Here is a 72,089-nt window from a genome sequence, read left to right on the forward strand (position 1 = left end):
TTTTTTTTCTTCCAGTGACGTCCAGCGTCCCTGGACGTTGCACATGCACGGAGGCTTTGCTCAAGTGGGCCACCTCATGATGAATGGTGTGTGTACAACACCTAAAAGGTGGGCCCCACTTCTAGATATTTTGGATAAAAATACATACCTCGTGGAGGGGTCCATCCAAGTGGGCCACACAACCATATCATAATCTCATAAAGAAAAAGAAATAGAGAGGAAGAGAGAGATAGAGAGTGGGACACGCGTGATGGAGGGACCCTGGCACTATGGGCCCTCCCTTGCACTAAATCATACATCAAGTGGGTCCCATTACATGTGGGTCCATGAAATCGAAATCCAACGGTGGAGATCCCTTCTCCACTAAAATAGACGGTCTAGATGACCCTAAGTATGCAAGGAAAATAAACATCATGATGGGGTCCATGGAGAATGGCCCCATCATGGAATGATCATGATGATCCAAGTGGGCCATCGGCCACATCCAAAGTGAGATCCAAACCATTGATCGGTTGGCCTCACTTGACCCATCTTAAAAATATTAAAACTACCCTATCAAAGCACCCACCGCTTGATCTTCTTGCTCCCTTGGCTTCCTTAGCTCCTTATGCTTCTCTTTGATGGAGGAAGATGAGAAATGGATGGCTAGGATGGGAGATGTAGGGATGGAAAGGTGGGCCACACTTGAAGCTTGGAAGAGTTGGAAAGCTCATACGTATGAAATTTTTTCTTGCTTTTTGGAGAGTTTGAAAATGAGAGAGAGACTTGTAAAGGGAGAGAGAGAGGGAGTGATGGGTGATGGAGTGATGGATGTGGTGGTGATGGGTGTAAGAGCCCCTTTTTGACTTTTATGGCAAAAGTTGTAAGAAAAGCATGGGTTGTAAGAAACTTTTTGACTTTTGGGGCTTGCTTGGGAAAGGGTGAAAGGTGATGTGTACTTGACATGATGGGATTGATGGGTTGATTGATTGATGTGACATCTTGTAGAGATTCTCTCACAATTAGCATGCGCGGCATTTTCCTCGCACCGAACGCTGGCTCACATCTCATAACCACGGTATCGCCTTGGCCCGCGAGTCGCGGCATCGGAACCGCGGCGACGACGCGGTCGCTAAGGTAAAGGTCTTGGGTTGAGTCGACTCGGGTTGACGGCATGAGAATCAAGGTCACGCGCAAATATCGATTAAGGGTCGAAGGTTGCCGGAATTCGACCGGAAAGACCGCGGAAGCCTATGGAACGGTACGGTCTAGGATACGGAGCTTACATTAGCCGCACGTGATGGATGGTGGACATGAGAAGAACCAAACAAACTTCAAGGACAAATACTTGTGATATTGGAAACCAAACATCTTTTTCTACTTTTTGGTGATAACATACTTATTTGCAAAATAAGTATAAACTAAGATAAGCTACTGTAAATACTCCACCCAAAATGAGGATAAACTACTCTTTGAGTTTCACCTTGGCCTCAATAAAACTGTCTATCGGTAACCTTATAATTATTGAAAAACTATACGGGTCAAATGAGAACAACCTCAACACATCTTGGGAACACTTGATGGACTATATTGGTAGATTCAGAACTTAATCGATCAAATTTCGATTCATCTATTCGAACTCCTCGGAGACACTATTCGCATAACATTCTAATAAAATCATCTATAAGTGATCCAAGAATCGTTAACAATCCAAACGGATTAAAAAATAAAAATCCTCAACACTTTTAGGAAACAGTCCACGGTCCTGATCGACTGATCAAAAATCTAATTGATTAAATCCCGGCCAATTACCAAGCACCCCGGGAACTCCAACAACTCAATTATCTTAATAAAACATATCCAATCAATCTAGGGGAAGCATCAAAATCTGAGTAGTTAGGCAAAAAGGAACCTCGGATTGATCCAATGATATTTACCAAGATGGATTGTTATAAATAAAGACCGACAAATCAGAAATTGGTCAAACATCTAAGTCATTTGAGAATCCTAATCACACATCACCTTGATAAATTTTATTTTATATGGCCTGACAATCATATAAAATTGGACGAGTCAAAAGGACCGATCCCCGACACCTCTCGAAAGAAACCATCAGATCCGATCAAGTACCACCGAAAGCAAAAGAAAAATGAGCCATGGTCGATCAATTGCACCCTCCTGAAACCCAACCAACGTTTGCATGGAAGGACAATTATTTGGAGGAGGAGAAACTCAACCACCACCCATACAAAGGCCGACGATTTTGCAAATTTTCTTTTCGGCTGATACCATCAACCATCCTTAAAGTTGTTTTAAAAAATAATAAAAAATCCAACATCGGCCCTTATATAGGAGGCCTTATGTTTTATAAAATGGACTTTCCATAGAGCCTTGGGAGGACGATTCGGACAATTCTAGAAGGTGTAAAGTGAGAAAAGAAATTGTTGAAAGACCCTGATGGGGTCAGGTGGCCTGTTTGAGGCTCTAATATGTCTTGAATATTCTTGATAATGTTGAGGCGCTGCCCACCCTAGGAGATAAAAAAGCTTATTGAGGAAGTCGCATAAGTCAAGAATGGAGTTGGAATTGGGGACATCCGACCATTTCTTTTGTAGAAAAATGATGTTTAATCTCTCTTTCTAACTTACATCTCAATCAAACCCATATCGCATTCCACTTTACACATCCCCAATACACCACGTCACTTCTTCTGTCATTTCTTTACACATATCTTTTCTTTTCACGCACCTACCTAAGGCCTTAAGTTTGGTGATATAAGGCTAAGATCATACCTATCTCATTTACTGCATTGTTTCGCATATTCTTTTTTTTGCCTACCCGAAGTCATCTAGCTCTATGAAGTCAAGGCTAAATGGTTTATTAGTTTTGCATGTTCGACTCTTTATGGGTTATGCAAAACACGGTCAAATAATGTTAAAATTTTACTAAAACTTTGGTAAAATATTATAAATTTTATAAAATAAAGACCACATATTGTGTGAGCTAAATATGGTGCCTAACCCCTTCCTCTTTTGTTACTGAGACCCTTACTCATAATCTATGGTCGTAGGCCAACCACAGGAGTAACTTGAATTGAGAAATCCCACAATCCTTTGATCCATTAGCAATTTTATGATTCTAGCTAGATGTAGATTTTAAACCCTTTTTTCGCTAGTGACAATTGTTGTCAGAGAATCTTCACCGCCTACGATCGGTCGTAGGGATTGCTCAACCGGTCGTATGGGTCGTCTCGACTGATCGTAGTCCGCTCGACTCAAAGTCCAAGGAGCTCTCTTCTTTGGTGTCCGGGATTCACGACCTGTCGTAGGGATTGCTCGATCGGTCGTAGGGGTTCTACGACCAGTCGTAGCCTCGGCTCGACTAGTCCTAGTTACGTAGATTCATTTCTAAATCTGATGCGGACTGCGGAAATTTGAGTCGATCTTTCGCAAGGTGCGAAAGAAAGTTGCCTAAACTATAAATAGGGGTCCCTAGGGCTTTTCTAAAAGGAGAAAATTATTCTAAAGCTTTCTAAAGAGGTTCTAGGGTTATCAAAGGGTGTAGCAAGGGTAAGATTCAAGGTTGTTTGAATTGGGTAAGTCCTCTCTCTTGTAACTTTCTTTTCATAGTGGATTTCTGTCGCTTTGTGCCGTGGTTTTTTCCCACAAGGGTTTTCCAAGTTAAAACTTTATGTTCTTCTGTGATTGCTTGTTACTATTGAATTGCTATCCTAGATCTAGATCTATATGATTCCGCAAAGCACAAATCCCCAACAAGTGGTATCAGAGCAATCGTTGGGGCACTGATCTGAATCTGCAGGATTAGTAATAATGGAAAATAACAAGTTTGATATTAAGAAGTACTCAGGTGAAAATAATTTTGAGTTATAGAAGGTTAAGATGATTAGCCTGTTAACCAAGCAAGGCGAGATTAAGGCTCTTGAGGAGCGGAAATCTACCATGAAAAATGATGAATGGAAAAACCTTGATAGCAATGTTTTAGCTTCTATCCGTTTATGTCTCACGGATGAGGTTCTCTATAATATTTTGAGGGAGAAAACTGCAGCTGATTTATGGCGAAGTTAGAAAACATCTATGCAAAGAACTCCTCTGAAAATCGCCTACACTTGAAACTACAGTGTTATTCCTTCAAGATGGCAGAGGGTGGAGATCTAAAAGCTCATATCAGCAACTTTAATAAATTAATGTGCAAATTGCTGGATATGGAGAAAGTGGTCAAAGACGAGGAACAGGGATGTATATTGTTGAATTCTCTTCCTGCATCATATGAGTCTTTTAGGGACACGATATGCACAACAAATAAAATCCTAAGTGTTGACACCGTTATCTCAGCCCTTTAAGGGAAGGCTATGAGAAAGTTAAACGGTGACATGGGGGCATCTTCCAATGCACTGATTACGAGGGGTAGAGATTCTAATCAAGGTACAGGGTCCTCAAGACCTAGATCTAAATCCAAGGCCAAGGGCAAAGGAAAATTAAAGTGTTGGAATTGTGGGTTGTCTGGACACATGAAGAAGGATTGTAGAAATCTTTAAACGAAGAAAAAATTCAGCGGCTTCTTCCAAGTAGGCCAATGTGGTCACATCTGATGAAGAATCAAGTGGTAGTGATGTTCTGTCTGTTTCTATGATTGGTCACTTACACGACAATCATAAAGATGAGTTGATACTTGACACAGGAGCATCTTATCACATGACTCCTCATCGAAGTTGGTTCGCCAATTACAAAGAATGCGATGGTGGACAGGTTTTTATGGGTAATGACAATGCCTGTAATGTTGTGGCTATTGGCACAGTGAGTATCAAGATGTTTGATGAGATGGAGCGTACCTTGACTGACGTCAAGCACGTTCCTGATATGAAGAAAAGTCTGATTTCTCTCGGTGAACTCGAGGCTATAGGGTACAAGTTCACTGGTATGGATGGTGTCCTTAAAGTTTTAAAAGGAGCACTCATGGTTATGAGAGCGCAGAGGCATGGAAACCTTTATAGGTTGATTGGGCGGCAGTAGCTATTGCAGACTCCATGTCTCTACGTATGGGCATGCTCGTCTGGGCCACATGAGCGAGCGGGGTATGAACGTACTTTCTGATCGGTGTTTGATTCTAGTTTTAAAAATTCTGATTTAGATATATGCGAGCATTGTATATATGGTAAACAATCTAAACTGTCTTTTAAATCTGGAAAACATGTTTGTAAGAGAGTGCTTGATTATGTACACTCTGACGTATGGGGGTCATCGCCAGAAGTTTCCATTGGAGGGTCTTCATGGTTTATTTCATTCATTGATGACTACTCAAGGAAAGTTTGGGTTTACTTCATGAAACGTAAATCCGAAGTTTTTACCATATTCAAACAATGGAAGGCAATGGTAGAAAAATAGTCAGGGCGAAAAATAAAGGTTTTAAGGACTGACAATGGTGGAGAATTCACTTCCACTGAGTTTAATGAATATTGCAAGGATGAAGGGATAATCAGGCACAACACAGTGCACCACACGCCCGAGCAAAATGGTGTGGCTGAGCGAATGAATCGAACTCTCCTGAAGAGGGCTAGATGCATGTTAAGTAAGGCTACGTTGGGCAAAGACCTATAGAGTGAGGCCGTTAACACGGCTTGCTATTTGGTGAACCAGTCTTCTTCAAAGGCAATTCAATGTAAAATCCTAGAAGAAGTATGGAGTGGTCAGAAAATCAACTACTCAGGCCTACGCATATTTGGTTGTGAGGCTTACTCTCATGTACCGTCAGTTGAGAGAGATAAGCTAGACCATAGAGCCAAAAAGTATATCTTTGTTGGCTATGGCATTGGTGTGAAAGGTTACAGGTTATTCGACAAGGTCACACGCAAGGTCATCACTAGCCGTGACGTCAGATTCGATGAAAGCTCCCTATTTTGCAAGAATGATCAAAGGAAGCAAGGGGAACCGGAAAGGGTAATCGTAGATGTCCAGATTGATACAGATGATACACAGGCAGAGACAGATGCGAAGACAAAGGTACAGGGTCAGGTGGAGCAGCCACCTGTGAGAAGGAACCCATCGCGTGATCGCAGGTTACCGGCAAGATACAGGGACGACTCTAATATTGCATATGCCCTCATTACAGATGAGGGGGACCCGTCTACTATTCAGGAGGCTCTTGATGAGCCTGATGCAGAAAAGTGGAAGGCGGCGATGGATGATGAGATGGACTCGTTGCACAAAAATCACACATGGGAGCTAGTGGAGCTTCCTGTGGGTCGAAAAGCGATTGGACGTAAGTGGTTATTCAAAAGGAAACAAGATAGATACAAAGCAAGGTTGGTAGCGAAGGGTTATACTTAGAGAGAAGGAATCGACTTCACAGAGATATTCGCGCCGGTGGTTAAGCAGGTATCTATCAGATTCGTGTTGGCGCTGGTTGCCCAATACGATCTCGAGCTAGAACAGATGGATGTGAAGACTGCATTCCTGCATGGGGAATTGGAAGAGCAGATTTACATGAAGCAACCAGAGGGCTACGAAGTTAAAGGGGCAGAGAAAAAGGTTTGCAGGTTAATGAGGTCGTTGTACGGCCTGAAACAGTCGCCTAGGCAGTGGTATAAAAAATTTGATTCTTTCATGGTGAGTCAGAAATTTACTCGGAGTGAATACGATCACTGTGTCTATTACAAGACACTGAGTGATGAAAAATTCATCATCCTAGTACTGTATGTTGATGATATATTGATCGCCTGTCATGATATGTCTGAAATCAACATACCGAAGACTCAGTTATCTGGGACATTTGAGATGAAAGATCTGGGGGCTGTAAAGAGGGTTCTCGGCATAGATATTCATAGAGACAGGAAGAGGAGCAGGCTTTGGTTATGACAGTCAAAATACCTTGAAAAGGTATTGATCAAGTATGGGATGGATCAGGCAAAGTCGGTAAGCGTTCCCCACGCGGCTCACTTCAAGCTTTCCTCAGAACAATGTCTTAAATTCAATTAGGAAAAGCATGTTATATCTCATGTGCCTTATTCGAATGCGGTTGGCAATTTAATGTATGACATAGTCTGTACGAGACCGGATATTTCACAAGCAGTCGGTGTTGTGAGCAGATACATGTCAAACCCCGGCAAGCAACGTTGGGAAGCGGTGAAATGCTACTTCGATATATTCAAGGTATGAAAGACTACGTCTTAACTTTTGAGAAAACAGGGACAAAGTTGGTAGGGTATGTGGATTCTGACTACGCAAGCAGTATAGATTCCAGGAAGTCTACTTCAGGATACTCGTTTGTATTATCGAGTGGAGCAATTAGTTGGATGTCGAAACTTCAATCCGTGGTGGCTCTTTCCACGACCGAAGCAGAATATATGGCAGTGACGGAAGCTTTTAAAGAAGGTATTTGGCTTAGAGGCATGATAAACTAATTGGGACTTCAGCAGGAGACCGTGCTGATTAATTGTGATAGCGAGAGCGCTATCAATTTGGCTAAAAATTCTGTTTATCACTCACGTACTAAACACATTAATGTTCGTTACCACTTTATCCAACAAGTGTTTGAGGTAAGAGGCGTCACATTGGAAAAGATACACACCAGCGTGAATCCAGCAGACATGCTCACCAAGGTCGTTCCTACAAAGAAGTTCAAGTTCTGTACAACTTCTCTGGGCTTGGCAATGGCGTAAAAGAAGGACGGAGTGTGCACTAGAAGCGTTGATTGAAGCTATGATGCGATGAAGAGATAAAATGAGAGGTCAATGTGCTACACGGTTGAAGGTTGAAGACTTGGTGGAGATTGTTGTTAGAAAGTCTTCACCGCCTACGACCGGTCGTAGGGATTGCTCGACCGGTCGTAGGGGTCATCTCAACCGGTCATAGCCCATTCGACTCAAAGTCCAGGGAGCTCTCTTCTTTAGTGTCTGGGATTCACGATCGGTCATAGGGATTGCTCGACCGGTCGTAAGGGTCCTACGACCAGTTGTAGCCTCGGCTCAACTAGTCGTAGTTACACAGATTCGTTTCCGAATCTGATGCGGACTGTAAAAATTTGAGTCGGTATTTCGCAAAGTGCGAAACGAAGTTGCCTAAACTATAAATAAGGGTCCCTAGGGCTTTTCTAAAAGAGGAAATTATTCTAAAGCTTTCTAAAGAGGTTCTAAGGTTATCAAAGGGTGTAGCAAGGGTAAGATTCAAGGTTGTTTGAATCGGGTAAGTCCTCTCTCTTGTAACTTTCTTTTCATAGTGGATTTCTGTCGCTTTGTGACGTGGTTTTTTCTCGCAAGGGTTTTCCACGTTAAAACTTTGTGTTCTTCTGTGATTACTTGTTACTATTGAATTGCTATCTTAGATCTAGATCTGTGTGATTCTGCAGAGCATAAATCCCCAACAACAATTGCAAATCAAATACGTCTTCATATCTGAGTCAATACCACATCTCATCTGTGCAACTAAAGAAAGTAGTGAAAGCAACCGTGCTCATGTTGAAGTGTTCGTAACTACTTATGGCATAAAAAGCTTATCTAAAGTAACTTACGATTTAAACACTCCCTAAACATGTTTATTTGCTAAACAAGTAAAAAACCAAGATAAGTTTACTCTATCCATAAGTAGTTAATCTAAAGTAACTTACAATCCAAATGCCTAGCTTATCTAAGAAAACTTACAGACCATATGACCCCTTACCACAAGATACTTCACTATCAGTGTAACTGAAATATACAGAAGAAATGAAACATCTGTACTCTAATATGATCATAATCCATATACAAATGCCACCACCTGATTAAAGCTTCCGATTATCCAACCATCATTTCATGTGGGCCTCTGGGCTCTCCATCCGTATACTAGGGCGCGTGATTGTCGGTTTAAGTGGTGGGACCCACGCTACTGTACTATTCAAGGATGAAAAGGCAGTAGCGTGGATTCTACTCTTCATTGATTGGGAACAGAAAATTGAAATAAATAAATATCACACGTGAACAACATCATTCTCCCACCACCACATCTTCATAATTCCTATCATTTCTTGAAGAGGTTGGCTTGCAAGTCTTGCCACTTCTGGCCCACCATCTGATGATCCAGGCCTCTCATGTAGAAGATCTGACTGTAGATGGTCCATGGAAAAAATACACATGGCATAGCTAGAAACATACGTCCACATAAGAAGTTTTTTTGCTCAACTCCCTATAAATGGTGAGTATCTCTTAACGGTAAGATATTTTCTATTTAGAATATATAGCATGGGACGTTAGAGATGAACGGTCTGGATCATCACTTGGTGGGGTTGAAGGGCCAAGCAGATTGGGCTAGAAAAAGAAAGGAATTATATATGATTTGCCACCTGCAAATCGTTGCACTATACGCGGGAGTTTTCACTTATGATAGGTGGGGCCCATTGTTAGGTAATACAGATTATAGGTCTCTGTATTCCCACCATAGGTGGGCCATACGCCAAAAATGTCTTCGACTGGACAGTCCTAGTGACTAATCATGGCACTTCTTTTCAGTGGAATTCTGACCATTGACTTATTTCGCTTCTCAACCAGCTTTCTGTATTACCAAACAGTGATCAACGGTCTGGATTACCAAAACATGTGACCCACAAATCAAAGGTTTGCTTCATGAAGAGACCCATTTACATGCCACCACACGTGCATTACTGCTGATTATGATCGTGAGATCTCAGCCGTCCATCATAGAAGGTCTTAATGACCTGGCCTGAAAACTGTCACAATGATTTGATGGACCGCAGTTTTAAAACAAATGGGGACCCAACACCACCCACGCTGCGGGCCGACCACGACGTGTGTTTTATCCGCATTCATTTTTTATAACGAACTCAAAAGTAAAGTAGATCCAAAGCTCAAGCGGACCACACCACACGAAACAGTAAATATTCAACGCCACTACTAAAAACTTCTTTTATAAAAGTTTTAGATAAACCTGATATTTGTGTTTTCCTTTTATTTAGATTCATTCGGGTCCGTTTGGCTTTATCCAGAGATTAGATGAAAAATAAGGGCACGTTTGGGCCGTGGGATTAGAAGGAATTAGGTGGGATGGAATTTAAAAAACATAATTATTACCCATGGCAGGGATTGTCCCTTGTTGCTATGGGATAAAATTAATTCCATGTTTTGTTAATAATATGGTGGTACATTGAATGGATATACCCACCATCATTTGAAATTACTGAGAATAACACACATGTGTTATATGTAAACCGTTCATTTGTTTTGTAACCTCATTTTATGGCATAGGCCTAAAAATGACGCAGGTCCGGAACTTATGTGGTCCCAAAGAAGTTTTCAACAGTAAGTATTCAATCCCCGTTGCTTTCTATGGTGGGGTCCACTTGAGCTCTAGATTTACCTGTTTTTTGGTCCATGCTCTAAAATAATCTCTAAAAATGGGTGGACAGTGTGGATATAGCCCACACATCATGGTGGGACCTACTCAACTTGCTAACATTGAATGAAATTGGCACGCTACCTAATGCAATTTCATAAGCTGCTTTTCCATTTCTCCCAAACATAGAGTGGAATTGGCACCGGACCGAATGCAATTCCATCCCACCTAATCCCTTCTAATCCCACTGCCCAAACACGCCCAGGGTGTCATTTTCTCCATTGTTTTCCATGGTGCGGTCCACTTTAGCTTTTGATCTACTTACTTTTAGACTCATGCCATTAAATAAATTACTAGAAAAAATGAAAATGTGAATATAAAATGCATATATCAATGTAGGCTCACAGCGCCCAACGCCACCTAGCTGGTCTGTGCTGGGTCACCACCCATTCCGCTTTTAAAATGGGTGGCCAAAAATGTTTTTGATGTAAATTGACTGCCAAAACCTTTCCCTGAGAAGCTAGGGGGGGCTCACATAAGCGGATTGTGTGGGGGTCCATTGTGATTTATATATTTTATCCCATTTGTATATGAGATTTGAGGGCCTTGTCCCAAAAATGAAGAATATACAAGGCTAAAATGGACCACACCACAGGAAACCGTGTGAATTGAATGCCTACTGAAGAAGTTTTGGATCAAGCTTATGCTTGTTTTTTTCCATTCATCCATGTTTCCGTGATATTATGAATAGTTTAGATGACAAATAAACCCCACTAAACCCCACTTTGGAATTTCAACCCTCTAGCCGTATAACGTTTTCCTTGGACTAGGGACCTTCTCCTTAACCGTCATTGTCTGGGCCATTCATTGATAGTGTAGAATCTTCCAACTTTGGAATTTGTGAGCCAGATAGTATCAGCTGTGTGTTTTGTAAGATCAACGGTTTGGATCACGGAACCATGGCCCACATGTACAGAACTATGTGCTCCATTTCGTGATGATATGGACACTGCATTAGTCTATTTTATCTTAACCGTTCATTTTTTCTTGTACGCATGTGGCCAATCCTTTGATTGCATTGGTCTGATTTTTCGGTCACGGTGTTCTACAAAGTGGGGTTCCTTGATGAGCGGATGCGATCTCGCGTACCTGTTCATGGTCCACGTGTAAGGTGAGTACACTCAGAAAATGTACTCGAGTGAGTACATTTCAGAAAAGGACACCGTTGGACAGGATCAAGACATTTTTGAACTGGGTACGAACCGTTAGCCACTAAACGGACACGTGTCAGGGGATGGAAGCAAAGAGCGTTGTGGGCCCCAGAAAAATAGAGGCGTAGGCGGCTTATCCACCTTGGTTTCTTTTTTGTTCCGTTGAAACCATTGGCACGCTCAGATGTGCACACGTGTACCTCGTAGCTATAATCGTGCCGTCCATCTCTTACCTGCTTGGACAAAGTCAGCAAACTACTCCTTTTTATAAAAGGGGGGAAAACAAACGGTACTCTGACAGACTATGATATATCATACACGTGCACATCCTCACTCCATATATGGTCTGACGCACCTCAATCCACACCTTCCAAATACGGGTCCACTAATAATGTGATACCTGCAGACCAAAAATAGTTCAATGCGAACTTTTTCTAACCACCCATAGACATTTTCTTGACGAATTTCAACCGTCTGATTCATTTCTTCTAAACCATCCATCTTATGGCCACCGAACAGAGAGTTAAAATCATCCATTAACGTGGGTTTTGGCTGCATGCGTGCATATGATGAGTCATACACAGCAGAATACCAGGCACCATGACTTCCAATGTTTGAAAATCCCTCGCACGTGCACTCTCCTCTACCGCTATCTAGCTCGAGAAGAAAGAAAGGGTCAGGGTCTTCAAAGAGTTATCTGATCAGGCTTCGTATGACGCTTGATACACAGGCACTCAGAATTGTACACGTGGCATACATTAACTCAAAAAAACCGATCATATTGTCAATCTCACTGTATTGAATTCAAATTATCAAGATCAGATTAGTTGATCAATCCTAACATCTGAATCGTGGAAACTTGTTTGTGGAAATTGGACCGTTGGGAATTTTTATTTTTAACTTTCCAACATATTTCCTTCAATCGGATGGGAAGATAATCATAGAAGCTTAACCTTTGGTTCATGATGACCCCACAATGATTTTCATAATTTGGACGGTTTAATATTATTCCACGTGTGTAATTTTTACGTAATTTCCAAATGACTGCGTATCATCAATCGCACTCAGCCAGAGTATCAAAGTTTTTCTCGGGAGTCTCCCTACCGTTGCTATTCTTCCCTTCCTAGTACCTGAATCAAATATAAAACCACCCTTCTGTTTCATATAATTACTCAAACACCCCTACTCCCTCCATAAGACAAAAAAACGTGTTGAATTGCTGTCATTTGACAGAAATACCCTTCGAACGCTACAGACTTAATACTTTGATGAAGTTAGAGGTGGCTCAATCTTCAACACATGAAAAAACTTGTAGAAGATCCGAACCGATCATTAGATGGGGTCCACATTGGATTGACTATATGAAAAAAATCACGACCATCCGAGGATCAAAAACGCTCGATTGGACTATTGTTGTTGAAATGAATGGTTAAAAGTACATCAACAGAAAATCTTTAGCTGTCCATTCCTTCCTACAAAATAATCCAATCCAGGGGTACTATTGTACAAATAGATGTCCATCTTGTTATGTCATCCATCCTGTTGCTGAGTGGTGAGACCCACCTAATGGCCGGTTAGATCCTGCAATGGCATTTTCAGCACCCAACAAAGCATATAGGGGCATTTTCGTCATTCCGACAAAATATTGAATCCCTGGCATGCGATCTTCCAACGTAATCCAAAGCACACCCATCGGTGCCTCCGTCCACAGGAAGTTGCTGTGGTGGGAAACTATGTGGGGCCCACAGAGATTCCAGTGAAAAATCTACTCCGTTCATCAGTTTCTGAAGCTAAAAGCATGACATAAAAGAAAATATCAGGAAAATCCAAAACTCAGTTGTCCCACACAACAGGAAAAAGTGATAATGGAAAATTCTACCGTTGAAACCTTTCCTAGAGCCGATCACGATGTTAATATTCCATCCAAACCGTTCATAATGTTAATAACACTGGGATAAAGTCTTTTCACAAATATCATTCTGATCCAGAACTTATGTGGTCCGCACAAAGTTTCCAATGGCGTTCATTCAATTTACTCTGTTTCATGTGGTGTGGTCCACCTGAATTTTTGATCTGTCTTATTTTTGTATCAGTGTAGTATTATGATCCTGAGAAACTGATGGACGGAGTGGATTTCTCATGGACATCTCTTTGTGCCCCAAATAGTTTCCAACCACGGACACCCATCACCTGTGCCTACACTAATTTCAAAATTCCCAAAATACCTATCTCTCTTCTCTCTCTCCACCTCCTATTTTTCTATCTAAAAACAAACAGTCTTTTTTCCATCTCATTCCCTCAAATTCCAATCTCTAATTGCAAAAAAAAGATTGGAATTTTCTTTTCTTTTTCTTTTTCTCTTTTTTCTTTTCCTTTTTTTTTTTGAAATCTCCTAGACCCTTCTTTCAATCTATCATCCCGTTAAAAAAAAAACTTAGATTTTTTTTTCCTAATCTTTTATGTTCTTAAGAGGGCAAAAACCCAATTCATTTCAAATCTTTCAAATCCTTGAAAGAAAAAGGAAAAGTCCCATTAAATTTCCTTATTTTAATTGTAAAAATTGCTATCTTTAAAAAATAAAAATAAAAAATTTCCACACCTAATCTAATAAAAAATAAGAAAAAAAAAAACCCATTTTTTAAAACATCAAGTCTGTAAATTTCACAGATAGGCTCTTGAATGGCATAAAAGATATTTTCTTTTTTAATTGGGCTGTAATGCGTCAAAAGACCCATTTTAAAAGAACCACCTTTTTCAACCAAAATCTCTCTGATCAGATATCATGCTTTAGTTTAAAAACAGGGGCTTTTTGATGGATATAGGTATGTGGGGTCTTGATAAGATGCCATGCTGGTGATTTTCACTCAATTTTAAAAAAGAAAAGAAAAGAAAAGGAAAAAAAAAAAAAACCCACTTTTTCAATCCCCTCTCTTTAGATTTCAAGCTCTAATGCATCAAAATGGGACGTCAGTGGCTTGAAATCCATGTCCTCCTATTAGATTTCAACCTCTAATGCCTTCAAAGCAGCCTTTTGAATGCTTCCAAAACATAGGTTTTATTCAGCTATATTATCTTAGAAAAGCCATTTAAAAAGAGAGGAAAAAAAACCACATTTTACCATCTCCTCTCATTAGATTTCAGGCTCTAATGCCTCACAAAAGGCGCTTTCAATGATTCAAGAGATGGGTTTTTGCTACCCAATCTTCTTTTTGAAGACCCAATACTGAAAACCCCATTTCTCATCTACTCATCAGATTTCATTCTGTAGTGCCTTGAAAAGGCCTCTTCCATTGCTTCAAAAACATGGTCTTTTCCTAAGCTTGCAATGCTCTCGAGAAACAGACCATAAATCTCCTCAATTCCCTTCATTTTCAACTTCTTCCCCCAAAAGAGATGTTCGGAACCGAGGCGCGGAGAGAAATCTCCCGCGATTTCCAATCCCAAAGCCCTTATTGGATGACCAATTACATATCCAAAAAAGCCAACATTTCTGTCAAATTCCAAGACATCTACGGTTTCACCGTCGAAGGGAATGTCGACGACGTCAATGTGTTGAATGAGGTGAGAGAGCGGGTGCGGAGGCAGGCCCGGGTGTGGTGGTCCTTGGAAGCCAGCAAAGGCGTGGATTGGTATTTGGAGCCTAAATTCTCTTCGCTTTCGGAGAGGATTGTCGTCTCCAAGCTTAAGTTATCTGTCGTTGCAAATACAATTACTCTGAAGAGGCTTATCAGGAAGGGAATTCCACCTGTTCTGAGGCCCAAGGTGTGGCTTTCCTTGTCCGGGGCTGCCAAGAAGCGGTCGACAGCACCAGAGAGCTACTATGATGATTTGATCAAGGCCGTTGAGGGGAAGGTCACGCCTGCAACCCGGCAGATTGATCATGTAAGTTCATCATTATTCTTATTTGGTTATGTTGTTTGCTTTCAATTTTCTAGAAATCTGATTGCAAATTGTAGGATTGACTGTGAGGATTTTGTTTATTACCTCTGATTTGTTGATAGGATTTTCTGATTGATCTACCGGACCTTCCAAATGTAGGCGGCCCCACTGGGGATGGATTGTATGACTGAAATCAAATTGATCGGAAGATTGTAGCCATCAAATGGATGTTGAGATGAATATGATCAGTGGTGTGTATTCATTGTCTGATATCAGATGGTGGATATTTTCCAATCAATGTAACCATGGGTTTTGCTCCATCTAATCTGTGGCATGGATATCACATTGATTGGATGATTGTACCATCCAATTGGTGTCCATCAAGTGGACGGTTAAGATGAAAATGATCAGCTATGTATTCAATGTCCAATATCAGATGGTGGAGATTTTCTGATCAGTGTGATCTTGGGTTGTGCTCCATCTAAACTGTGGCACACATTTCTACTCTAGATTCAGTTATATTCATGTTGCATATATGGTGGGGATTCATCGCCATTAAACAAATGGTGGAAGAGCACATGGTACTCTAGCCCAGTTGATGAATGCTGCCTCTATTTCAAGGTTCTGTGAGACGGTAAACTAAACAGCATGAACATGGATTATTCAAAATGATTCTTATGGATGGTCCTGATTTTTCCATTGAAAATTTTCCCAAAAAAGCTTTGAGAAATGCTTCATTTGAACTCAACACTGTTACAACCTTTTCCTTTAAAAAAAAAAAAAAAAATCTTTTGATAGGTAATCTGGGCTCAAACCCAAGACCTCAATGTCGAAACACATCCTATCTACTGTTGAGCTATGGGCTTGAACCCAACACTGTTACAACCCTGGCTTCCGAAAATTGAAAATGTGTGTTTCATGGAGGCACATGGATTTCGACGGTAAAAAACAATACATAGGTTTCACCATTTGAGGCTTCGTTTGGCTAGGCCATGAGAAAAATATTTCACAATGTCTAGGATTTCTATCTTCAAAAATCATGAAACAACACTTGCAGAGACACAGAAAGGTTGTGGAAGACCTCTTCCAATGTATTTCAGTGATGCTGTGATCAACAAAAGCCTTTTTCTTAGCATGGCATGGGAGTGGAGAAGGCCCTAAGGGGAGAATATTCTAGAGATTATCCTTGTAACTTTATGGTTGATTTGCATTGTGCAATGGGATGCTTTTGAAAATGCCAGCACTGTCTTGATGAGGTTTTCATTAGGGCTAAGTTGAATGTCATCTCATGGGATACAATCCTCAAACCCTCGTCATCTTGCTTTGTGCCATTTTTGTTCTTGTTGGTCTTCTTTGTAAATTCTCTGTGAGAAAATCTCTTCCTCCCTTTCCAATAAAATTGATGCAATTGCTAAAAATAAAGTTTTCTTTCCAATACAACACGAGCGCCATTTTGCAATTTTTGAATGGAAATTCTACCAACAGTAGAAATTCCAAAATCACAAAAATAATAATAATAAATAAATAAATAAAATTCTGCTCTTGAAATAGCCATGAACAAAGCGTTGTGTTAGTGTTTCTTTTAAATATTGTTCATTCCATCTCTGGTGAAATGATAACATTGTGAACCATTGGGGCCCATTTGGTGTTGTTTGTAGGAAGTGCATAATTGATTAACAATAAACAATTTCTTTATTGTTTACCAGGGATTTTCTTATGCAAAAATAAACATATTTGGTAAACATATATGAAAAAAACAATTGGACCACTATGTTGATGGTTGATCAAAGAAGAGGAATGCTCACCTGCGCACCTTCTTGCGTGAGCACCCGTGCATACCTTTGCACATGTCATGGGCACAGAATCTGAACGGTCCACGTGATGCGGCACCCCTTGAAACCTCACGAGCCCAACTTTCAGCCTGATACAAAACTTTGGTGGGCCATGGCAAAAGGAAATAGTTTCCTCCCTTGATTTGCATTTCTCTTTGCTATGGCCCACTAGAGTTTTGTATTGGGCTGAAAGTTGGGTTAGCAAGGTTTCAGGGGGTGTTGCATCACGTGGACCATTCAGATTTTGTGCCCGTGACACGTGTGCAAAGGTGCGCACGGGTGCTCACATGAGAAGGTGCGCAAGTGAGCATGCCTCGATCAAAGAATTAGGCTGGTAAACTAATAAGAGCTATTTATGTAACAAATCTATGGCTTAGAAGAACTTTCTCAAAAAAAATTGAGTCATCCAATTGTTTCTAACATCATGACCCACCTGACAAGTGCACCAGCCTGTTTTTTGGGTGAGAACATCTTAATAATTGGACCCACCTGATGGATGACTTTGATGTTGCATCTGTCTGCCACAATGGCACATGTGGTGCATGTAGTCGGGATGCCTTCTGCACACATTGGCTGAGCAAACCTCTAGGAGAGCTTTGCGGCATTGTATGTAAGATTGGATTTGAAAAGATCCAACAAAAGAGAAAAACTTTGATACTTTTGACAAAATGTGATGGATGATGTGCAAGCATTTGGAAATTACTTTGAAATTGCACACGTGGCATGCAAGTATTTAAAATTAAACTGTCCAAATTTAAGTGTATCATGAATCAAGTATTCGGAAATTACTTTGAAATCGGATACATGGCATACACGTATTTAAAATTAAACTGTCCAAATTTAAGCGTATCATGAACCAAAAATTATGCTTATCTGATTATCTGACTATCAGATAGGTGCACATTTATTGGCGGGTTAAATGGAACTCTCCAATGGTCATCTTTCAACAAACAAGAGTCCACAAATCAGAGGATAGGACTGTTCAACCAATCTGGTTTTGGGGTTGTCACTTAGTGACAGCATGTTTCACAATTTAGAAGAGTCCAGATCCTCTGCTTGCCACAAACAGGAAATTTTTGTTTTCATGCATCGTGATTGGTCCACGTCTTCACTGATGCTGTCAGCACTGCTGCATTAAATGCAGTTTGATGATGAAGCCCAATCACAGGGCAACAAACAGGAATTTCCTGTTTGTGGCAAGCAGAGGATCTGGATTCAATTTAGAGTTAGTGTATGCCACGTGTGCAATTTCTGATTGCCTTTGTGATACCCTGCTAGAGTATCAAATAACTCCCCCCTACAAAATAGTTCTATTATGTACTGTAAGGGGTCGTCTTTTAACGAGGGGCCTCATGTAAGGGGATGGAACACATGCTGAAGATTGGGTGGACAGCATGTGTTAGAGATCCAGGCCACTCATCAAGTAGGGTACACCTTGATCATGCCATAGGCCAGAAATGGTGTGTGGTCTGCTAAACAAGTGGATAAAACATGGATGACAAAAATGGGCAGTTGGAAAACATGTGTGGCTCACTTGATGACCGTGTTACCTTTTTTGTTGTGTGTGCATGTGTGTGTGGCATGTTAACAATTTCATCCTATCTGATGAATGTCCTGGATATCTAACGTGTTGTATGGAAAACATGTGTGGCTCACTTGATACTGTGCTACCTTCTTCTTCTTCTTCTTCTTCTGTGTATGTGTGTGGATGTGTGTGTGTGGCATGTTAACAATTTCGCCCTATTTGATGAATGGCATGGATATCTAGCACATGTTGTATGCATAGAGATCTAACACATGTTCCCCCTCTCAACTGAGGGTCCACCCATTTAGCACAAAATGCCACTTGGAAACGTCTTAATGCAGGGGCATTTTCACACCGAGCTCGAGTGGGGTGGCCTGTTGGATGCAGAGGCACACCCGGGGTGGGTGGCCCGTGTGAGGTAGAACCCATGTGATGTGGGGTCCACGAGGGGGGTTCGGTCGAAGACCTAACCCCTCTTAGAAATGTCTTAATGCAAGGGCATTTTCACACTGGGCTTGAGTGGGGTGGCTTGTGGGATGCGGAGGCACACTCAGGGTGGGCGGCCCGTGTGAGGTGGGTGGCTTGTGTGAGGCAAAACCCTGTGATGTGGGGTCCATGAGGGGGGTTCGCTCGAAGACCTAACCTATGGGATATTGGGCCTGGCCTATGAGATAAAGGGATTGATTCGCCACATTCTATCAATTCGAGCTTTTAGAGCAGGTGGTTAATTGTCCTCCATCAAAATGGTATCAGAGCAAGAGGTGTCTGATTAATGCAGGGGCATTTTCACACCAAGCTCGAGTAGGGTCCCCTGAAGGAATTGATTAGTTGTCCTGCATCATGTCTCCATATCGCAGAGGAAAACAGGCACTCTTTTTTGTAATTGCTTCCAGATGTTTTTATCACTTAATTGAATGTGTTTGGTAATTACAATCTTCTAAAAGTGCATAATTAAGCAACTCCAAACAGGCCCTTAACTTCACTAACAGTGTGGGCTGGGCACATTTGATCCATCCCAATAGTGGAAGACTGCCCATAGAAGCCCTTAAGAGATGCAACATATGAAAGAAATTGTGCAACACAAAGGTCATCCACATGTGGATAAAAGAAATAGAATAAAGGGGTCAATATCTTATCTAATTTTCCTTTCACATTCATCTCTCTATTGCAGTGTTTTGAAACCAGGACCGGACCAGGCAGTCAGACGTTTTTGGACTGAAACCAACCACCAACATGGTCTGGGTCAATTAAGGTGTACATGTGGGGGGGAAAAGACCTCTATCATATAGATTTCAATACTAGGATTTCTAAGTATAGTTTCTTAATTTTTTTTATTTAATATAACTCAAGTTAATTTTTGAGCTGAAACGGGTTGGGGGTTGGACCGAACTGCTCACAAAAACAGGTAAGGTTCTGGTCCAGGTTTGAAAACATTTCTCCACCTTGTTAATTTGAAATGGTCACTTATTTTGTTGAAGCAACACTTTCTATTTCTAATGCCTTCACTTGCCTTTGACTCATTTCTCTCCTTTCTTGGAATATATGCAGGATTTACCACGCACATTCCCCGGTCATCCTTATCTGGATACAGAGGAAGGCCATGCTGCTTTACGGCGTGTCCTTGTTGGGTATTCTTTTAGAGATTCCCATGTTGGGTATTGTCAGGCAAGTCCCATTTGTTTTGTTTCATTACTGACATTGCTCTCTTATGGTAATTGATTCTGTTCGTTATCACATTGGGGCCACATTATAGCATTTGTCACTCTTTTTGGCTCAACTTATCAGTGACTCGCTTTTCATTCACATGTCATACATGGATGCGATCTGAGCCGTTCATCATGTAGTATGTACCTTGGATGGGCCATATACCAAAAAATTGCACTTATAGGACATTGGGAGCTATTTGATACTCTGCCTACGTATGACGCTTGGTGTGCAGGCACTTAGAAATGGTACTTGTGGCATATATTAACTCAAAGTAAACCATGTGGAACTCACTGTTGCTAAATCACATTCAACAATCCTAATCTCTGATTCGTGGACACTTGTGTTTTAAAATAAGGTCAATGCATATTTTTCATTTTCAATTGTCCAATAGATGTTCATCAATCTAATATTTAAATTACTGAAGATTAATTTTTAAACTAGTACCCGTAATTTGGACGGTTTAGTGTGAATTACCTATTTGCCACTTACGCAATTGCTCAGTAATTTCTAACTTCCTGCCTGCATATCATTCATTATACTTTGCCAGAGTATCAAAGTATTTCTCATTGGACGTAGCCATTTTGTTGGAGGACTTTGGGGGAAAGAAAATTAATGGTTATAAAGAAAATTATTCACGTTCACTTGGATTGGAAATTTTCAATTGGTGCACATTTCAAATTTTCAAGACATGGCCGTCCAAGGTAGGGCTTGTGGTTGAGATTAGGTCGGATCGTATAGCTGTTTTCCACTTCTATGAAAAGTGAATCACTTAGAGAAAGTGACAGACATCCTAGGCTTTCTTGTGATTTTGTGCCTTGAATTCTCATGAAACGGTGCAGGGTTTAAATTTTGTGGCCGCACTATTGTTGCTAGTGATGAAAACAGAGGAAGATGCGTTTTGGATGCTTGCCGTCCTCCTTGAAAATGTCTTAGTAAATGATTGCTACACCTATAACCTATCTGGATGCCATGTCGAGCAAAGAGTGTTCAAAGATTTGCTTTCTCAAAAGTACCCCAGGTATTTAATTCACAATCCGTTCGACTTCATCAGCTGACTCAGTGCATTTCTCATGAGCGCCAGGCCCTGCACTTGAATTGGACACGTGGCACAAGAGTTCATGATCCGAACTGCATTTGGAGGTGGGTTCCACAATCGATGGACCGCTCTCTGAAGGCCATTTCCTGTTCAATGATGACCTTGGCAGTTTTTTTTTTCCTGCTGTCGATTTCTAGGTGGGTCCATGGTTTTAAATAGCGGTTTTGTTGTGTGACTCGTTTGGAGACCTGAGCGTGCCACTCGTGCTGATTCATTCTGTTTGATCCGTTTCTGTCCTTTTTTCAGTTTGGTGACTAGTTTTGTTGCCCGAGTCGACTCTGTTTTGGATGACATTTAGATCCATGGTACTCGTATTGTTGTAGGATGGTCAAGACAATCAGTAAGATTTTTTCTACCATGGCCAATCCATATTAGGATGAATCCAATGAAGATCGGATCATGGACCATTGTACCATGTGTCCTATGTTTTTAGTACATAACGAGGAGCACCAGTGCATGGCACCCAAACAAGAGAATCTCTTTCTCATATTGGTAAAATGCAGGATTGCTGCCCATTTGGAAGCAATGGAGTTTGACGTTTCCCTTGTGACCACAGAGTGGTTCTTATGCCTCTTTTCTAAGAGCTTGCCATCAGAGGTAAGAGGAAGTGGACCACTGTTCTTTTTCTTTATTTAGATGTTTCGAGAAAGAACTGATATGACATTTAGACATGAAGAAAAGATCAAATAATTACTTCTTTATACATGAAATTTCATTAGAATTTTCTCTTGAAAGAATAACAATTTTGGCCTGTTGCATTTGACCATCATGAACGTGGCCTAGTTTTTGAAATAGGCATTATTTGATAAATCAGACATATAATGATGGTTCATGTGAGTGCACCAAGGTATTCTATAATGGTAATGGTGGCCGTAACAGCCACCACCGTTACCTTTACGATACGGGCTATGATAGTTGTTACGGCCTTCGTAATGGCTATTACAGTTCTTTTCTTCTTTTCTTTTTTCACTGAAAAAAAAAATGTATCAGCCTGTAATGGACTGTTATGGAGTCATTACGGCCTTTATGGGAAGCGTAACGGACCCACGGGGGCTGTAATGGTTGTTGCGAGTCATTTTTCCGTAACGGCCATTCTGACTGTTACGACACCGTAACATGTAACAGTTGCCACCATTACTAACGGCCATTACAACACACCATGTCAATGCACTCAGAAGTTGTACACAGGGCATGTGTAGCTTAAGTTGAACTGTCCAAATCATGAGCCCCACTGTAGTCATTACATAAATTAGTTATGTTAGACAATCCTAAACTTTGATGAAGTTGGACCTCAGCTATTTTCTCTCAAGCCCCCCCAATAGATATCGGCTAATTTTCCAGTTAGGTTATAATTTTAGTGTAGTTGTTTATTAGGAGCCATCGGAACTGGGATCCACAATTTGGGCAATTTGAGTCACATGTATACCTCATGTACTTCTGAGTATGGGTATCAATGCTTGGTTGTTTTTGGTATCCTTATATCCCAAGTCTGTACAAGTGGGGCCTGTGGTATGGTGGTGAAGACCGTTGATTTGATGGGTCTCATCATGGATTGTGGGTGCCCCAATTTTTTCCCAGATCAAAAAATCAAACCCTTTGATATTCGGTCTATATATTATTATGCAAGGTTTTACATATCATTATCATTACATGAATTTCACCCCTGGAATACGGAAACATCTATTGATTTCGTCGATTTTATTGTGTAGATACTGGAAATTATATCATTATTTGAGGAATACGTTAGGAAAATGATGGAATTTGTGTGTGTGTGTGGGAAAAGGTTCCATGAGATCGATCTCACGAGAGCTTCCCTTGAGGTCAAGCTCTGTGGGCCCCACTGTGATGTGCTGGACATCCGGACCATGCTTTTGGTGGATCCTCTTTAGGTTATGGGATGTCCCAAAAATCAGCCACATTCGGAATTCAAGTGAGCTAGACAATCCGAAACCATGTGAAATCACTCTGAAACATATAAAAGCACTTGGTGGGGCCCACCTGAGTTTTGGAATGACATTAAATTTGGTATGACCCCTCATCCAAATGAGACACACACAATGGATGGGTTGGATGTCTGAACCACATCTCAGTGGGCCCTATAAACAATCAGGAAGGTTTTAGTGGTTGAGCATCCACTCTCAACTATTGTCTATGGTGTGGCCCACCAAATCATGGATTCACCTGAATTTTAAGCCCATGGCCCACCATGGAAGGGTGCGTCAAATTGATGGTGTGGATGTCCAACACACCTCACAATGGAGTCCATAGAGCTCAACCTCATGGGAAGATCCCATGAGGTCGACCTATAAGTGTGCGTGCATGCGTGCGCACTATCAGACAAAAGCAGTGCAATTATATCCAACATGAGTTCATATCGTTCAAATATCATACAACACAACTAACAACACACGCACGCATGCACGCACGCATGCAAACGCGCGCTCACACACTCAAAACTGAAGGGGGAGGGAGGGAGGGACCTACAAGCCTACGCCAAGCCGTCATCGCTACCTCCACTATGTGGTCATAATACTGTTGCTCTACGTATTGCCAGTACTATTTATAGCTCAGATAATGAGTGTACCTAATGGTGTAGTTTTATTTTTTGTTATTATTATTTTATCTATTTGAAAATTAACTCTTCAAAAAGAGAGGAGTGTGACCAATCTGTATGCCAACTAACACTCATCAACATATAACCTTCCACACTTGTATTACATTTTAAAGGGTAAAAAGGGAGAAAATTAAGGATTTCTCCAATTTCCTTTATTTTTAACATTCGAGATTTTGATTTCCCCCCCTCGAATCCATTCCATGTCAATGCATGAAAATAGACATGGATTTCTACTAGAAATCCATGCTATTATGTACAAAGAAAACAAATTTCACCACCTCTTCTCACGTTTGAGTTCTGGCCTGATTTCACCTTCAAGTTGTTATTTCTCTCCCAAATTTGTGTATTGATGTAAAATAAAAAAATAATAATAAATAAATAAATAATAAAAACATGAGTTGTTAAAGCACTCTTAGGAAGAAACCCCCAAAAAGATTTCCAAAAGATTGAAGTTTTTTTGGGTTTTCCGATTTATTTATTTTTTGATACATGCAATAATACATCCCATGTTTGTTTCGCTGAGGTGCAATACAGATATATCCGGCTGATATTATTGATTGTATTGGCAATACAAAGAACATTGTTGCTATGAATATGTTTGCTGTATTCTTTTTCTTGTTTATTTGTAGGCACCACCTATTCATGAGTCTTCCAGTATGGGAGATATCTGGGACGTCCATGGCACGTCTCATCAAATCAACATTCTGATCAAGTGATAAAGTTCAATCACCTAACAATGGGCCCCAAATTTTTAGAACTGAAGGCATCAGCAATCTGGATGTTTGCTTTGGCTTAGGAGTCTGCCCTCATAAATCCTCCCCCTTTATATCTCACTCTTATCACTTTCGACTTGACAAGCTATCATTTCTAGGGGAAAAAAATGGCATTAGATCAACAAAAATGCTGAGGCAATTTTCATGAAGAGGGGATTTGTGGTACGCATGGCAATGTGATGCATGCATGCAGGATCTGGTCCACTCATCAGTTGGAGGACACCATTAACATGTGCCTGACACAAAATAAAAAGAAAAAAGGAAAAAAAAAATATATAGAAAAAGGTTCTGTCGTCAGTTGGGCCATGTGTATGTTGGGTATGCGTGGCACATCTGATGATGAGTGAACCATACTGGCCCACTGAATGGTGGCATCCACCTAGTGGCAAGTGGCCTATCCTGGTCTTTACCATACACACATGGCACACATGATGATGAGCGGACCATATCATCTTTTGGGCTATAGGGAATGTTCATAGTAGCATCCACTTGATGGATGGCCAAGATCTCGCATGCATACGCCATTTCATGTGTTCTGCTAATCGCCTCAAACTCTCCTCGTGTGTGATGTAGGCTAATCATGTCAGTTTGTATCATGATTTTTAGACTCGGTTCAACTTGTCCAGGCTCGAGTTGAATCGCAACTCGCCCAAGTCAGGGGCTCGTGGTATCGAACCGGATTGGGGCAGTACAGAATCCGAGTCCACCTCAGACAGTTGAATCAGACTTTCTCTGAGTCTTGAAACCACAGTTTGTATGCATTTCCTGTGACTAAATCCTCTATCCATGAATCCATTTTCAGACAACGATGCGAGTGTGGGACATTCTTTTCAATGAGGGAGCGAAGGTTCTGTTTCATGTAGCCTTGGCAATCTTCAAGGTATCAGTTTCACATTTTCTGCATTTTCCTGGCTTCTGTTTGCCACATGCGGTTTAAATTGTATTTCTTGGTTGTTGTTGCATTGCAGATGAGGGAAGAGGAGTTGCTGATGGCCCACCAACTCGGCGATGTGATCAGTATCTTGCAAAGGACAACCCATCATCTATTTGATCCTGATGAATTGTTGACGGTAAGATGATCGTCTTTAGAGCTTTGCTATGTTCAGACACGTTTGTGAGGTAGATTGTGTACGCGGCACCGCATGTGCCAACATGGCCATGCCTACAAGATCCGCCCCTTTCATCAGAGGGTTCTTGCTGTGCAGGTGGGGCACAGTTTATGAATGATTTGTAGGGTGAGAAAGAACTTTTCTAATCCATCCATATGTTTCTAAAACTGTGGCCCAGTTGATGAGTGAATAGCCTTATTTTTTGGGTGAGAACATCTCCGTGGTTAGACCCACCAAACGGATGGCTTGGATATTTCACCTATTGGAACTCATGGCATATGTGGTAGCTTCTACATCATCTTCCTTGCACATGCATATGTGCTTAGAAAAGCTCTAATGTTTAAACAAAATACTTCTATTTATACAAGAATGCAGGACTATTCTGGCTCTGATTGAATATCTTTCGATCAATTGTGGGGTCCACTGAGATCTTGGCCTGTGGTCCATATCAAAATTCAATTCAAGGAGTAATGCATGGAACCATGGACGAATGAGAGGGTGAATTGCAATAATAGCCATCTCAAACAACATGTGATATGTGGGCCGTCCATCATGCGTTTCCTGCCGTTCATCTCCATAGCCCACAAATCAGGCCACTGTTCACAAGGTGGTTGCGATTGTGGAAGATAATTGGGTACTGATAGGGTCCACATTCAATATGCTCGTGTGGCCGCCTGATGAATAGTCTGGGCTGATATTTGGGCCATGGATGATACATTGGGACCCACATGATGATCCAATTAATTGTGGGGACCACTTAGATCTTGACCTGTGGTCACTACTAAAATTTGATTGAAGGAGCAACCCACAGAACACTGGATGAATGAGAAGGCTATGCACACGGATAGCATCTCAAACACCATGTAGATGAGAGTCTACAAATCAGGCCACAGTTCATAAGGTGGATTGCACATGTGGAAGATTATTGGGCATTTGATAATGTATCCACATTCAATGCACTCATGTGGGCCACCTGATGGCTGGTCCGGGCTGATATTTTAGGCCATGGAGTATATATATATTGGGCCCACCTGACAATCAGCCCAGCAAGAGACATGATCTACTCTATCATTTTATTATGGATCTGCAGGTTGCTTTCGATCAGGTCGGTTTGCTGACGGACAATACCATCACAAAGCAACGGAAAAGGCTGGAACCGGCAGTCATGGCTGAGCTCGATGAAAGGGTGAGACGGCTCAATTCTCCTAAAATTGACGATGAGTAAGCCATCAGTGATGGTGATGCTGGGCCCATGTCTGCCGTCCCTTTGGGAGACGCATCATGTAATAGTTCCATCGAGAATTCATCTTCTGGTGAGCCATTAAAGGTAAAAAAGAAAATTATAATACAACATACAGTTCTTTCTGTGTATTCTAACCTGGGCTTTGAATGAACATATCATGCCCTGTAATTTTGGTTTTGGTTCTAATGGCAATGCCATATACCTCAATTGTGTGTATACGCTTATACTGAGCTATGATCCTGTTTGCCAAAGTAGGCCCACCTATGATCACAATGACTGTTTGATTGGAGGGCTCCACTGTGGATTGCATATGGCCTGATAAGCTTTTCAGGTGATCACTGCCATTGGATTAAAAAAATTCTCTACATCGATTTTGCTGGACTTGTTCGGATGGTTATGATCATCCAACAGGGTTTTTCTCCTCAACGGTCCACCGTGATCATAGGTGGGCCCACCGGCCCCACAGGAATTTGGGCATCATTACATCCAAACGTGTGTTATGGGGGTTATGGGGCATTACCATCTTTGGCAGTTGCACATATAAAAGGGTTTATTTGTGGGCCCCACTTCATTTCATAGCGGGTTCTGCCATAAAGGGTCTTATGCAACTGCAAGAGGATGACTAATTGAACGGTTGGTATAGTTCGTCACCAGATAAACATTTTGGATCGCAGAGGTGTACCCAAACACTAGGGTGCAAATGGGTTGGACTGGCCACTTGCTCCTACCCTATAGATTGCTAGGCCGAAATGAAAACATCCAATAATTCCACTGAGCTGTGTGTGTAGGGTTGACAACGGGTTGGGTCCTTGAGATCCTGGACCCAAGCTGATTGGGCTCCGGTCTTGCCGGGTTCAGGTCATTTTGGGTCAGAGGCTATAAGGACCCAGAACTGGATCCAATCAGGTTCCCATCGGTTAATTTACATAGTCAGGTCCACCCAAATAAATGGGTTAGATCACAACACATACGTGGAGATGGGCTCTCATACATGTGTGCCTCAGCAAACTGTTCCAGTGTGAGAATACATTGAATATTATTATGGTAATTAACTGGACCCAACCTATAACCAACTCAATCCAATCTTAACCAGATCCAACATGTACCACACTAGACCTAGTTTTGAACTGTCCAAAAGAGTGGACCAAAACCCAACCTAATTTCTAAATAGGTCTGAGAAATTGGACCCAGACGCTCAAAAATCCGGCCAGGTCCATTGGGTACCAGCAGGTCGAGAGCGGATTGTCGATAGCAGATTGCATACTGAGTAAACTGTGGGGCCCACACGCTATGTATGCATCTTATCCACACCATCCATCCATTTTATCAGGTAATAAGACCAAAATTGAAGCATATCCAAAGATCATGCGGACAACACCACAGGAATCCACCGTTGAAACCTTCCTATGGCCCATAGTGATGTTTTGGATCAAGCTGATATAGAAAAATGGATGGATGCCGTGTATAAGATACATGATGGTGCCCCCCACAGTTTACTGTGGAATGCAATCCGCTCTCCCCGGCAGGTCCAGGTACCCTTTGATAACCATAGGCTGTGATGTGAGATGATACAGGAAAGCCATTAGAACACCAATATGGTGAATGACAGGACCATCTCTCCACCCTACTCAGTCATCTGGATCGTCCATCTAGCTCCCCATCTGTGAAGATTCAAAGTACATAAAGATCACATGGTAGTAGCCATCCATCTAGTGCAGGTCCTGCGGGAAACTAAAGCATAGCCATCCACGATATGCAGTCACAGGCCCTCGAGTGATGACTCCATAGTGTTGTTTGCTCAAATATATACAAACATATTACAGTAAGATACATCAGGACTAGGCGCAGGATTTGAGCCTTGAAAAAGGGCACCAACCGTTCATTTGATAAGGTTAATTGTCTTTCTGCCATACGAGGTGAGAAATGTGATATAAACGATTTAGATCATTGGAAGATGACACAGATTTAAAGGCTAAAGTGGCCATTTAGTAGGGATGTATTTGAGCAGTGATTGGACCATTTTACCCGTGCAATTAGTTTCATATCGCCAAAGAACCGTGTATTTAAAGGAAATTGAAAGACATTTAAAAAAAAGTTACAGATATTCTGGGAAATGGAAAATATTCCTGGGTGGGCCACCAGGACGAGGGGTACCATCAAAAATCAACTGAGGGAGCAAGATCAAAGAACTCACCAACAATCACTTGATATTTTCAATTGCTTGGTTTTGTAGACAATCAAGTCCCGACAGCTAATAGCCAACATCCATCGCCTTCAAAGGGCAGCCCCGCGTACAAAATAACACAAAAGGTATACTGCATCTGGCTTGGCCTCTGTTGTAATGGATGTTTGCACTGATACCATCTTTGTTGCCCGAAGAAAAGCTTCAATGCTCCTCAGCATGCATCTCAATAGATGTAAGAACTCTTATGGCCACACTATATTCCTGGGAAGCCTACTACATCGATCCAAGACAAAGAAGGAAGCTACTTCATGCCATCACTGTTGCTGCTCATATATCTGCATGTAAGCCTCGGATAAAGCAACCATCTGAGGAAGAGTTTCGGCGACATGCAGGTCCTGCATTTCATACCTGGCAATCAAATGTCAGTTAGAGAGTGATGGGGGTTTTACTCATCAGATCCCATATCTTACTAGGGTGTGTTTGGATGTTACCATAAATCATGGGTGTAGACGTTTGGAGAGAATGACATTGGCTTGGTAGACAGGGCGGCACAGGAGACAGAACCTGCATGTAGCAGGCTTCTGTTCTCCTCATGTTTCAGCCCGAACCACAAGTGAGACAATAGGGATGGCAATGGGCCAAGGTGGGGCCAGATCGACCAGGGTTGGCCCTAGCCCGTCCTTAGTTCCCTAAGCCCTGGCCCAGGCCAAAAAGACCTTGGCCAGCTCTATATGGACGGGAGTGGAATGATAAGATGGTTTGAAACAGTCCAATCTAAGAATTTTCAGTGGGTATCCCCTGTTGGGCTGGCTTGGGCCCAGTCTGTTGACACCCCTAATGGCTCCATCCATGGTGAGTCCCACCATATAAATCGTTTTGATCATTGAGACATGACCCCAAATCCAAGGATGCCTTTAAACTGCATGTGCATTGAAAGGAAACTTATCACAAGTAGCTCTAAAACTGTACATTCTTTTGAATAATTTCAAGCCTGGGCCTGGTCCTTTTGGCCAAGTTTTGGGGCCCCAGCCCTACAGGGCCAGGCCACCTGGCCCATTGCCGCTCATAGGCTACTGACCACATCCCACTTGCAATTTGAAGCTAGCCTACCATAGCTGATAAGTTCCAAACATAGACACTAACAAAGGTTCAAGTTTCAAAAATAGTCAATATGCATACCATAATTCCTCTGATTTCCGCTGCACAAATACTCTGTAGAATCCTTCACCAGGCTTGCCATCATGGACAATATTTGCAATCAGATCGTACTTTGTCCGCAGCCTTTCATTCTCCTTTGGAGTGGGCAACGGAATATAGTCCTTCAATTCAAGGTTCTTAACAGGAAAGTTAACTGCCAAACAATAACCCCAGTAAGAGCCAACACAGAGGCGCATGTGAGCACACACACACACAAAAGGAAAAGAAAACTGAGGTAGCAAAAAAGAGAAGCAAAACAAAAACATCATAAAAGATGATTAAGGATGCATTGGAAGTACCTCTGTAAAAACAGAGAATACACCAAACTAATATTTTGCTCATTTCAATTCTACTACTTGAAATAAAGAAAATACTATTCTGTATGGAGAAGTGGAAAAGGAAACCCTAATTCACTTGTTCTCTTTTTCTTTTCTTTTTTCCCCACTGCAAATGCTCAGTCAGTTTAAAACAAAGCCAACTGCAGCAATGGAGTAAATCAGAAGTCGATTTAGGGCTTACTTTGAAATGCTTACCTAAATTATCTCTAAAATGAAAACTCACCTAGAGTGGGATTCTTTTCCACGAAGAAATTGTTCTTTGTAAACCTGCGCATGTGGAGAATTATATACTGCGGTAGTCTGGTGACTCGGTATCTCATCCTAGCTATACAAGGCCGAACAACTTCTGTGATGGATTCACCGTCAAATTTCTTTAGTATGTTAAAAAGTGGGACCTGAAAAAACACAAGGCAAAGTAATTTCAAAAAGCGGTATATCATGGTACATCAATACAAAGAAGTGCAAAGCTGTCAAGATCTAAATCATGGAATAGAATATTCATGTCCTCGGATTTGTACACCACAATCAACTTTCATGCACATCGTTAGCCACCACAGTTGCCAAGTTCTTATTGACTGTGCATTGAAGATATGCTACACAGATCATTCAAAAAAAAAAAAAAAAAACAAAACAAAGATATGCTACACAGTGGACCTCGATTCAAAGCAACGTAGGCATCCACTCTCAACTTGTTTCCTGTGGTGTGACCGACCTGAGCTTCAGATTGGGCTGATTTTTAGGCACCAGAGGTAACTTGAAGTCATGCATCTGATGAACAGGATGGATGTCATGAACACACCACATGGGCACCACGTCTGTCTGGTACCATTGTAGCTTACGGTGGTATCAGTACCACTAGAGCACTCCCCATATAACAAAATATTAATGAGAGAACATCCAAGTACATGAATCAAATGCTAATATCTTCCGACTCCAGTTAGATCATTAAGTTCTAAGGCTAACACAATTTACAAATCAGGAATCCAAGGTGTAGATTTCAATATGATCCCAAATTCAAGGAAAAATATTACACTCTAAATCCTTCTTCTTCTTCTTCTTCTTCTTTTTTTTTTTTTTCTTAAATGTAGACACAAGCACCAAATAACACCAGCCAAAACACTTCAGATGATCGCCAAACTTTGTGCGTGGATAGATCTTGTCCTTAGATATTAAGTTTTCAATAAAACTTCCATTGTATATCAAAAATTAAAAAATGCAAGATTTTTAATGTGCTAAAACTGCAGAGACAAATGGGGTCATCAGATGTCAAAGTAATAGAAAAAAGAAGAATGTTGTCATGAGGTCTCTTACAAGATACAACATAAAACATTTCCAGACTGCACTATGGATTCACCATTCAAAACTAAGACACAATGCAAGAAAAATTGTGTAGGTTGGGAATTCAAGAGAGATCAACATATAACAATTACTGTCTACATGCCATCATTTACCATCAAATACTGGAAACTCATCTCCCATGTGGCACGCATGTAAAGAAATCGAGGCAGTCAAAATCATGGGGCACATTTTAGATAAGAGTTTAGCCATAAAATCACACAGACTGGATGATCCTACATATCCCATTGGTAGCCATCACATGTGTGGTTAAAATGACTGTGACAAGCAGTCAAATTCCAAAGGGACATCAGATGATTAAAAATGCTAAATCAGTGTGATTTGCAGTTGACTCCTCCCTCTAATAATGGGGCCCGTGATTTGGACAGTCTGGTTTGGGATGCATGAATGCCACATCCATGCTGGATGGGTTGCCATCATTCAATCAATGGAGCCAAACTCAGACAATAATAGTCTTATGGGTTACATGATATTGGAGAAACTTCTCACTTTCAGAGATAAATTTGTTAAGATATACAGAACTATAGGCAGACATCCGAAGTTGCAAATTTCTATTTTTCTTTTTCTTTTCACAAGAAATGCTAGTCAGTAGTTCCATATAAAATAAATTAATTTCTTCAATGCATTACAGGCCTTGATGTTGTCACTGATAGACAGGAAGGCAAACAGGATTCATGTAGCCGAACCCAATTAGTTGGGATAAGGCTTAGATGATGATGATGATGATGGATGCATTACAGACCTGTGGAATTATATTCTTCTCCATTTGATCTTTGAAAAGTGGAGGTGGTGGCAAATCAAGCCCGAGCATCAAGAACGGCATCCTGCTTGTTTCCGTGACAACATGGCTACGTTCCGTTCCACCTTCAGCAACAGATGCCTTATTCTGCTCATTGTCTTTCTTCTCAGTGACAGCTCTGTTGTGGATCTCTTTCACAACCTCCAATTCCCCCTATCAAGCGCACTAGCTTAGAAACATGAATCAGAGAGAATAAGAAGACCATGAACAGAGAGCAGAAAAAAACACTTGATGAAATTGCAAACCTGAAAGCACTGATGAATGATGTTCCTATTGCTTTTCGCTGAACTCTTAAGATCCGCATGCAGCGTATTAAGCAGCCAGGACATGAACTCAACTGGATCCGACTGCGCACCTATTCGGAACCGTTTTTTACTGGCCTTCATAACTGCCTGCAGAAACTCATGAGGGCTCACCTGTGGACAAGCAGAATGAGAGAGTTAAAATAAATAAATACTCTTTCATGCTCAAAAAGCTATAAAATTGAATCCAGTTATTGTTGCAACAGCAAACCTGTCCCTTGAAGTTTCGTGCATGCCAAATTTTCCGTGTGAGCTCTCCAAACCGATGAACTAGAGGAGACTTGCAGTTCTGATAGTTTTCGGGAATAAGAAAGAAGTTCCTTAGAGGTGTAACTCGCATTAGAGATTGAATTGTAACATTTACAAAGTCCGTCTCCTTAATATTATTGAGACCAACCTGCAAACACCATCAAGGTTGAGCACTCATGTTCCATATTACAGGACGGAAATCTGAAGTTCGATCATATATCCAGAATAATGGATAAATATGTAAACTGAATGAATTGATGCTACAAGCAACAAATCGTAGTAATGGTGATGAAACTAGTTACCATTCCGGGGAGATAATCAGAACCATCAAGAGCCCTCGACCATTGCTTATTTATATCAAGCTGCGCCACCTGTTCCCTATTAAACCTGAACACGGGACCAGATGCATTCAGTAAGGTGATTAAAGTAATAATAAATATTCAAAGCTTTTCATGTGAAATAAGAACTCTATCGAGAAGGAAAAATATTACACAGAAATTGAATATTTACAGCAACACGTTTATCCAAATAAATACACCTAACGGATCATGTTCAGAGAATATTCAAATTTACATTCGAAGGTTATAACACCCACTGATGTCCATTGTTGTCAAATGCGATCGCATATGCGCATACTGTTGATCAAATCGCATATGCCATCGATCCTGGCAAGTATGCCATAGCATACTTTTGTACGTGATCAATATGCAATCACATATGCGAGTATGCGATCGCATGCTGCATATGCAATCATATATTTCCCAATAGCCAAGAGCGGAAGATTTTTATTTTTATTTTTTATTTTTTCAAATTGGAGAACTTTTGCCTATAAATAGGCACTTATATCCCCTCCAATTTCACTATTCTTTACCCCAATGCTCTAAATCTCTTACTCTTTCTCTCTTACACCTCTTTCTTTCTTACGCTAATCTCTCTACAATTATTTCAATTATGTTTATCTTTTTGTATTTTATAAGTTGTGCTTACTTTTTGTAAATTAAGTTGTAAGTTATAACTTGTAAGTTGTTTCAAGTTATCCATTTATCATTAAAATTTCTTTGTTCGAAGTTTATAATAATGAGTTATCTTTTAATGTAGCTTGTTGATTGTTTTGTTAAAATTTATATAATATAATATAAGTAATTAAATATATCACTAAATGAAACACTCAAACTATAATGAAATAAGTACAATAACCCAATCCAATCATGTGTACTAATTAGACGAGTTTTTCCCTTTTTTTTATAGAATTTTTAGATTTTTTTTTTTTAAAATGCCATGGCATATGCGATTGTGCGATTGCATATGCGAACAGCATATGCTGATCGCATGCAATCGCATATGCGATTTAACAACATTGCTGCTGTCATTATACTTTTGGATGCCCATTGGCAATAAGTAGTAAAAGTGGCACATACAACGCATGTAGAAGGAGAACGGTTTGCAGATCATGGGAAAGGGGGAGGGGAAGCAGCTGTACAGGGTAGGTTTCTTTCAGTGCGGTGCACACTTATGATAGTTCGTCACCATTTTAACAGTGGTAACTCCTCAACCATGCACATGGAATAGTTGTACGGAAATCAGACCATCCAAATCACTGATCTAACAGTGGATAGGGCACAACCTAAAAATTACACTGAGAACATGATAGTTACAATTTGATTTTGTGCTTGGAATTTGGACCATTCACTATTCTGCATCATTTGATAGCCAACAATTAGAATATTAGGATTATTGGGTGGTGTGGATAGCGTTACATGATTGTCACATGTTTGCAGATACGTACCATTTTCAAAACAGTGGAATTATCATAGAAGTCCAGACCTATTTCCATGAAGAGGAGCTGAATTGATTAGTAAACAGCTTCTCCTTAATTACCTAAATGCCCTTTCTTTTTATTTTATTTTTTAAAATGTCATGGTCTTTCCTAATGCATGGTTATTCATCCAGAAAAACTAACAACATGCAAATATTTGCCCCTAGCAACAAAAGCTGTAAATGGACGCGGCCTAGGGTTGTCTTGGGCCTGTATTTTGAACTGTTCAGACCAGGCTCGTTCAAAATTTAGAATTTGCTACGCCAGGTCCAGTCCATTGACAGCTACCTGCAACTCTCCTAACATATAGTAAAATATATATGTATTGTGGCATAATGGGAATGAGTCATGCTAGCACATATATAAATCACAATAGATATACAAGGGGAAAGCATCAGGCAAATGAAAATCACCTTGGGTAGAGAACATGTCGAATGTCATCTAATGATGGATCATTGATCTCATATCCATCAGGAAGGCAATAAACTTTTTCTGTTCGAAGATTGATGTACACATGGTGGCCTGCTTCAAGACTATGAGTATATGCATGAGAATTCCGGCCTCTACCTTGGAAGTACTTCCCACAGACCAAGCATGCATATACATTCAAATTAGATAGAGAGACAGAACAGAACTTCTCAAAATCAAAGTCCAATACCTGCAAGAAACAACATGATGGATTACAAAATAATGTCCACTCATACTAGAATAAAAAACCACACTGAGTAGTTTGACTTCACAAAATTTGAAAGAGTAAATATATTCAAGAAAGCAAAATGATACCTACTACAAGATTGAAAACTAATAAAACTGCAAAATCAGTGATACAAGGAACCAGAAGAATATCTAAACAGAGATATACTAAGAAGCAACAAGTAATGTCTGTGCACAAACTGCTTTTGTACTGAGTCTACTGACAATTGACACGTATATTTTTTCCAAAACAATGCATGTGTAAAAAGTTAGCACAACAACCTGATACACTTGTTACTTTTGAATTCTGATACACCTGCTTGTTATGCTTATCCATTACATAATCTACATAGCAAGGATAGTTCACCACCATTTTCAAAACATTGGTTACTCAACCACCCTTCTCTTCTTCTTTTTCTTTTCTTTTCTGTTCCTACCAATGGTGGTTGTTGTTTTGGACTTGGGTTATTTGACATATATTTCATATTTTTTTTTCACTTTTGAGTTTCATACGTTACAAGGTTATGCTTTAAGCATGTTTGTTTTATAACAACGTTGTGGTTTCTCTTGACTTATTGATGAATGGTGATGGCTTTTTTCAATCTCAATTATTATGTTACTGGTAAGAAATTTATATACTGATGGCAGAGACAAAATACTGTGTGGTATTTATTGGTAGCATGCCTGGTATATCCACAACCAGGGAGAATTGTTATACCCAGGTTATTGGTTTAGAAAAGCATGATTCCGCTGTTATTGTTCAGAGATTGAAGCTATTAACCAATTCAACAACTTTTGTCTGCCGCCCAGGAGTGAACCTGTGCAATGAGTTGTGGAAGTTAAACCTGTCAAACAATATTTCAAAGCTGACATTGATACCACTCCAACTCCAAAGCTTTATAAAACCTTGATGGGTTGTGGAAGTGAGAACAGTTGTACAAAATTCTGAAGATGAAGTTGATACAGCTCTAAAGCTTTTACAACCTCAACACGAATGTTTTTATCATTTATTCTATATCGCCTTGTGCCTATGTTGTGGCTTATCTTTAATAAAATGTTATTCCTGTACAAAGTAGAGCAACTTAAGACTGAGCAACAGGTTAGATAAGTCACCACCAACTTCTCATTTTCAACTTAAGATTGCACATGGATTTCATAAGCTGAAAAATTATGCATGGCTCTAATGGTGTTTTCAGCATAAATTGTGTTTCTTTTCATGCAGGTGACGGGTTTATAGTTCAGTTGTGCTGTCCAACCCATCATATTTTGTCATGGGTTCAGTTGTGATAGATGATGCCCATGTTTGATTGTATAGTTAGGTAGTAGACTTAGGGCTGTAAACAAACCAAGTTAGCTCAGTTAGCTCACTCAACTTGACTCGAAAACAAGGTGTTCCGTAACGGTAACGGTGGCCGTAACGGCCACCACCATTACCTTTACGATACAGGGCATAACGGTTGTTACGGCCCCGTAATGGCCGTTAAGGTCTCTATTTTTTTTAATTTTCTATTTATTGAAAAAAACCCCGAAAAACCTATATCTGCCTCGTAATGTTGATTAAAAAGTATGAAAAACCTATATGTCCCGTAATAGACCATTACGGGGCTATTATGGCTTTTATAGGGGATGTAACGTGCCGTTAACGGCAATTACGGATCATTTCTTTCCATAACGGCTGTTACGGCCGTTACGACCCCGTAACGTGTAACAGTTGCCACCGTTACCTTTACATAACGGCCTTTATGGCCCCGTAACGACCTTTACGGCACACCATGCTCGAAAAACCTCGATTCGACTCAGTTTGAAACTGAGTTCAAGCCGAGTCGAGCTGATTTTTTTAGCTCGAAAAAATTTCTAACCAAGTCCGAACTTGTCCGAGCTCGACTTGACTCGGATCGAACCCCAACTCGAATCAAACTCGGATCGAACCAGTTTGGTGACTCGGTTACTTTGATATTGATGTTGCTCACCAAGTGTTTGATGAAATGACTCAATGAAGTGTCGACTAGTGGCAAGGAAGGTATGTATATGAAACAAATACCTTTTTTTCTTTATTTTGATGTTGCCTACAAGGTGTTTGATGAAATATCTGTAAAACCGCTGCTGCTATTTTACATACAGTGAGAATTTGAAGGTGCAGTCCATGTGTTTGTGAAAATGTTGTATAGGCAAACTCGGCTCGATCTTGGCTCGAACTCGGCTCGAACTGGCCCGAGTTGTTGACCAAACCGAGCCGAGCTGGCCAGTCAAGCTCAAGGACCGAGCCGTGCTGAGTTCGAGCTAGGGTCGGCTAGTGGTCGGGCCGAGTCGAGCTGTGTCAAGCTCAACTCATGTACACCTCTAAGTAGACTGTACATATGAAATCAAAGTTATGATTTCTGCAGGTGATCCAATGGGGTAGCAGTTACCATACATGATGCCCAAAACGCTGTTGTTTGTGGTTCACAATCTGCTCTTGAATTGAGTATGGATGATGCCCGTAGTCATTATGGCCCACTTAAGAAGGATGGCTTTGTGTCTGCATGTTTTTGTGTTCTGCAGAGTGGTTACTATTTTGGAACAGTAAATGGTTAATTATGGGTTGATCCAAACCATCAACCTGACCGGGTCCCACTATCGAGATGCTAAGGTGGAATATTAGCATATTTTGGAAGATGGTAGCCTCATTGTTGTGCCCACATTTACAAGCTGAGCAAACCCATCGTTATCTTTTCAATGGAAAAGGTGATCCAAAAAGCGTAATTTGGAAAAGTAACTATTTTCCATGGAAAGCATTGTTACAATACAAAAAGGTATTACATGTTTTCATTTTCACAGTTTTCCATGGTAATGATATTTCCATTTCCATGTGTTTTCCACTTTCTTCTCCTTTCTTCTTCTTCTTCTTCTTCTTCTTCTTATGTTATCGTTGTCAGGTTCCCAAACAGGCCCTTAGAAGTCCCTTCAAAGTTGGACAAAAGGTGATTGTCACCAACTTGATTTGATGATGGAGGATATCAGGCAAGACTAGGAATGATAACAATGGACACAATGGGCCATTATACTATCTTAGATAATCTAGTTGTCTTTACAATAATGGGTCCAAAGAAATAGTTCCAAGAATGTCCCACTTACTGAAAATGTGGTCAAAAAAGCTACAAGGAAACCCTTCTATCATCAACATCATGAAACAATCACTACAATAGGAAGAAGATGGGCACAAGCATGAGATTGTTAGCCATCTAAAAGGGCTGGTTATCAAATCTCTACCCCGTTTAACATCAATAGCCGAAATTACAGTTCTTAAAAGATGCTGCATAGATCCACTTGAAAAATAGGAACGAGACTCACCAAAAGCACATCCCCATGTCCACAGCATTCCAGTCCAGCCGATCAAGCAGAGCAAAGAGGATTAAGTTGAATTAAAGAACCAAGCAAAAGAACTTGTCAGCAAAGGATTAATTAAACCATCTTATCACTACTGTGTGAGATTCCTGTAAGAAACCATGGTGAAGAAGAGAGGGAAGGCACAGATGATGATAAGCTACATCCTTTAAACAACATTATGGTAGATCTCAAATGGTCGTTACCAAACAAAGAAGAGTGAATTTGAGTTGTCTTTAGTAAGCATTTGTTTTTTTTTCAAGGTATCAGGAGAGCAAATCTTGTTCCTCTTTTAAGAGAGTAAATCTTAGGCTGCTACTCCTCTTAAGGGAAGACCACCTATGCTTGCAAGTCCACTCTAGCCGTGGCATTGTGGGTGGTATCATCTCCTTAAAATCCAAAGGCTTTCCTAGGTGTCAATATAGCCCCTACCAGTTGCAAGTCACCCTATGGTAGAGAGCTTGATAGGTGACTAAGTGTTGGTATAGTCCTTTCAAAGACTCTACTAGGCATTCCTGTAAGTCCATACTCCATGCTATCATCTGCTTAAAATCCAAAGGCTTTTAAGCATCCCTAACCAGTTGTCGGTCCCTATAGTAGAGAGCCTTATAGGTGACCACCTACTAGTTAAAGTCTTTTCAAATACTCTATTGGGTGTTCCTGCAAGTCCACCCTCTCTTCCATCTACTCTCCCTCTCATCCACCCTTCTATAATTCTACTCTCATCTAGAGGTGTACACAAGTTGAACCAAGTCGAGTTGGGCACAGCTCGACTCGGCTCGACCACTTGCTGACCCCAGCTCGAACTCGGCTCGGCTCGGCCCTCGAGCCTGACTGGCCAGCTCGACTCGGTTCGGTCAGCAGCTCGGGCCAATTCGAGCTGAGTTCGAGCCAAGATCGAGCCGAGTTCGCCTGTGCAGCATTTTCACAAACACATGGACTGCACCTTCAAAATCTCACTATATGTAAAACAACAATAGTGGTTTTACAGGTATTTCATCAAACACCTTCTAAGCAACATAAAAATCAAGAAAAAAAAGGGTATTTGTTTCATATACATACCTTCCTTGCCACCGGTCACACTTCGTTGAGTCATTTCATCAAACACTTGATGAGAAACATCAATATCAAAGTAACTGAGTCACCGAACTGGTTCGATCCGAGTTCGATTCGAGTTGGGTTCAATCCGAGTCGAGTCGAGCTGGGCGAGCTCCAACTCGGCTCGAACTCATTTTCGAGCTCAAAAAATCAGCTCGACTCGGCTCGAACTCAGTTTCGAACCGAGTCGAATCGAGCTTTTTCGAGTCCAGTCAAGCGAGCTAACCGAGCTAACTCGGTTTGTGTACAGCCCTACTCTCATCTCCTATCCGATCTATATCAACCAAACCATCCGTGCACTTCTGTCATCTCAACCATCCACATATATGCCATCTATACCACACTTTCCCATCCATTCATCCACATCGTCCATACTTACCTCTTTGGTATTAGAGATACTTGTTGCTATCATACATGTGTATGCAAAAAAAAAAAAAAATGAAGGAGAAAGACAATACTTCCCTATGGTATCAGACATCCTTGTTGGTATCATATACTTGCAAGCACACGCTTGGACCCACACATACATGCATATTATATATACTGGGACCGTGGCATTTGCATTGCACATGGAGAGAGGAAAAGAGAGATTGGGAGAGAGAAAATAGGCACAAGAAAATCATGGAGAGAAATAGGTGCAGGAGGCCTTCTTGCAATGACAAAAATGACCTCAGTTGATGACCTATATTGAAAATCCATCCTACATCTTAAGGTTGAGAACTCTCTTAAAAACTAATTGTAGGGTCAAAATCATCCAAAATTGTCACGCAGCCATCCATACCCATGCATATGGTATTTTAGCAGAAAGGACATTGTACACCAACCATATGGCTCTTGGGTCATACAATCATGCATTCATGCCATAGAAAAGTCCCATGCATTGTCTTTATGCATAGTTGGGGTATTTCCTTTCATAGGATCTATTTTGGCAATTTGGTAGTTTTTGGACTCTTTCCTTAAGATGTTAGTCAATACTTATTTATTTTTTCAGGAATCCATAGTCTATTGTGATTTTAGGAAGCAAATTGATTTGTAACAGGAGACTTGTGGCTTTATGGCCAAATATACAAAAAAAAAAAAACATTTTGATGTTAATTCTTCTAAAATTCTGCTCAGGAAGTCTCTTTACAGGCTGATTTCAACAGAGACACAGGATTTTATCTGAAGTTTATGTTTGATCTTGCATGTAGTGCTGATTTCAGGTATATAACTAGGCATAAATTCTTTTACACTTCAGCGTTTTCTAATAAATTTTTAGTTCTCTCTCTTTAAAAAAAAAAAAGGGCATAAAATTATCATTTCTGTGCTCAGACTTTATTGGGTTTTCTGATTGCCCTTGCAGATTTTACTGCAGCCCCTGCAGAAACTTTTCATTGAAAACATTTTCGGAATTTTTGCACTTCACATGGTGGTTGAGATTCTGGTAGAATTTATATTCCATGAAGCTTAATTTGAACCCTAATCCTTTTTTACATATAGTTTTGATGCGGACACTAGGCCATTCAAAGTATATCAACACAGGAGGTATGCGTTACCCGTGTCAATGTGGTTAAATAACGGGTACGGGTCGGATCTCTAGAAGTTGAAGACCTTACACATGTGTTCGTAACATGTGTAAGTTGCTTAAGGGAGACATTTGGACCATTGGATCACGAGAATGGTGTGATCGGACCGTTGGATCGTCACAGGCCACCTTCATTACGCCACCTTCACGGCATTATCATCGGGGCCCATCGGGCATCTTTACTTTGACTTTAGTTTATGAACATTTGATTTGTTTAAGTTTTGAGACAGTTTACGCACAATTTTTGTATGAATTTCTTCTTTTTTTTTTACTTTTTTTAATAGGGGTATTTTAGTAATTTCATGTAATTACAAATTTATAAGGGTTGCTCTAAACCTAAAGCACGTTATGTTATGTTTATGAAAGAAAATGAGAGTTTTTTACTTCTAACGATTTCGTCTTCGACTTCCAGTGATTGGAAGAGGGCGTGGGGCCCAGGGAAGTGACTTCTCATCCTCTACTTCTTTCTCTTTCTTTCTTTTCTAAAGGCACTCTTTTCTTTAACCCCATTCTCTTCCTTTTCTACTAAAATCTTTAAAACTAGAAGTCGATCTTGTTTCTTTTTTTATCTAAATCATTAGATCTTAAAAGATTTTCATCCCCATATTAACCTAATTTGACATTCTTCAAAACCCATCACCCAAAGCCTAAATTTAAAGAACTACCAATTCTTTTTTCTGAATTTTCCAAATTTCCCAATCCAAAAAATTCTTATTTTCTGAATTAGAAAATCCACTTGGATCGTTAGACGGACATATTGCAAGACGAAAGTTCTATCTTTAACTTTCGCCGGATCGAACTAAATTCAGATTTTAAGATTCAATACTTCGTGTTTGTGATGGATAGCCATAATCAATGCTATATTAAAGTTATTTCTTTCTTGTGTTTATGATGTATAAGGCTAATATTTTATTTGTTTTTTAAGATTGCATAAATCTGCCCCTTTCAAATACCATGCTCGTTTAAGGTTGGATTAGGTCATCCTACATCAATTATTGGTATCAAAGCTTAGGTTCTTGCATTGGGTCGTCTTAGATCGAGTTATCAAGAGTCTAGATATATATATATATATATATAACGTCTAGACTTGAAATTTTCAGATTTGCATCATTAAAAAATAAAATAAAAATAAAAAAAAATCTCGATCTGAATTTTTCCACATTTGCCCCATTCTAAAGGTTAGGATCATCGGTGTCCATAGTCTCGTGTCAAAACAATCTCTTAGAGTCGTGTTTTAGGAAACCTAAGTTGAGTCTTATTGTGTATGCCCACTCGGACTGGTAGAGGATTTGGTCTACACCCAATTTTCAATATGGAACAGTTGACTGAGATGATGAACACGATCAACCAACGTTTGGCCGCCATTGAGGCACAATCTAGGAACACGAATTCCCGTATGGATAAGATAGAAGCATTCCTAAGAAAAATCTCCAACATTGGAGGGGATGAACAGTCTCACGTAGGGGGAGTAATTGAGGAATGGGTAGGAAATAGTGGTAGAGGTCGTGGAGCACGTGGCCGAGGGGTAGGACATGGAGGGGCACAATATCCGCAGCCCGTTGTCGAGTATCAAGACCGTTATGATGCCGATGAGAGGGTCTTAAAGAGTGTTAAAGTAGATGCTCCTAGTTTTGATGGGCATCTTGACCCAAAAGCATTCCTTGATTGGTTAGCGGACATGGACCATTATTTCGAATGGTATGAGATGTCTGAGAACCGACAAGTGCGGTTTGCAAAGATGAAACTTGTGGGTCAAGCTAAATTATTTTGGACAAATAGAGAGCGTAGGATCGAGATCAGGAGGTGTCCCAGTCGCGCATTGGGTAGAGATGGAGTTATTAAGGAAAAATATCTTCCTCTCTTACCATCAAAAGCTCCAAGATCAATGGCAAGCATTACGCCAAGGATCTATATCGGCTACAGATTACATCACAAAATTTGAGTATATGATGCGGTGTGATATTCAGGAGGATCTCTTAGTGACGTTGGCGCGTTTCAGGGTGGGTCTTCGCATGGATCTACAGCGTGAGCTTATGACCCATGCAATGCATGACTTGGATCAGGCTTACCAAGTTGTACAGGAGTTGGAGCTTTAACTAAAGTCTCCTATCACGAGGCGCTTTGAGTCTCGAGACTCTACTGTTAGATCCGGTTTTCAAGGAACCAAACCTAACATTGGAAGTAAGCCTAAGGCGCAGGCTAGTGCACTGCCTAAGCCTAAGGATGATAAGGGCAAAGGTGTCCTTGGTATCAATCCTGGCAGTGGTAGTCACTTGAGATGTTATGAGTGCGAGGTACAAGTCATTTCGCATACCAATGCACGGCAAAGACTCACCTAGGCCGCAAGCTAGTGCACCGCCCAAGCCTAAGGATGATAAGGGTAAAGGTGTCCTTGGTGTCAATCCTGGCAGTGGTAATCACTTGAGATGTTATGAGTGCAAGGTACAGGTCATTTCGCATACCAATGCACGGCAAAGACTCACAGGAAAACCTTGGTCATAGACGAGTCAAATGAAAATGCGGATGACATGGGTGATTATGAAGATGAGGAATATCACCCAGAGATAGGTGCTAGTGATTATGAAGAAGAAGAACCAGATACTACACCACTAGCTGTAGTTAGATGTGCTTTGGCGCAGGCCAAAGAGAGTGATGATTGGTGCAGAAGCATAATTTTCTACACGTTTATCAAGAGCGGTGACAAAAATTGCAAAGTCATCATAGATAGTGGTAGTTGCACCAACGTGGTCTCAGCTAGCATAGTCACTCGTTTGGGTTTGAAGCCCATCCCTCACCCTTAACCCTATAAGGTTTCTTGGGTTGACACGTCTTTTATGCCTATGTCCCAGTAGTGTTTAGTCCACATCCAAATCGGTTCATATACAGACATGTTGTGGTGTGATGTTTTACTATGGATGTAGGTCACATCATTCTAGGGAGGTCGTGGTTATACGATAGAAATGTTAAGATTTTTTGTCACTCGAATGTGTGTACATTCATGCGTGAGGGCAAGAAAATCAAGATTAATTCGTTGCCACCCAAGAGTCACACGGACAAGGCTAGGGAACGAGTGAGTCAAGGATGTGAGGAAATCTATTCCGAAGTCTCTACATATCATAAATGCAAAAGAGTTTGAGAAAGAGACATAGGATGATTCGACGATGTACGCCCTAATAGCTAGGGAAGTTACACCCGAGGTTCATGTAGAGTTACCCCCTGAGGTGACTTCAGTTCTTGAGGAGTACAGTGATGTATTCCCTGAGGATTTACCAGATGAGCTTCCACTTGTGCGGGACATCCAGCACACCATTGATCTTGTCCCGGGGTCTACTTTACCGAACCTTTCTCATTACAGGATGAACCCTGCAGAGCATGCAGAGTTGCATAGACAGGTAAATGAGCTCCTGCAAAAGGGTTTCATCCGTGAGAGCATGAGTCCGCGTGTCGTACGAGCGTTATTAACGCTTAAGAAAGATGGTACGTGGAAGATGTGTGTGGATAGTAGGGCCATTAATAAGATCACGATCAAGTATCGCTTTCCGATACCGAGACTTGATGATATGTTAGACATAATGACCAAATCCACCATTTTTTCCCAGATAAACCTCAAGAGCAGGTATCACCAAATACGCACACGCCCAGGAGATGAGTGGAAGGAAGCCTTCAAGACGAAGGATGGGTTGTACGAGTGGTTGGTCATGCCCTTTAGCTTGACTAATGCATCCAGTACTTTTATGCGTGTGATGACCCAAGTTTTGAGACCCTTTATGGGGAAGTTCTTAGTGATTTATTTTGATGACATACTCATATATAGTACCACTAAAGAGCTACATCTCGACCACTTGAGGCAGGTCTGTAGTTTCCTGAGGGTGGAGAGGCTATGTGTGAACTTTAAGAAATGTTCGATCTTATCTGATAGGGTTGTCTTCTTAGGGTTCATAGTGTCGTCTGTAGGGATGCGAGCAGATCCAGAAAAAGTCAAGGCTGACTGGCCTGAACCGCGGAACATACATAATGTGAGAAGCTTTCATGGCTTAACTACATTTTATCGTCGGTTCATTCGATAAAGTCTTTGAAGTAGCATGTGATGCTTCAAGCGTAGGTATAGGAGGAGTACTAAGCCAAGAGGGTCATCCAGTTGCCTATTTCAGTGAAAAACTGAACAAGGCAAAACAATATGCGGTAGTGCAATTGCTACCTCATTGGCGTCATTATCTTCTACCGCAAGAATGTCTTGTTTTCTAAGCACGAGGCATTTGAGGTATTTGTATTCTCAAAAGAAGCTTAACCCAAGGCATGCCAAGTGGGCAGCGTTTCTTCAGAAATATTCATTTGTCCTAAAACATAATAAAGCCGGGATAGAGAACAAACCAACCGATGCCCTTAGTAGGAGAGTGACGTTGTTGAACTCCTTGAGTGTAGAAGTTGTCGAGTTTGAGCAATTAAAAGACGAGTATCTCATGTATCCAGATTTCGGGGGAACATACATGTCACTCTTAGGTGCCCAGCATAGTTCGGGTGAGTTCGTGCTGAAAGATAGTTTCTTTTCAAAAGAGACTGACTTTGTATTCCCCGCACTTCCCTCTGGAATTTCCTTGTTTGGGAGCTTCATGCTGGAGGTATTGCTAGCCATTTTAGTCGAAATAAGACCATCGCCCTAGTGAAGGATCGATATTATTGGCCAAGTCTCAAGCGAGACATAGCCGAAAATTTTAGGGCAATGTCAAACATGTCAACTGGCAAAACAGAAGAAGCAGAATACTGGATTGTACACGTCATTGCCAGTGCCACATGCACAATGGCAAGACATTAGTATGGATTTCGTGCTTAGACTTCCCAAGACAATTAAAAAGCACGATTCCATTTTTGTGGTCGTGGACCGTTTCTCAAAAATGGCCCACTTTCTCCCTTGTTCTAAAACCTCAGATGCGTCCAACATAGCCAAGATTTTCATTGAGGGGGTAGTTCGATTACATAGTTTGCCTAAGACCATAATGTCTAACAGGGATGTCCGGTTTACTAGTTATTTTTGGAAGACATTATGGCATGTGATGGGTACAAGACTGCAGTTCTCGTCTGCCTACCATCCTCAAACTGATGGCCAAACTGAGGTTGTGAATCGAAGTCTCGGAAATCTACTACGATGTTTGGTGGGTGAACACATTAAAACTTGGGACTTAGCCCTGTCAGTCGCCGAGTTTGCATATAACAGTTTAGTTAATAGGTCTACGGGTATGAGTCAATTCGAGATTGTTAGTGGTTACAAACCTAGACCACCCATAAATTTGTTACCTATGTCAGTTAACCAGAGGACCTCTGAGTCAGCCAATGCATTTTCCCGTCACATTCATAAGTTGTATGCAGAGATTAGGAGGCGGATAAATGCTAGTAATGAACAATACAAAATTTCAGCTGACTTACATCGTAGAATTCAAGAATTTAATGAGGGTGATTATGTAATGATTAGGATGAGGCCAGAATGGTTCCCACAAGGTACCATTAAGAGGTTACAAGCATGCAGTGTTAGACCATTTAAGATTCTGAAAAAGATTGGGTCCAATGTGTATGTGATAGATCTTCCACCTCGCATGGGGATTAGTTCAACATTCAATGTGGAGGATCTAATGTCTTGTTCAAGCCATCCCATAGACCCTAATTTTGTTCCAAACCATTGGCCAATTTCTAAATTTTCTTCCCAACCCACACCAACTATGCCTACTATACCTGAGAAAAGAGAAGAAATTGAAGGAATAGTGGATGAGCAAATTGTTTCCACTCGAGACGGTGGATTTCAGAAGTACTTGGTGAAGTGGAAGAACAAACCATCATCCAACTGTACATGGTTGACAAAAGCAGAGTTGTAGAGACTAGATCCAGATTTGTTAGAAAAGCACAAGAGTTTTATCTCGCTGGAGTCAAAATCTTCTCAGCCGAGGGGAGTTGATGCGGACATCGGGCCATTCAAAGTATATCAAAGCAGGAGGCGTGCGTTACCCATGTCAATGTGGTTAGATGACGGGTACGGGTCGAGTCTCTAAAGATTGAACACCTTACACGTGTTCGTGACATGTATTAGTTGCTTAAAGGAGACATTTGGACCATTGAATCGCGGCCCACCTTCATTACGCCACCTTCACGGCGCTATCATTGGAGCCCATCGAGCATCTTTAATTTGAATTTAGTTTAAGAACATTTGATTTATTGAAATTTTGAGACAATTTGCGCACAATTTTTGTGCGAATTTCTTCTTTTTTGAAACTTTTTTGAGTAGGGGTATTTTGGTAATTTCATATAATTGTGAATTTATAAGAGTTGCCCTAAACCTAAAGCATGTTATGTTATGTTTATGAAAGAAAAAGAGAGCTTTTTGCTTCTGATGATTTCGTCTTCGACTTCCAATGATTAGATGAGGGCGTGAGGCCCATGAAAGTGATTTCTCATCATCTACTTCTTTCTCCTTCTTTCTTTTCTTAAGGTAATCTTTTCTTTAACCTCATTCTCTTCATTTTCTCCTAAAATCTTTAGATCTAGAAGCCGATCTTGTTTCTTTTTTTATCTAAATCATTAGATCTTAAAAGATTTTCATCCCCATATTAACCTAATTTGACATTCTTCAAAACCCATCACCCAAAGCCTAAATTTGAAGAACCACCGATTCTTTTTTCTGAAATTTTCAGATTTCCCAATCCATAAAATTCCTATTTTCTGGATTAGAAAATCCACTTAGATCGTTAGACGGACTTATTGTAAGACGAAAGTTCTATCTTTCGCTGGATCCAACTAAATTCAGATTGTAAGATTCAACACTTTGTGTTTGTGATGGATGGCCATAATCAATGCTATATTAACCTTATTTCTTTCTTGTGTTTATGATGTATAAGGCTGATATTTTTATTTTTATTTTGCAAGATTGCATAAATCTGCCCCTTTCAAATAACATGCTCATTTAAGGTTGGATTAGGCCGTCCTACATCAAGTTTCCATTCATCCTAGCCCCCAAAACCTATTCCTAATTCCCCAACATAACCTGTTGTACCTTAATTATCTACACCCCATCCTTTCTAGGGCCCCTAATACTGCAGCCCTTCTATTTGCAGCCCATTTGTTTAGCCCAATTACCCAGAATCTGTCCATAAAATAACCACTTCTTAACCTCTCCCAAACAGCAACTATTCTAGCTCCAAGATGTCCATCATGGTATTCCAAATCGGTTACGTAACGGTAATGGTCATAACCGTTACGTGTTACAGGGTCGAAACGGCCGTAACGGCCGTTACAGAAAAACGTGACGTAACGGCCCGTAACGGTCCAGGAAGAACATTTTTCAAAAAATAAAAAATGGCCGTAATGGCCGATATGGGGGCTGTAACGGCCGTTACGGCCCGTATCATAACGGTAACGGTGGTGGCCATTACGGCCACCGTTACCATTACGGAACACCTTGATGTCCATCAACATGTCAACAACTCGATCCTATATCCCAGCCCCAAATCAGCCCACAACCTGTCCAGCAGATCAATTCGGAAACCACTCCATATGTACCCTATTAAACCATACCTAAAACCTTGTCCCAAATCAGTCCATAGTCAGCCCCCAAATAACCCATTAACCAGGTAATATAAATCTGAGTTTTTCTGCCACTTCCCACCCCACTTGGTACCAACTAGTTAATGCCCACTAGAAGTGGGACTTCTTACCATCCTCAAGTGACCAGTGAGAACCATTGATGTTATGAGAGCCGTAGAACAATTGACAGAACAATTAATAACTTGATAAGTAGGTGAGTAAGATGAATGGTAAGTTATCTTCCCTAGAAGAAAATAGGAGCTAATTCTGACCATAAGTGCCCAGAGGAAATACTGAAGAATATTTGGACAGGAAATCAGTAGCCTGGGCAACATAGAGTTTCAAACACGGGTGGATATATGATGCCACTTATGGATATGATTACAAGACCTAACAAGGGAATCAACAGCCTTGATAGCCTTGGCAAGAACTACAGGCACCTGTGGTGGGTGGCCCATGGTCATGATTATTGTAATTGCTCTCAACTTCCTCACACAGAAGACCAAAAAGGCATACATAGAGGTTGAAGTTGAAGATTATGCTGGTAATCTTGATCCAAACACTTTCCCTACTAATTGAGTGAGGAGGACGCTATAATTGCGGCCCACACATCATAGTTACTCACAAAACATCTCCACCTATGTACCGCTATGAGAACCCATCACTCAGATTTTATTGGGTTTTCTGTTGTTTGAAACTCCGAATACGATACATACTATCCAATTTTATCTTTTAAAAAAACATATTATCCAATTTTATACAACTAATTTCATCACTTCTCAGAAGTCACACAAAAAATAAAAATAAAAATAAACAGGCAATATTGTCTTCAAGCAAAATAACATAAGAACAGAATAAACTAAAACTAGACTAAAGTAACTAAAATTAGTTAAAAGAAAAAAAGAAAAGAGAAGTAAAGGAAATGGGAAAATACCTGACGATTGACAGTATCCAAATACGGACAATCCCTTCGAACTTCCACCTGCCGCTGCCGCCTCCCATTATGTGATCCCTGTCCAACCAATCCATCTTCCTCATCATCCTCTTCCTCATGCTCCTCATATTTCTTATGGTCCCCATTCTCTCCTCTCCTTCTTCTATCCTCTTCTTCATCATCATCATCATCATCATCATAAGAAGCAAGCGGAAGAAGAGAATTCTCAGTAGGAGAAGACGACCGACGAATCAGCTTCTGCCGCTCGTTCGACTCTCTATCTTCCTCTCCTTCTTCTCTCTGCCTTTTCGTCATTCTACTCTCCTCCGCATTCGACAAAATCCCACCGTCCAATTCGGATGGATCGACTCGACCGTTCTACAATTTTGATATAGAGAATTAAAATTAAAAAAAATATTTTAAAAACGAAAAGATCACCAAATTTTCCCAACAAAAGGAGAAAACAAGAGATTTTTGAAGCGGAAATGGAATTTGAGAAGAGAGAGAGAGAGAGAGAGAGAGAGAGAGAGAGAGAGAGAGGGAGAGGGAACGGACGGGCAAGATTGATACCTGTTGGAGAAGATCGACCATGGCAGAGATCTTTCCTAGATTCTTCTGTTATGTTAGGGTTTGTAGATCGAGAGGCTGTTTTTCAAGTTACCTATAACTTCGAAACAGGGCAACGGATGGAAATTTCGAATCCCAAATTGTTGGGAGAAACGCAGCTGGCAGGAAGCATCTCCCTCTCTCCTGTCTCTCTCCCTCTCTCTCAGCAGTCTCTCTCCCTCTCTCACAGCAGTCTCTCCCCCTCTCTCCTGTCTCTCTCCCTCTCTCTCAGCAGTCTCTCCCACTCTCTCCGGGCCTCTCCCTCTCTCCTCCAGGTAGGGCTTCAGGCCCTTTCTTTTTTCTTTTTTCTTTTTTTTCTTTTTTTTTTCTTTCGATCTGTTAAGTCGCGGACGCGTATTGGATACCAGCCGCCAGGACCTAGCTATAGACGGACGGTCCTGTCAGGGCCTCTGTGGAGCCACCTTGATGTATATGTTTTATCCACGCCGTCCATATATTTTAATAGATAAATTTAGACCATAAACCCAAAAAGGAGAACGGATGATGGCTCAAGTGGACCACACCACACGAAGCAGTGGGGATTCAAATCCTACTGTTGAAAACTTCTTAGGGCCCACCATAAAATTTATTTCCTGTACAACCTGTTCATAAGCTCACATGGACCTTGATGAAAGGAAAACATAAATATTGGCTTGATCCAAAACTTCTTTGGCCGCTGAGATGTTTTCAACGGTACACTTTCTTTCCCTGCTGCTTTCTATGGTGTGGTCCACATAATCATCGATCAGCCTTATTTTTTCCCTCATGCCATAAAAATGATCTGTCAAAATGGATGGACGGTATGGATAAAATTAGCTGTCCTCTTTTGTTTTCTTTTTTCGTGATTTCTCCGGTAACAGTGGAGAAGGTTATATCGGGTTCGGGTCGCGAGGCGTGACCAAAAGGCTCTGTCGGGCCACACTGATGCTTGTGTAACATTCGGTTTATGCATCCTCTGTAGATGATCATTTTATAAGGTGGAGTTAAAAATCAGGTCAGAGCTCAAGTGAGAAACACCGTAAGAAACGTAGAGAATGGAGACGCACTCACCATTGAAATATTTCTGGGACCCACTGAAGTTAGGTTTTTCATTATGTGATACTTCAAGGACGGGTTGGATGGCATATAAATATCACGGTGGGCCGGTAAAAGTTTCCGAGGTGACCGTTCTCGTCTCTTCTACTGCCTTTGGTGTGCCCACCTGAGTTTCGTATCTACTTGAATTTTAGGTCACCGGCTAACATGAGATGTCGCAACCGATGGATGGATGGATGTCACAAACACGCCATGGTGGCTGTTGTGTCAATTCAATCAAACATGGCTACACGCATGATTGAGTGCCCTATTTGAATTTCATGTGTGATTATGATGTATCGGTGTGTCAAAGTCTACTTAACTCAATGTTTGATTAAACCGTTGGTGTTCCTGCATTGAGTTAGACTTATTAAAGGGTGGGCACAAAATCCAATCATCCTCTCAACCACTGATTGTTACCAAGGATCAGACAACAACTTGTGAAAATGGTAAGGGTTAGCCCTTTGGAATGGATTTTTTTTGTCTTGTGTATAACAACTTGTTCTTTAATTAGTATGACCACAATATACTTCTTAAAAAGAATAAAGATGAACAAATAAATAAAAATAGTTTAATAATGCCAATTTCATTAATTAAATATGTGATTCGTTACAATCAACAAAATATTGAAAAATAGCCTAGAGAAATAGATAAACGAGAGATAAATACCTAATCGATCTATCAAAACATATGATCAAAGCGAACGGTTAGACCAAATAGGTGTGATTGCATAAGTAAGAACTTAGTTGATTAGGATCCAAAAACTTAGGGTTGTGGATATTTAATGTAATCCTATAATACTATAGTGGTGGTTGCTGGACAGTAGTGATCTATGTTAAAGTTAGGTTAGGCTATGCTAAGAAAAAAGATGATAAATGAAAGATAAATTGAAAAGTTGATAGATATATTTGGTGTAGGGCTTAAAGCTCTTTTGTGGAGTATTTGTTTTTATAGGCTTCCGGGAGACGGTGGCCTTTCACAGTCTTCAGCATCGTAAAGGATTTGGGCGATCGGCTGTGGAAATCTCCTTGATTCTTCCACGTCAATATAGTCTATCGTATACGGTCACTTGTACAAGAGACATACTCTTGCTTTTTCATATTGTACGTTGGTTGGAATCCTTGAGTCACTAGAATTCACATTGGAATGTTGTTTGAGTCGTTACGTGACTTGGCTTTGGCATCCATGGAGGGTTGCTTTTGACAAGACTATAGCATTTAATTCTAGATAAAGATCTCATTTATTGAGATTCTTACATTTAATATTAAGAGAAAGAGACTTACTTTGATGTGACTCTTGCTTTTACAAACAATATTTTTGACAAAATTATAGCATTTAATATTTTTTTTATGCGCACATCTCTAACTCCTCTTGAAGTTAATATACACCACATATGACATGGCTACTATATGGCATCTTCTGGTTCATTTAATCTGGGTATGTTAGGCCAGATGTAAACAATATTCTCGGTATGCGAGTAGGATTCTGTCCATCATTTAGCGCATAGTGTTGACACATGGCGGCATCTCATTGGCCCTCGAGGGTGTGTCAAAATGGGTGTAAATAATGCCCCAACGTCTCTTTACATTTAGAGAATGTGTTCGAAGAATGTGAAAAGACGTTGAATAATAATTTTTTACCATTTTCTCATTTTTTTATTCACCATCGTTTTACTATTCACAACTGTGACTATTCACCCAACCACTATTCGATGCCCATCACTATTCATCCACCCGCCGACACTAATCACTCATGCACTATTCACCGGTCGATTTCATTATTCATTTGGATGACACTATTCACCCAGGCACTATTCATCACCCAATTTCATTATTCATCCAAGCGATTTTACTATTCACCGGCCATTTTCATCAAAGCGGTCATTAGGTTAGTCGTTTCACCCATGGAACTTTTTCATTGACTGATGACGTTTTCTTATCGGTCATTGTGGCCATGATGTTTTTGTATTCATTCATGATAACTTTCTTGTATTTGATTAGGGGTGGCCTTGATGATTCTCCATGCAGCCATTATGGTTTGCTTGGAGCTAAGCGTATGACTACTGCATAGATCCTGTGACGACATCGTTAATATAACACATGCTTAGGTTGTTGCGTAGCATACCAACAACGCAGTGAACTGAGATCCAATCTCTGGTCTCACCCACAAACGATATACAAAAAGAAATATAGATTAGAAACAGAATCAAAGCATTCTAAACAAACTACAAAATAAGATATGCATGGAAAAACCCCAACAAGGGTAAAAAACCGCGGATGCAAACTTCTACTATGAAGAAAAAACAAAGATTACAAGGCAATATACTAACCTCTCCCTTGGAAGTACAGAGAAAACCCTTTGCCCACACCTTATTATTTCTCATACCCTATAAAAGCCCTAGAGACACCTATTTATAGTTTAGGCAACTTCTCTTTCACACTTATGCGAAAATCGACTCAAAAATTCGCAGTCCGCATCAAATCAGAAGATGTCTTAAACCTTCTGGGTTGCGGACTACTCGACCGGTCGAGCGGACCCTCGACCTGGTCGAGCATGGGCCACAACTAGTCGAGTACCTCGGAACCCAAAAACCTGATGCTCGCTGGACTTTGAGTCGAGCCAGTCCTCGACTGGTCGAGTGGGCCACTCAACCGGTCGAGCAAGGCACTCGGTCGAGCGACCCCCCGATGTGGCTCCACATCTCAACAATCTCCCACTTGAAGACACATTGCCATAAACTTTCATCTTCTACATCGGAGTGAATCACATCCCCGTCTTCAAGCACTGGAAACCAATTAAAGCACGAGCTTGACTTCTCCCATGTGACCGCTTTGGTCAGCATATCCGTAGGATTCTCACTTGTATGAATCTTCTCCGAACAATCGATCCATCTTCCAATAGTAACGAACGTATAAAGTGATATCTGATGGAAATATGCTTGGTCCTTGAATGAAATGTCGAATTCTTAGCCAAGTGTATTGCACTCGGACTATCACTATACAATTTGCAATCTGCTTGTTTCTTACCCAACTCTTCCATGAAACCTAGCATCCACACCATCTCCTTACACGCTTTTGTAGTTGTAACATATTTTGCTTCCATCGTACTGATAGATACCATCTTCTATAACTAAGAGACCGAACTGATCGCACATTACCCAGAGAAAAATATAACTGTAGTGCTTCTTCCTGCATCGATATCTCCCGCCAAATCTAAATCCACGCAGCCTTGTAGCTTGATTTTCGATCTTCATAGCACGACCCTACATCCTTAGTACCTACCGGTATCCGAGGATCCACTTCACAACTTCTCAATCCCAGGGTTGTTCATGAACCTTCTAACAACTCTCACTGCTTGAGTAATGTCCGACCTCATGCTCACCATAGCATACATGAGACTCCCAATAACCGACGCGTATGAGACTTTAGCCATGTAGTCCCGTTCCTCCAGCATCTTTGCCCCTTGCTCCTTAGATAGCTTGAAGTGGTTGGCTAATGGAGTCCTAATCGGCTTAGCACCTTCCATATCAAATCGATCAAGTACCTTAGCTATGTACTCTGCTGTACAAAACTAGTTTCTTGTTTTCCCTGCCACACTTTATCCTTATGCATAGGATTTGTTTTGCAGCTCATAAATCCTTTATGACAAATTTTCTAGACAGTTGTCTTTTGAGATATGAGATGTCCTTCATGCTTGAACCGCCACAAGCATATCATCAACGACGAAGAAGGATGATGTACGACGTATCAAACTTCTTCAAATAACAACAGTGTGCATGATATCTGTCATACCTATGTTTCAACATAAACGAGTCGAACTTCTCGTACCATTGCCTTAGGGCCTGCTTTAGGCCATATAAACTCTTCTTCGAGTCCGCACACTTTGTTCTCCTTTCCGGTGTCACGTATCCTATCGGTTGATGCATATATATCTCTTCTTCAAGGTCCCCATGAAGAAAGGTCGTCTTAATCTAACTGCTCTAGATGTAAGTCTTCTATAGCCATTATACTCAAGACCATACGAATCGCAGACATTTTCACCATTAGTAAAAACAATTCGGTGAAATCGATATCTACCTTTTGTTGGAACTCTTTCACAATCAATCTAGCCTTGTACTGTTTTAAACCATCATGCTTCTCCTTTAGTCTGTGAACCCACTTATTATAAAGAGCTTTCTTACCCTTAGATAGAGTGACTAGCTCTCATGTACGATTTGACTCAAGAGAGTCCATTTCATCATCCATGACCTACTCCCACTTAACCCACATATCTTACTGTAATGCCTCTTCAAAACACTCTAGTTCACCATTATCTCTTAGCAGTAGATAATGTAAGGAGGGTGAGTATTAGCCCATGGGTCTCCTCTCCCGAGTAGACCTCCTCACAACCGGTGTATGCGGCTCTGCCTCATAATGCTCCTGTGAATGATCATCCTGTGGCGCTGTAATGCTCATGTCCGGTAACTCTTTCAACTATATGAATTCTTTCTCCCCGACTTTATTTTCCTGCACACTGTCCTTATGCATCTCTTTTTCATTGAAGATTACATCCTTGCTTCTGATAATTTTTCTGTTTTCTGCATCCCAAAACTTGTAGCCAAAATCATACTGCCCGTAGCCTATAAACATGCACCTCCTAAACTTCGCTCTAGCTTGTTTCTGTACTCTGCATCAATGTGAACATATGAAGTGCAACCAAACACTCTGAGATGTGCAAGGTTGACTTCTTTCCTAGTCCACGTTTCTTCTGGTAGCCCACCATCCAATGGTGCCGAGGGACTTCTATTGATGAGATATGCGGTAGTATTCACAACATCTACCCAAAAGGTCTTGGATAATCCTGCATGTAACCTTATACTCTTAGCGCGCTCAAGGATGGTCCTGTTAATGCGCTTAGCCACACCATTTTGCTGCGGTGTCCCTGGAATCGTTTTCTGATGTTTGATTCCATTTGCTGCACAATACTCCTTAGACCTCTTATCACAGGATTCTCCCCCATTATCAGATCTGAGACATTTTACTGTTTTACCCGTCTCATTTTCTACCATAACTTTCCACTTCTTAAATACATCAAATACATCGATTTATGCTTTAAGAAATAGACCCACAATTTTCTACTAGCGTCATCAATAAAAGAAACAAAGTAATGTGAGCCGCCAAGAGATAATACTTCGGTCCCCACACATCATTGTGTACAAACTCCAACAGATGCGTCTTTGGAGCGCATCCTGTTTTCTTGAAACTTACCCTCTTCTGCATACACGCAATCCTCACAGAATTCCAAGTCAATAGACTTGACCTTGGTAATTTTCCTTTTGACAATAGCACTTTCATCATTTTCTCACTCATATCTCCCAACCTCTGATGTCATAACTGCCCATTCACTCTAGTTGATGCGACTGTAAGTGAAGTATACGATCCTGAAGTCATGTACAGAGTACCTTCCTTTTTACCTCGAGATATCACTAAGGCACCTTTTATAAGCTTCTAGAAATCACTGGTGAATGTCGTCACATAACCAGTATCGGCCAACTGCCCCACTGAGATCAAGTTCCGTTTCAAACTCGGTACATGTCTGACATCCTTCAATTTCAAAGTCGTTCCATCTTTCTAATTGACATGAACGTCTCCCTTTCCAACAATACTGCATGGCTCATCATCACCCAGGTAGACTCTCCCAAAGTCGCCTGATACATAATCATGCAGAACTTCCTTACATAAAGTAGTATGAAATGAAGCACCCGAGTTTATAACCCAAGACTCATTCCTCGCATCAAGAGACAAGATCAACACCTCTGTTCACTCTCCTCAGATAGATTCACTAAATCTTTTTCGCCTTGAGAGCTTCCTTCTTGTTTGTTGAGTGCCCTGCAATCACGTTTTAAGTGCCCCTTTTTCCCGTAATGCCAACACACGTCTTTGTCTTTCAGTCCCTTGGACTTCTTTCTCGACTAAGAACATCCATGTTTATTACCTCATTTGTTCAGCAATCTTCATCTTCCATCAATATTTAGAGCATTCCCTGAATCCCCTAAAACTCCTAATGCCTTTCTTCTAGATTCTTCGCTGAGAATTAGACCAGCCACATCATCAAATTACAGCTTTGTCGACCCTAAAGAATTACTCACAGCAATCACCAAACCATCCCAATTGTCTAGCAAATTGGATAAGATTAATAATGCCCCGCCCGCTTCCTAAAAACAATGCCGGATTTTAATCGACTCATGATCGTATTAAACTCGTTTAGATGTTCACCACGCTCTCACCATCTAACATCTTCATGTTGAATAGTTGCTTCATAAGATGAACCTTGTTGGATCTTTGAGGGATTTTCATACATCGTAGCTAGGGTTTCCATTAATTCTTTTGTGTTTTTCACCTTGGATATATTGAAGGCGACGCTCTTAAACAAAGAGAGTTGGATTGTTTCTAAAGCCTTCTGATCCAATAAAAATCATTCATCATCTGTCATCTTTTCTGGTTTCTTCTCTTTCTCCTAGAGAAATATAGAGGTCCTTCTGATACAGATAATCCTCCATATGCATCTTCCAAAAGGTAAAGTTTAAACTATCAAACTTCTCAATTTTAGTCTTCCTTTCTTCCGTCATCACCCTGAAAATCGGTGGTCGCGCATACGCTCGACTCCCGAGTTTCTGAGAGTCACTTTTAATCGATTTCATTAATGCGTTTAATCAGGTTTAGTTGCGCAGCCTGGAAGTTCCTGGAGCATGAAACATAACCACGTCGGTCTACTGAAATGAGCGAAAAACAAACATACATTCATATACATGACCAAAAGTAGGAAAGGGGCGCAAATGACACTACCCAACAAAATTTTAAAAGAATAGTAAGTCCAAAAGAATAGAACTGAGCCCCCTGCTCAGTGATCCAATCTCGCCTCTCAAGCTGGCGGTGAACCCTCCATCAACTGGAAGTAGGATAGCTCATCCTCCTTGTCGAAGCTCGTAAGCCTCGCCATCATCTGAAACTATAAACGGGTCTGGTTGGTGTTTTAAAACACCGTCCCAGAGTGGGAGTGAGTGATCAACTCAGTGGGTGCTATTAACCTCAAGTTATCACAGGCATCAATTATAATATGATCTTAATGAAAAGCAGACAATCACATACGTCTAAGTAATCTTATTAATGCGCATGTATGCAGCATGACATGATGCATGCCCTCACCACAACGCTCCCTCGAGCGACACCATCTAACGATCGCAAATGACAACACTCCCTCAGTGCGACCTCGACTGCCGAGTCGCCACCCTAACTAGTGCGATGCAATGCGATCGTGTTAGCCGAGTTATTAGTTAGGTCCATTCATCCAGCCGATTGGGGAATCTGGTACACCCCACGTATCAACGCCCTAAACTGGTTGTGAGGCCAAGACCCCCCCAATGCGTGAGGCCGAGACCCCACGGTCAGTGATCCCGTCGAGTTCCTCATCCCCGACTTCAAGCATATGAGTGCCGAGAGAAAGGGATCGCTCGCGGTCACTACGGGGAGGCGCGGTACCCCAGCATAGGCCGACAGCTCGGACACAGTGTCCCATTCCACCATGCCCGGCTCACGAGGCTGTGGACCAGTTTCAAGTGGGTTATTGATGGGCTACAACGGTTGTAGGGTGGATCAGGTTCCATACATATGTGAGCAAACAGGGTTAACAAACAAGGTTGGTCAGACAGTAGGCTAGACCGCACGAGTCAGGCGAGCGTGAGGCGTATGACATCGGGTGCAAGGGACCCATGTAGTAGAACTACAGCCACCCGAACACACCCGCCCAAACCCATAAGTTCAACCATAGCGTAGTCCTTCAGATGGGACTACCGTATCTCCTCAAGTTCCTGACCAACCTAAGGGTAGGAATAGTGATTCATAGCATGCCAACAACCAATGCAACATCAACCATATTCAACACCATGTTCTCATGTTACTCAACATACAATTCAAATTTCTCTAACAAGCAACTATTAATATCATGAATAAAGTGTAGGTATGTGGTGTGGGTTTGTGAGGAAGTTAAACATTTCCTCCATCTCAAGAAATCATATGCACAAGGGTAATAAATCATACACACAATGAAACACCACATGTGAGGAAAAGAATCAAACAAACACGAGCATACTATTATCCATACATCAAATCATGTGAGAGATAAGATCAACATCATTTTGAGAGCTAACATGTACGTCCATACAATTCCAACGAACATATAACTCCTAGAATTTTTTCTAGAGTTTCAAATACAGCATCCGAGCAATCAAAATCATTAAGATCATATTAAAATTGGTGCTAGGCCACCTAAGAGTAATAGTCCGCACCTATGGTTCGTTAGAGATTCGAAAAACGCCCTAGAAAAGAGGGCTTTCGGGTTAATCTGCCAGAATCCCTAAAACAAGCTCTTACATGTTAGAATTACAAGCCAAACCCATCTTACTACATGGATTTCAAAAAGAATGGGTGAAAACCTTACCTAGGCAACCCACAGACGGTTGTTGAAGTCAAAGAGGAGAGTTTCTCCTTGTAAGAGAGGTAGGGAGTTGGAAGGGTTGACTCTCTTGGGCCCCACTTCGATCTAGGGTCCACCTTGAATCTCCTCCTCTCACACTATCTTCTCCTCTTAGCTCCTTCACTCTCTTTCTCTCTTGGTGGTTGTAGCAATTGAGAGAGAGTTATGAGAGATAGGGTTTATTCCCTAGACTTGGGTCCTTTGGCCTTAAGTTCCCTCAAATTCCCAAAATAGCCTACAAGGTCTCCCTTTTAAAGTTGGAGTGGCCTTAACACTCCCTTGGCCACCAAATTTGGTGGGTAGGTGCCCTATGGCCTGATTAGGGCCATGTAAAATTTAGGGACGATCGGACCAGTGGTTTGAGTCAACAGTTCTGATCTTTAAATGACCCTGTGGGGTCCATTCTGGTGATTGGAGTGGTTCTGGTAACCCTTTGGCTATGAAATTTATAGGATAGTTGCTCCATGGCCCGATGAAGGGCCATGCAAAATTTGGGGATGATCGGGTCTGAGGTTTGGTCGTACGGGTCCAATTTTTTATCAACGGTCACCGTTCCTCGATCGAGTCCCAGAGTTGGTGGACGGGTGTAGGAAAATTCATTAGACCTCCACCGTAAATGTGGAAGAGATCCGACGGTTGGATAGCCTGGTATCTCGGTTTCATTTGCAAGCGCCAGATTTCGGTCCTGGCATTGGTGGGGTGCATTTAGTCAGTGCCAGATCCCACTTCTGGGTGTCCGCTGGGTCCGTGGTCCGCGATGGTCCACAAGCCCAGTGAGATTTATGGTTCCCTTTATTTTTAGAATTTTCTGACCTTCCTGTGTCACGGTGTAGCCCATACGGGCTGTCGCTAAGGGCAAATGAGCCATCTGGCTCGACGGCCCGCACCGGGTCCTGTCATGACCCGACCGGTTTATTCTAATGGGCTAATCCTAGGTTGATTTGCTTGTGGTACCTCACCGCGCATGGTTTAAATGATCGGTCCTGCGGAAAATCCTACGTGGACGCCCCAGGACACTGTACTGGTTGGACGGGTTGTTACAGTTATCATCCAATATAAGTAGAAGCATACTCTGATACCAGTTGTTGTGCAACACGCCAACAACATAGTGAACTGAGATCCAATCTCCAAACTCACCCACAATGATAAACAAGAAGAAATATAGACTAGAAACAGAATCAAAGCATTCCAAACAAACCACAAGACAAGATATACGTGGAAAAATCCTAACAAGGGTAAAAAACCACGGATGCAAACTTCCACTATGAAGAAAAATGAAGATTACAAGGCAATATATTAACCTCTCCCTTGGAAGTACAGAGAAAACCCTTTACCCACACTTTAGAATTATTTCTCATACCCTAGAAAAGCCCTAGGGACACCTATTTATAGTTTAGGCAACTTCTCTTTCGCACCTCTGCGAAAACCGACTCAAAAATCCGCGGTCTGCATCAAATCCAAAAATGAATTTTCATAACCTCGACTGGTCGAGCATGGGCCACGACCGGTCGAGCACCTCGGAATCCAAAACCTGATGCTCACTGGACTTTGAGTCGAGTCAGTCCTCAACAGGTCGAGCGACCCCTAGATGTGGCTCCACATCTCAACATAGGTGGCACGTCTTTTGGCGGGTTGTCTCTGTGAGGAACTGGCTTTAAATGTGGACAATGTAGCCATGGCGATTCATCACTTTGCTTGTCTAGAGAACTATGTCGGTCAATCACATAAACTTTTTAGCATCATCATTCATATAGTATTGCCTTGGCAACATATCTTTTGGCGAATCTTCTTCACGAGGGATCAATTTTCATCCTTAGCCCCTGGGTGTCCCTGGACTCAACTTGTCTGTCTTCTTCGATCATTTCTCGAAAAGTCATTCTTTAGATGTCAAGTGACTATTTATTGTATTTGGCCATTTTGATTATTTTTTTCGGCCATGACAACATCCATGTCTGCTGAAGCTCTAGTAACCCTTCGGTCAAGAGATTAGGGGGTCACATTTTGCATTTATCATGGTCGCATTGCGAGTGGTGATCTTCGAGCCATTGTCTTAACGATTGGTGGGGCCCAATGGATCGAAGGTTGCCCCCCAGGTGGATCAACCCTTTATATTTTCATGGTTTTGTCAGCAAAGCTGACAGTTGCCCCTCGAGTTGCTGGACTCCAACATAATACTTTTCCATCGCTAGTGGGACAAGTGATTGCCCCCCAAGTTGATCAGTGCTAACTCTGATTACACAATTCACAAATACTACAAAATATATGTGTGAATCCAGCATCCTTGCAAAGCACTCCCGCATTCACTAAGCAACCATCTCCAGCATATTACAGTGCAACCACTGTGAAGATTACAGTCATGTTTAACATTTGCAGCTCGCAACTAGGGACCCGCTCATCATAACTCAAAAATCACTTTGACCATATAGTTCTTTGCTCTACCAAAATCTGTAGTTCCAAACAACAGCAATCACCAAAGTTACCAATAATTAAAAATAGTAGATGGTTAATGAGATTTTGTAAGCACATACGTACAATAATAATAATAATAATAAAGCAATTCCAGAAGGTTGAATACAACTACATAAGCTATATATATATATATATATATATATAAAAGCATATAATTGCTGCAATAAGAAAATGTAACAACTTTGTTACCTACAATCAAACTAGAGGCGATTTTTTTTTTTGAGAGAGAACATATAAGGTGACAACAACTCACCAAAACAATAATATTGCTGCTAAAAGGAAGAATTCTAATTAAAATTGTAAAAAACCTTAATTAAAATCGTAATGAAAATCCTAATAAAAACTCTAATCAAAATTTCAAAAAAAAAGAAGAAGATAATTTCAAAATTCTACCAAAACTCTATTTGGAATAATGGATAGGGATCAACTTACATCCAGCTAATAATTCCATAATATGTTTGAATAATTATGGCTATGACATACATAATCCAAAACAAAACCATCCCAACACTAACACTCTCCAAAATTCTAGAACACAAATATTAAAATTAAACTAAATCCAATAGAGTTTCTAAATTGCTTGGAGTCATTCACGTAAAATTTCTTCTATTATAATCACATGAACAAAAAAAATCAATCGATCTTTTAAAAAAAAAAAAAAAGGCTAATAAGAAGCTTATTTAAAAATTCGATAACCATAACCATCCAATGGTCCTGTTCCAAATTAAATTACCAATTGCTTTTAAGGTCTAAGAACTGAGAAATTTCTATACATAGAGTTCATATTTAAAGCCTCAAAATTCATTTCTAAATACCTATAAATATTAATAGTTTCATACGCATATGTACAGATATGTACTAAATCTAAACCTTCAATCTATTAGGAAAATTAGAGATTAGGGTTTTATGAAAATTAGGGCAGACATTCAAAATATGAAAATTAATTTCTCATATATAAATGCTACTTGGGAATTTGAAGAATCTCAGGTTATAGATTAGGGATTTGAAAAATCCCCTACTATGGATTTTCAATTTCTAATATAAAAATGCTAATTAAAAATTTGAATAATCTCAAGTTATGGATTAGGGATTTGAAAAATCCCCTATTACAAATTTTCAATTTAAAACCCTCATACCTAATCTCTCATGAAACTATTAACGAAAAGAAGCAAAATCCGTAATCCCTCATCAACATCACCATGTAAAGAAAACTCTAATTAAGGTTTCAACATTCAACGTTGGAGAGAAAGACCTATTGTAATGGTCCGGTTGGAGCGAAGATGGTGTTAGAGATGAGAGGCATGGGTTTTTCTTAGAGATAGAGAGAGAGAGAGAGGGCATAGAGAACGAGAGCAAGAGAGCGAACTTCCTCATGTTTTTTTTTTTTTCCACAGTACTGGAGGGAGCTAGTGAAAGAGATGCAGAGCGAGAGAAGACAGAGAGGTCAACAGGAGAGAGCAAGAGGTTAGGTTTTTTTTTTCCGCTGGAGAGAGATGAGAGGTAGATCTTTTTACATTTCTTTTCACGAGAGAGAGAGAGAGAGAGAGAGAGAGAGAGAGAGAGAGAGACTAATGCCGTGAGTTTTGGCACTTAGAGGAGTGAAGAGGCCCCACATCTTAGAGCCAATAGGCTCTTGCCATGTCAACTTAGTACCCCCTTAGGGTACTGAGTTACTTAGTACACAATCCGATTCCTAAAAGGCCACCCATTTAGGCCAACCCTTTTAAGAAAAGGAAAGAGCGAAAGAGAAAAGAAAAAGCGTCATTTGTGGTGCCATATTTAGTTGAGTCAACTCGATCTGATTTGTTACGAATGCGGGCTAAGTTCAAACTCATCTGGGCATACATAGAGTGAGAGAGAGAGAGAGAGAGAAAATCGGAGGGTTGCTGCTCACTGCCACACTCGTGCCCGAGTCAAGCTGGTCCAACGTCCATTGCTGGGCTGCTAGAGAAGACAGAAGACGCGAAAAGGAAAAGGAGAGAAAAGGAAGAAGCTAATAAAGAAGATAGAGAAAGAGGAGGATGAGAGAAAGGAGAGGCGAGTCGCTTTTGCGACCCACCAAGTGCACCACCGATGCCGAGTCAGCCCAACTGTTCTCCACCAAGCCAAGTTGGGTTGAGTCAGGTCAAACCTGGCGTCCATTGTTGTACCAGCCAGAGAAAAAAAGGGGGGGAAAGAGAAGAAGAAATGAGGAGAGAAATAATGAAGATGAATAGGAGAGAGGACACTTTTCAGGTGACTCGATCTGGGTCTACTTAAACAGATTCCATCGAGTCACAGGTTGAGTCGAGTCCTGCCGAGTCCAGCTGTTGCATGAGAAATGTATAAAGAAGGAAGGGAAGAAAGAAAGAAAGAAAGAAGAGAAAGAAAGGAAAAGGAAAGAAAGAGGAAGGAAGAGGAAGAAAATTGGAGAGACTTGGTACATCCGGTTCGAAACTGGGTTTGATCTAGGTGCTGCTGAGTTGACTCAGTCAGGATCACTGAGTCTATCATTCAAGAAAATCCGAAGCGAGGCTACTTAAATCTTACAAGCTCTGGGGGTCATGTATTGAAGGCGAGTTTGTGGTTTTACCAAGTTAGGCCGAGCTGGGCTGAGCCAAGTTGAGTTAACAGCTAGGTAAGTGATTATCCATCCCTTGTAACTTTCCAAGCTCAAGTATAGGTTGGATTATGGTTATTCCTAACATCTTAATGGTTTAAATGTAGGATAACATGTCCCCTCAATTTGGAATCTACCTCTTTCGATCAATTGAGTCGAGTTGGGAGTTAAATTTGAGTTGAGAGGCAAGTAGCTAAATATCCCCTTGAAGAATTTAGATTAACTATTGAATTAAATGTTGTAATGGAACTCAAATGCTCAAAACCCTAACCCTAGGGTTGAATGGTAGATGAAACTTCGTTAGATTCTCGATTTACACCCTAATGATAATCCAAATTCTACATGATTGGTGTAATGCTATGATCTAATCACATAATTCTCCTAATTTATGATAGGATTCGATTTTAGACCGAGTATGCGCGAATTTAACAACCTCAGGAGTAAGGTTTGACCTTAAGGTGAGGATTACCCTTCAAGCTTTTCTACATCTTGATAGTTGGATTGTTTATTCATCTTCGTTCATTTATCTTATTGATTGTTTAATATGGTTGATTGCTCTCATTGATTTTGATTTTTATAAATGATTGATGAATTGGATTTAAAGTCAAATATTTAAACATGCAATGAAAGTTAAATACCTCTATTTTGATTTAAAAATAAACGCTTTAGATATGCACGTACTATCAACATTATACATAGTTTAATTTGCCACTTATGATTACTTGATGGAATGCTTGGAGGCCATCGAACTAGTGGTCGCTTTGTCTAATAGATTAAATGGAATAATCAATGTGAATTTACCATCTTGTTGATCATTTGGGCTTATGTGGTCTTTTGAGAATAATTTCTTCTTATCGCATCATTGAATAGAATATTTAGTCCTTGCAGCTTTGATAGAATAATAGCCCTATGTGGCTTTGATGGACCATTTCTGTGTAACCTTGCGATGGTATATGCCACTTATCGAATATGATTGGCCACTAGTTGAAGAGATCACCTTTAAGGCATCATATTTGTTAAATTCTCCTGAGTTGAAAATGGTGATATGGGATGTTATGATGAGTTGTTGTCCTATGCTGGGTGACAAACCCTTATAGTGGCCTTTAAGTTTTCATAAATTGATTGGTTGCAATTAGAATAGTAATGACCACGCTAATCATACATTTTATGGCATGCGGTCTTTACCAGGTGGTCAATATAAGACGCTAGGTTTTTCTTAGGTCATTATGAGCCATACCGTGGAGTACTTTACTGAGTGATTCTAAGTTATCGGGGGCTAATTACATAACCTTAAGTCTCTCAAATTCCAAAAGTACAAGAATAAAAATAAAGGGGCTAATCTACTGGTTCAACCCAAAATAGGTAGCTGCCTCATGCTGCGGCTCTTCATCGTATAGCTCCTCATCGACGGCCACCACCTCCAAGTCTGCCGCGTACTCATTGGCTTTTATACCTGCATCCTCTGTATGGTTGAACATTGATGAATGAGTGGCCAGCTCAGTGTGATCTCCCTCAAGATTACACACCGCCACCCTAGGCAAGATGTAGTATAAAACAACATAGCATATAAAAAATATAGGAATGCGATCTTATTAAATACATGGATGTATGAGTGCTCATCAACTGGGGATGTTTACCTAGTTGGGCAAAACCCATGCAATGTGGTCAGTCACCAGCAAAAGTACGTAGTACATGTGTAGTGCTAAACTCACCAAAGGTGGGTCAATAGTCGATGGTCTGGGCTAGCGAAACGATACCCCAACTAAATCCTATTAGGCATGTGCTACAGCATCTAGAATTATCCATCCGTCAATGCTCGAATCGATGTATGCATGATTAGTCAACCCGTTATTAGTCCAATTATTAGGGTGTGTGTAGTATCTACCAATATGTGGACAATCAATTCAACATAAAGGGGCCACCACCAATGCCGACTGGGAATGAAAAGTTAAAGTTATCAAACGTGGTGATTCAAACAAGATGGCATGAATGGTTCAAAGATGAGTAAACATCGGAATTTAAAAAGGTTGTGAAGTTCATCCCAAGTTAATTAGGTGAAACCACACATGGATGATAAACCCCATGGTCAAACATCATAACCAAAACCTCCAGTCAGGGGCCTACTTATGTCACTACTAGGTTAGTTACACCCCAAGCATGGACTCTCCTTTGTTATGACTTCCCATGGAGAGATTTCAACAATATATGTGTCACATCATCATATTAGTAACATAGATCTTGTCATGAATAGGGAATAAGAAACAATGCATATATTTTTATCGAAGCACATTAACCGAATTAATATACGATACAAGACATGAATGGTTGGGTTATTCACCTAGGCAGTTCAGAGTATATAATCAAGAGCCTAAACAATAGTAAGCATGAGTCCACCACACCATTTATCATTAGTCCAACTAAATGAGATTCCCACACACGATGTATCATTAATCCAATTAATCATAAAATTAATAAAGCTACTATTTCTGATCTAGTTAGGGACGGAAAGCTTAAAGGGAAGAAAATCATCACCAGACAAAGCGTAGAGTGCTTCTATATGCAAGTTTTCTTGAGAAGATAGTGAATTTACCCCACTCGCGTAACTCTCTGTACAAATTCATTTATAATAGACAATGAGTCACAAGGTTTAACACATGAGGATAGGTGAAGAGTTGTAAGGGCCCAAAACCAAGGTTGTTTGGGCTGTAATCTAGCGTGGGTAAAACTTATGGCCTCCGAGCCCTTATTTAATTAAATCAACCAGGCACCTATCATCTAGGGCTTTTATTTAATTACGATTTAAGACTTTTACTAAACTGGTTCGGCCTAATTTCTCACGTCCAATGATTGGACGGTGTGTATAGGACACATACCTCATAGTGGGGTCCCTACACAAATGGACGTAACACCCGTTCATTAGTGGTGGATTCCCATGTGGTGTGGCCCACATAAAATACATGTATGTATTATATACATACACCTAGTGGATCCCACGTAGAGGTGGCCCACATATAATATTTTATTACATATTACATGTACTGGAGGGTTCTCGAGCCAATTACAATAGGTGGGACCCATCATGGCTTAGGGTAGAGCCCACTTGGAATTTGTTCTGGGCCCAGGTCCCAAGTCACAGCTCAACGGAACTGTTCTCTGCCCAACCCCTTTTTGGACTGGAATTGGGTTTGCTCACAGCCCAGATCCAGGGCTTACTTCCAGTTCATCACCTACTCCTTCCTAATGGCCCATCTGTTTGTATGGTGTGGCCCACTGAGCTTGGAATCTAAGGTGCGCCCCACTGTTTGTATGGTGTGGCCCACTGAGATTAGAATCTCAGGTGCGGCCCATCTGAGTCTACTGTGGGGCCCACATCATACGTGGTGTGACCCACTGTCTTGGGTGGTGAGGCCCACCCGGTTTGGTAGTGAAGTGCGGTCCATTTGGGCTGCCCACTAGATACGGCCCACTGAGATTTAAATCTCAGGTGAGACCCACAGCTGAGTACGCCCCACCTGTAGTTTGGGTCGGGTGAGGTCCATAGAGATGTAAATCTCTCAGCTCCAGATGGTGTGGGCCCACAGAGGCCGCCTTACATGACTGCATGGCCAATAGGGCCCGTTCTCAGCCTGGCTGAGAACTATATCCATGCAGCTTGCCCGGACGTGGCCAACAACAATATCCAAGCTTCTGCTCATACCAGCAATAGCGCCTTGAGTTTCTGCTCGAACCAGCCCTGCCTGGGGGTCTGATCCCGACACCTGATCATGGCCCACCGGAGTTGGTTTCGGTCCATCTCTTGGACCGACACCCAGCTCATGCTGATGTCCTGGTTCGAGACCGAATCCGGCCCGATTTTAGCTCCAAAACAGAGCTTCGATCCTTCCTGTTTTTGGCCTAACTCACGGCCATCGTTTGGCTGGGTCTCGGCACGAAACGGGTGCTACAATAGGGTCGGATTTCACACCAAAATAGAGCCATGGATCGGCTTAGCTCTAGTCTAGAACAGGGACCCTCTACAAGCAGATTTCTTAGTCCGTCCCATAGTCATTATCTGGCTTGGGATTGGACTAAACAATGTCAGTCCTTGGCTTTGTTTTGGGCATGATCTCAGCCATTACTTGGCTAGATTTCAGCCCTAACTACGGCCTGATATTGGCATGAAATCTTGGCCATTGCTTAGCCGGTTTCTCAGATGGAAAGATAGCCATGGATTGGCACGTTTCTTGAGTTCAACTACAAGAAAGGAGAAGGATAAAGGAACAAGGGAAAAGTGTTTTGACCGGGGCAGTTGCATTACTTATGTTGACCGACGTTTGTTCCGAACCGATACATATCCATTTGTTAGCTTAGCTCTAGTTCACACAAATGCCTCATGCAGCTTAACAGAAACCTCAAAAGAATGATGCTTTACCTGACTCAATGCATCCACGCGGCCCTCACCTTCTCTCTCTCTCTCTCTCTCTCTCTCTCTCTCTGTCTGTCTCTCTCTCTTCTCTCTCCTTGGTGCAAATCCCTACGTCTACAGGACTCCATTTATAGCCGTGGAGGAGCAGATTCCAACTGCTAAATTTCCATGCTGATGAGGAACAGCTATGATCATTCCAGCCTTATCTTCCTCAGAGAGGAAAGTCTCCTCTCCCTCTCTTCTTTCACAGACCCTACATGGCCGTTTTTGGCAAAGGAGAGCATCGCTTTCCTCGGAAATGGACGGTGGCAATCCATCTCCCCCGTCCGCTTACAAGTGGTCAAACGGCATACAGTATTGTTAAGCCGGGCCCCACAAAGAAACTTAACGGATCAGATGGTCCGGAAAATGACCATGGTGGACCACCTAGGAGTTCAAAGAGGGTCGGTTTAAATCTCCAGGTGGCGGGAGATTTTTTTGTTTGCCAAAGGGCTCGGTCAAAGCTTGTTTGACCGAGCTAGTGGTCCCAATGCACCTCGTGTACAAGCGTCCTCAGTGCACACACACCGTGTGGGGACCTGCTGAGACATCAATATCATAATCCATACCGTCCATTCGCATTGGGGACCCTACACAGGGACCCTGGCCCACACTGGGGTGGAGGTGAGGCCCAGGTGGACCGTTACACTCTTCTTTGGGCTACCATCGGCCCATATGACGCGATCTGTCGATCGGGTGGGCCTGATACTTGTTTTCAACGGTTAATATAAGGTACTGGTTATGATGAAGGCTTAATTTGTCATTAACTAACTCTCAAGTGTTGGTGACAAGTGTTTTGTAACAGTATCCATTGGCATGTGGGTTTTAATCTAGAGTGTTCAGATAACTTCACCCTCTTGAATTTTGTAGGGCGCGTTCTGGCTCCTGGAGACTTGGATGGGTGGCCTTAATTTCAACTGGAATCCCCATCTTGCATATGTCATGTTCAAGCCATTTGGTTAATCCAATCTGATTTAAGTTGATGTAGATTTAAAAGGTAACACTCGTATACCAATGGTACGGGGTATTACAGTCTACCCCCCTAAAAAAAATTTCGTCCTCAAAATTACCTGCGGTGTGTCACTAAACCAGTGAGGGTACTTTTCCCTAACTTCTACTTCTCGTTCCTACATTGCTTCTTCTTCCCCGCTATGCAACCAAAGAACCTTGACCAGAGGTATAGTCTTCATCTGCAAGACCTGCTCCTTGTAGTCTAAGATACGGATTGGTTCCTCGATGTAAGAGGCATCATCTGTTAGCTCGATTTGCTCCCAACTGACAATGTGTGACTTGTCTGGTGTATACTTCTTCAGCATAGATATGTGAAAGATATTATGAATACCGGCCAGTGCAGTAGGTAGTGCAAGGCGGTATGCCACGGCTCCCACACGATCCAAGATCTTGAAAGGCCTGATGAAATGCGGTGCTAGCTTCCCCTTCTGTCCGAACCTTGTCAGACCCTTCATTGGTGACACCTTCAAAATTATGTGGTCGTCAGTCGCAAACTCCAGGTTGCGTCATCGATTATCCACATAGCTCTTCTGTCTACTCTGGGTGGTGAGAAAATGCTTCCGAACCACATCAATGACCTGGGTAGTAGCCTGAACAAGCTCGGGCCCTA

General features: G+C 41.1%; 2 protein-coding genes across 3 annotated transcripts; one reads left to right on the forward strand and one right to left on the reverse strand.

The window, feature by feature from the left end:
• Window positions 1-13,875: 13,875 nt before the first annotated feature.
• Window positions 13,876-27,512, forward strand: LOC131228714 (uncharacterized). The gene is made up of 7 exons (XM_058224561.1): window positions 13,876-15,409; window positions 20,312-20,428; window positions 21,310-21,488; window positions 22,070-22,163; window positions 25,756-25,833; window positions 25,922-26,023; window positions 27,153-27,512. The coding sequence occupies exons 1-7, from the start codon at window positions 14,921-14,923 to the stop codon at window positions 27,285-27,287; spliced, it is 1,194 nt and encodes a 397-aa protein (XP_058080544.1). The 5' UTR covers window positions 13,876-14,920; the 3' UTR covers window positions 27,288-27,512.
• Window positions 27,513-29,362: 1,850 nt separating this feature from the next.
• On the reverse strand, window positions 29,363-51,585 carry LOC131228591 (uncharacterized). 2 transcript variants are annotated; one of them, XM_058224354.1, is made up of 10 exons: window positions 51,336-51,585; window positions 50,766-51,143; window positions 35,961-36,205; window positions 34,034-34,118; window positions 33,694-33,879; window positions 33,426-33,596; window positions 33,124-33,333; window positions 31,249-31,420; window positions 30,670-30,841; window positions 29,363-29,898 (listed from the first exon to the last, which is right to left on the reverse strand). In XM_058224354.1, the coding sequence occupies exons 1-10, from the start codon at window positions 51,354-51,356 to the stop codon at window positions 29,805-29,807; spliced, it is 1,734 nt and encodes a 577-aa protein (XP_058080337.1). In that variant the 5' UTR covers window positions 51,357-51,585; the 3' UTR covers window positions 29,363-29,804. The 2 variants fall into 2 exon arrangements, with proteins under 2 accessions (XP_058080337.1, XP_058080338.1); XM_058224355.1 differs by lacking the exons at window positions 35,961-36,205; window positions 51,336-51,585 and having other exon boundaries at window positions 50,766-50,959.
• Window positions 51,586-72,089: the final 20,504 nt, after the last annotated feature.

This window comes from Magnolia sinica, chromosome 16, assembly GCF_029962835.1.
Source record: "Magnolia sinica isolate HGM2019 chromosome 16, MsV1, whole genome shotgun sequence".
NCBI classification, from domain to species: Eukaryota; Viridiplantae; Streptophyta; class Magnoliopsida; order Magnoliales; family Magnoliaceae; genus Magnolia; species Magnolia sinica.

Bases quoted from the DNA above. Each gene is read 5' to 3' on its own strand.
- LOC131228714 (XM_058224561.1), top strand. From the start codon at position 14,921: ATGTTCGGAACCGAGGCGCGGAGAGAAATCTCCCGCGATTTCCAATCC. The intron at 21,489-22,069 runs GTATTTAATTCA...GGTAAAATGCAG, and splicing joins CTTTCTCAAAAGTACCCCAG to GATTGCTGCCCATTTGGAAG. The intron at 25,834-25,921 runs GTATCAGTTTCA...GTTGCATTGCAG, and splicing joins TAGCCTTGGCAATCTTCAAG to ATGAGGGAAGAGGAGTTGCT.
- LOC131228591 (XM_058224354.1), bottom strand. From the start codon at position 51,356: ATGGTCGATCTTCTCCAACAG. The intron at 33,597-33,693 runs GTTTGCTGTTGC...GCTTGTCCACAG, and splicing joins CACGAAACTTCAAGGGACAG to GTGAGCCCTCATGAGTTTCT. The intron at 29,899-30,669 runs GTATGCATATTG...TTTGATTGCCAG, and splicing joins CGGAAATCAGAGGAATTATG to GTATGAAATGCAGGACCTGC.